The following is a 72089-nucleotide window of genomic DNA, read 5'->3' as shown; positions in this document are numbered from 1 at the left end:
GGGGTGCCCCCCTAACGGCAAGAGCGCATCCCATTAAATATCGAAGAAGACCCCCCCCCCCCCCAAAAAGCAAGAGACCCTTCCCTAAAATGAGAAAAATACCCTTCAAAACACCCCCCTAAAAGTTTCAATAGCGCAGTCTGTCCTACGACCGCCCCCCCCCCTGTGAGTTGGAACCCTTAGCCAAAGTACAGAATGTGCAAAAAAAGCAAAAGAAAGAAAAGAAAAATTTGCTGATAATACGCTTTGCTTTCCCAAGGCATAATTATACTTATCATGTCGAAAAGCAACAGAAAACACACCCACATATACATAGCTAGAGTTGGAAATAATGTATCTGGGAGTTCACCTTGAGGTTTAGGGGTCTCGACAGAAAAAAAAGGTGGTTTGAAATCAATTAACATTATGTTTGCACTGTTTATATATATAAAAAAAGTAATATTTCCGTTGACATCGTTCCTCCGCGAGCGTCCCCCTTCCCCACCATACTACAATTTTGCAAGTACATATAAATACATTTTTATTCAAAACCAGGAGGGTCAACCTTAGCCCCTTAAATCCCCCCCTCCCACCGACTGTAGTGGGCCTGCTTTTATCCTTAATAGTAAGATGTTACTTAAGCTTAATCTTGATTTAAAGTTGTTCCTCTGGAAAAACTTTTCACTTAAAAGCTTGATAGTGGTTCTTAACTTTGGCGCACACAAGTAAAACGGGGGTGCCTAATTCCTCCAAGAGCGACAATGCTACCCTCTCCCCACACTAATACCTTAAAGACCCCGCAAAACCAACCCCCCCCCCAGGCGAGAGAAAAATACCCCTCAAAGCAACCCCTTAAAACTTTAATGGCGAGCCTCTCTCTCTGGGAGTCATCCATGAGTAAAGAATTAACGTAAAACATCTTTCACGCGTTTTGGTGAAGGCCAAAAATGGCAATGTGATGTCTTGTCAGTTGCAGATTTTGAACTAGCGCCGTACCTATCATTTTTGAATAAAACTCGCTAAATTTGGCGACTTAACTTAAAATTTCGGCAAACTTGAAGACCTCATATTTCGAGAACGGGGTCGCGAGGGCACGTAATTTTTGTGCCATAAACTTGTTTTACGATGCTCTTTCAAATGCTACCAATTTCAATTTTTTTCCGAATTTCCTTGATCGTGTGGTTTCCTGGTAAGAGCTTAGTCTTTATCGTTAACCGCTTTCCAGTTATAATATTTTGAAATCAGTCAGTCTAATTCAGGACACCCTGTATATCCCGTCTGTAAATTCGTAATGATATTAGCTATTTGGCTGTAGCAATTGCGAGTTTTCAACTCTATCATATTTATTGATATTTGTGTCAGCGGGATTACCCGCTAAATGTCATTACTCTGCTTTCTTCTACATGGTTTAGGTTGACTTGCAACAAAAATAATTTCTTCCAATTCGCAAAAAATACCCATATGCAAAATGACAAAATTACACCAATTTAAAGTTATTTAAATTAAAACTTTAAATAATTAAATTACTAAATAAAGAATAAATACCTTTGTGCTGAAAAATTAAAAAGTCAGTAATCCAACGTTATTAAGCACAAAAATTTGCAAATGATTGCTTACGTGTTTCGGTGTTACAAGGAACACCTTTTTCAATGCAAAGAAGTGTGAGCTTTTGGATGAAAAGTCATCCGAGAAAAGCAACACGGTGGAACGGGAGATAGTATAAATATCAAAAAATAGAAATTAAACACAACAAAAAAGATAAAATTACACATGGAGACAAAATTTATTATATAATTCCATCAGGAAAAAAAAACCGTTAAGTAATAAATCTTAAAAGAAAACCCATAAACAATGCAAAAAGTCCAAAAATGAAACCACTCTGAATAAATTAGCAATAAATTTACCAGCGGGAAAAACTATGTATGGAAGCAATGTATCAAATGGAGAAATGCAGAAAAAACAGAGTGAAGGATAAACATATTGGAATTAGTTAATCACAAAACGAAATAAGAAAGCAAAAAATGAAAAAATAAAAGTAAGAAATGTACGACGTTTACATAAAAATAATAGAAAATCTAAACCAATTTTAACAAAGGAGTCCACACAGAGGAAAAATAGGGAATTGCAGTAAGATCGTTAACTAAATTAGAACGGTTCCTCAGGATGTGGAAAGATTCCCAAAAATCAAGATCCAACGCATTGGGGCATTTTTGGATAATTTGATAAGAGTTAAAATCAAAAGAGTGATTAGATTCCCAACAGTGTTGAGCAATACTGGATTTATTCAGCTGTTGTTTTCTCACATAGCTTTGATGTTCTTTTAACCGAAATTTCAAAGAACGGCGGGTCTGTCCGATGTATCCGAGTCCGCAATTGCAAACAATTTTATAGATCCCACAGCAATTAAGAGGGTGAATAGAATCTTTAAGAGAAGAGAAAGAAAGTTTATTAATAGGAGAAAATACCACTTGGAATTGGAATCGCTTCAGAATCTTAGCAACCTGAAAACTGATACCAGGGAAGAAAGGCAGAACAACCAAATTCTTAGTGTTAAAAGTTCTATTAAGAACAACATTTTGAGATTTTTTGCAAAGTTTTTTGTAAATGGAATCAACTAAGGTGGGCGGATAGTCTCTATCAACAGCCACAGCTCTTATATAGTTAAGTTCCGCATTAAGAAGCTCAGGTGAAGAACAAATATTCATTGCACGATAAACATATGTGTTGAAAGCTGAATATTTTTGATTAGGAGGGTGAGACGATAATCTATGTGGGGGTAAGGAAACAGCAAAAGGTTTACGATAAACCGTAGTTTCAAAACCGGACTCAGTTCGAGAAACGAGAACATCCAGAAATGGAAGGCAATTATTCTGTTCTTTTTCACAAGAGAATTGAATATGAGGATCAATGGAATTTAAAATGGATAAAGCATCATCAATGCTTAGTTGATCGCGGTTCATAAGAGCAAAACAATCATCAACATAGCGAACATAGAATTGAAACTGTAGTTTCTGAAACAACTTGACCTCAAAGTAATGCATGTAAATATCACTAAGGATGGGGCTAAGTGGGTTTCCCATTGCCAAACCACTTCATTTGCAAATTTTTGTGCTTAATAACGTTGGATTACTGACTTTTTAATTAAATTACTAGTTTTCGAATAAGCAACGGATTTTGAAATAATGCGTTCCTTTAGAAAACTTTAGCTCAGATTTGATTTGAATTGCGATTTTTGATGCAACGAAAGTTCTATGTGGAGATCAAGTTTACAGTTTAACTTATATTTCAATCACAAAAGTCACGCATCATGTACCGGTCTTACGAATTGGTTTGTAACTAACCCTAACTAATACCTTTCTTTTATATTCTTTTTGCTTTTTTTCGTTTTTTTTTTTTTTTTTTTTTTTTTGTAACCAAAGTTATATGCTTCAGCTGCTGACCTCCTTGCCTAGTGGTCAGATGAGTCGAATTGCGGATGGAGAGGTCCTGGGTTCGAATCCCAGCTCGGACATGGAAGTACTTTCTCTCTCCTATTCATGTCCTTTCTTGGTGCAAATAGTTCCCTACCCTATAAACGGGTCCTTACGGCATGTGTTTACTGTGGAAATCAGACTTCATTTACTGTGGAAGTCAGACTTCTTTAACTGTGGCAAGTTCGACTTCATGCGAAATTACGGTACACTTGGAAATGCAAAGCAGCGCACTCCAAATTGCCAGCCTAGCTGGCTCAAGGCAACTACAAAACAACAACATATGCTTCAGCTACAGATGTGAAGCTTACTCGACACCATACAGATGTTCTAAAATTAAAACATTGATGATATTACTGCACTGGCGAACAAAAAACATTGTCAAAAACAAATGTGTATAAACATGAAAAGTGGGTGACAAATGTTGTCTAGGGAAACTAAATAATCAACAGTTATCAAATTCAGCCTTTTTTAACAATAGTTTTTTGAATTATTCAAAAGTAAACACAGTCATAAGTTTATCTACTATTCGTTAATAGGTAAATAAAAATTATTTTTTGAGGCGAAACAACTGTTTGAACGTTATGTATTTCATGCCAGAAAGTAGAAATTTTGTGGCTTCTTAAAACTTGAGTCTTAATGTTTTGGGAAATGTATTAACTAAATGGAAACTGGATAAATTTAAGCAGAAACTTTCTAACTTTTCTGAAATCAAAAAACAACTTAAAGGTAATTGAAAAGTTAAACCGAAAAGTAGTTAAAGTTCCATACCAAAATTTAAATAAAATGCGCTCTTCCGGATTTTAATTACTTAAAAATGCAATGATTTGTTTCATGAGAGAGAGGGGGGGACGAAACGGGATGTGTGCATTAAATTTTGCTGATAATAAAGCATTCTGTTTCAGAAGATGATTTTGCAAAGCGTGATTTTTTTTATTATCAAGTGCTTATTAACAGACGCCGCACACCAAAATACGATACGTTCATTTCAAATAATTTTTGCGCTTACATTTTTCAAAAGAAAAACCAAAAAAATTACTTTGATTTGAATGTTTCTAATTTATTTGAAAGCATACCATCGATGCATGGCAGCTATTTTAGTGTGATGTTTTCACTGTCGTGATTCTCTGTTTTGTTTAAAAACATTTTCGATTTGATATGGTGAACACATAAAAGAAATAACGGACTCAGTCTTCATTCGCCGTTTGTGTTATCTGCAATGTTTTTTTTTTTACTGCTTTGTGCAATATTTTTATGCATACTGAAAATTACTGTGCTTATTAAAAAACCTTTTTACTTTTAAGTGAAGTAAAATATTTAACAGAATAAGTCTCTAATTTGATACTGTAATGGAGAAAGGTGACAAAATTGTGTTACATTTTCTAATCTTAATAAAGATTTTTAATGAAAAGGAAAATCCATTTACAGTGATCAGAAGTGTAGAGGAACTATACGATTCAACTTCAATTTAATTCCTTTAAAAATTCTTGATTCATTAGAGTAAGTGCCGCTCATGAATGCATTTTATAAATCTTGCTTAAGGCTTTTCTTGTAATTAATCATGATATGCAATGCAAGGTATTCTAAACCTGTGCCATTAATTTTCATTATATCGGGAGATTCAAAGCTGAATGTAAAATTCTTCTTAAGTGTGCCGAAGTTTCAATTAAACGTACTGATCAGAAACATTTGTACTCGATTTGTATTTAAAGATTTAGATTTAATGGATTTAAATCATATTTCGCAGTTCATAAGACATTATTTGATAGTTTGTGTATTGAACGTAATACTGTCCCTTTATGCATAAGGTACTGGTTTCTTAGTATTGAGATAAAATACTTCATTTTTAAGCACATCACTTATTTGAAATTTTTTTGAAATAAGTGAAATTTGAAACAATTTGGCTTATTATTGAAATGCAAGAGTTCCTACTTTTAAAATTTATATCAAAATGAGGATATGGGGAATCATTTTGAAGATACTGCTCTAATCAAGAATGATATAAAAATTTTCAGATAATTGTATTCTCAAATCGATTCCGCATGAGCTTAATTTTGCAGTTTCTCAATGAGTAAGTACATTATTTCATTTTTAAGTAAATCATTTTCGTCGTTCAGTTCAACGTTCCTGTATCAAGCAAAAAATCTGAAAATTGTACAAAAACAAAAATATAGGTTGAAATAAAAAAAGTTCCTAAATTACTCACTAACACTATTTTGATAATATAATAGATGCATAAAGAATTGCATTCTGCTAAAATTCGAAACATGTATTTTTAAACCCAATTTACTTTACAAAGAAAGAATAGCTGAAGTATTTTTCATAGCATTGGGCAGAAATCTGTGGCCAATGTTAGAATGAAAAATGTTGTTAAATCCAAAAAACGTCTCTTTATTTAAAAATGTGGACGAGTTTTTTGCTGCTGTAAACCAGTCTACGCATTTTAATCATTTTTTCTTTAACATTGCTTATGATCGGCGCTGTGGAGTCGGAGGAAAATTACAGACTCCGACTCAGGGAATTTCAGATCCTTGTACTCTGACACCGAATCCCTTGCCCCGAAATCTGTCCGACTCCGACTCCATTGGCAGAGTTGCAGACTTCGCGAGAAAATGCCAGACTCCAATTCTTGAAATTTTAAGCCTTCGACCCCAGACTTCGACTGCTTTACCGCAAAATCAGTCCGACCCCGACTCTTTTATTCTGACTGCGACTGCACTGTCCTGCTCATGCAAATGTTCGTAGAAAATTATGTTTTTTTTTTTTTTTTTTTTCATTTGTCAATCAAACACCAATACTGTGCTTTGAAAAACATGCCGCTAACTCAATAAAGATAAAAGAATTTCGTTAGTTCAATTTCAAGTAAAAAAAAAAAAAAAACATTTTCTTGTCACAATCAATATTAGCTTAACAATGTTCAAACACCCTACAGCAAGCATTAAGAAAAGTAACGGTAATGGAGAGTATGTTTTCTTTGTACTTAATCTTTCAGTGCTCTAATGTTAATGACTGCTAATGGTCTCAAACTTCTTTAGAAATTATGGCTGTCCATACATCTAGCTGCGATTTTACTTTATTCAAGAATTTTGTTAGCATGTGGTGAATCTGTTCATTTATTTATTTTAAGTTGCCTCTGAAAGTCTCGAGGTCGGCATTTAATGCATTTCGATATTTTTTAAAGAATGTGAGGGGTTTTACGAAAATCAATATTTACAGCAATACTAGCACCTTCAAATGCCTTCAAAGTTTTAGTAGATTTATGTTAAAGTATTCAAAAAAAATACTTGGTGTTTTTTTTTTTTTTTTTTTTTATTACTGAAAATCGGTCATTGAAACTGAAAATTTTACTTCAGTTGTTTCAGGTAGAAAAATAACCGGCATGTAATTTTGAAGAATTTCATAACCTGTTTTTAATTGTTTACAGTTATTAAATAAAGAAAAATTTAAAAATGCTCGAAAAATAAAATGATCGGAACAATGGCTATGAGTGTTGCTGGAATTCTAAAGATTGCTGTTGCAATTACACTTTATTTCCAATTAATACTAAAAAAAAAATATAAAAAATAAAATGTCTAAAAATTTAATTTTTAGACTATTTTATTTGAATCAAAGAACAAATTAACAAGAAACAAGGATATAATGAATGAAGTAAAACTATGATCTGGAAATAACAGCAAGGAAACACTTAAACAATTTTCATTAGTCATCAGAGATTTAATATTTAAAAAATATAACCCGGTTCTATAAAAGATGTTTTAACAACCGTGGTTCAAAATTGATTCGAGTACTAAAATGTAATATTTGCATATTACAAGGCCATGTCTTTCTGACTCAATAAGCTTTAAAGATACAAGCAAATGCGACTAATTGCAAAGATACCTCGAAAAGTGCAGTTTTCCAAAAAAGAAAGTAATGTAAAACTGTATTTTAGAGACTCCGCAGAAAAACTGTGGACATTGCAAAATATTTGAAACAGCAAGGTTGATATACACTGAATTAGGCTGACAAAAATGACAATTTTGAAACAAACTCTCGTTTATAAGATTTAAGAACATAACTTAACCTTGGAGGAACAATAGCACTAGAGAGAGCACTAGTGGTAATTTTTGACGGCACCTATGAACACGGTGTTTGCCAACCACTATTTGGAATGAACTTTAGCATTGAATGTGCGTAAATGACAGTGTAATCGAGAATTCTTTGCTGAATTCTTTGATTTATTCATTACAGTTCTGTGTCTTAAAAATATGCGCTTTGCAATTATTTATACGCAAATGACGAAAATTCTTTATTGCAGAAATCCCGCGTCTGCTGCCCCCTCTTTCTCCGCCCACCCCAATCAGCGCCAATGAAGTTAGATTGCTTTACCTTTAGATCATATTTATATTTCCCGTATACTTAAGAATGAAACGAAGACAAAAATATTTTTTTGATATTTTCAAAAGAAAAAAAAATCTACGTGCAGTTAGAACCAAGTCAGAGTTTTAAATTTTCCAACTTGTTCATTAGATATTTCTTGGAATATAGCACATTTCATCGTTATTTTACTGGATGCAAATCATTTAATTCTAACATATTTGTCTGCACCATGAATGTGTCAAAATAATTATCATTTTAATCGAATTTCCCAGATTCACTGGAAACAGAATGAAATTAGAAACATTGAACATTAGAATGTACATCCCAAATGGGGACAATTCCTGGAAGCGTACAATTCAGAATAGCTTGTCCGGCTCTTCTTTGGACTATCTTATACTGAAGAAACGCTGTAAAACGCTGCATCGTATACAAACCTCTTTTCGTAAACAAACATTATCTTAAATTTTTTTTTGTGAAAGAAACGTGTTTTGGTTTAAAGAAACTGTATTGATCCTTCATTATTTTTTTACGGCTTTAATATTTTCCGTCATACAAATTGATTTTTTTTTTCAAAAAGAGTGGAATTGATAAACAAAAAAGAAAAAAAAAATAAAAAAAAATGGAATTTAGAAATTTTATTTTCTTAGAAATTATCTTGATTTAATTGAAAAAACATATATCTACATACAATGTACACGCTACATGCAATATATACAATGCTCCATAGTTCCTGTCAAAAACGCTGAAACCGAAAAACTATATATATGAGGTAACTGCCTTGTTATGGGCAGCAAGTTTGTTGCCAATATAGAGTTTGTAATCGATACTCCAGATCATCTTCCAAGAACACCTCCATTGCATTTTCTTCAAACTTAGTGTTCATCTACAGTGTGGTTTATAATGTTAATGCTTCTGTCACCACTAATGAACTGTCTTTGCATTTAAGTTTTTGAAGGTATTTTCTTCCTTGAAAACCTGACATTGCTGTTTTATTTCTTCCTTTTTCTAAAAATCGGATTGCAATTTTATTGGTACCTACTTACTCCTTATTTTTGTTAACATAAATGGAAGATAAATATTTAACATGAATATTTTGTCATTGAAATATTTAAGATCCTTTCAACCTAATGTGCCCATAATAAGTCAAAGTATCTGAATAATACGCACACACGACCATAGTTAATTTCTTGGCCGTTCTTACTTTTAATTATGATATAGGATTGATGATAAAACATGAGCTGAATTTGGAAAACGAGAACAAAAATGAAGCAATAGAATAGTTATACCTATTATTTTTTTTATTTATAAATGTTTTGAAAAGTTCGATTTCAGACGAACTTTTCAAAAGCTACTTGTCAGTTATCCATTTTTAATTTAAAATTTTGCTTATTTGGTGCGTCAAGATACTTTAAATTTGATAATATTGTAGTTAAAATCAGTCTTTACATATTGTTCACTACGTTTTCATTATTTCCTGAATATTATTGAATTCAGCTAGCACGACTATTTCTAGTTTTAAATATAACCATAACCAAGCTAATGGGACCATCAATGGCCAAACCTTGAATTCATTTCTAAAAAATACATTAATAAAAATTAAAAATTTATGAAAACATCACAGCTATAAAAGTGCAATTTCAGAGTTTCAACACCGTTAAAATTATTTTTTCCACTAGTACTGCAGCAGTTGTATCCCAATTAAAACTTCTATCATTGAGATATAGTCATTTACTTTCTGTATGTTTTTTTTAATTTTGGAGTCAAATATACTTAGAAGATAAACTATTTAAGCGTAATTCAAACTCATTGTATTCTAAAAGCATTTAAAAGAATTCATTTCTTTTTGTGAAATAAAACATATTGTCTTTCGGTATTACTCCTTTTTTTTTTTTTTTTTTTTTGCTTCATTTTAAGATTTTGATTAAGACTCCGAGGTTATTTATTGAAAAGCAGCACGACAGAAAACATCATAATATTTCTTTTAAATACTCTGTGAATGTAATTCACACTAAATGTTTTGTAAAAGAATTAAAAAGAATGCAAACTTTTATTGAAGTAAAAATATGCTGTCCTTTAGTGTTATGCTTTATTTCTTTAACTTTATTTTGTGACTTTGATTAAAATTTGTCTTTTTTTTTTGAAAAGCACCAAGACAAAAAACATCACTAGATTTCATTTTATGAAGTAAAAAGAGATTTTTAAGCACGGGAATGTTAGCGAATTTGTAATTACTTTGACTTATCTGAATACTTTGACTTATGTGAAAGAAAATGTTTGGATGAAGATTCATTACAGGTCTTTATGAATGCTAACAATAAGCCAACTTTCGATAACGCAGAAGACACATGGGACTAACTAAAACCTTCGACTTATGGGAATCTCCATAGCCTTCTCAAGAGTTTGATACCCAATGGAGATTTACAGATAAAGGAATATTCCAGTTATAAGGGCTCGAGCTATCGAGAGTTGACTGAATAAATTTTTCTTCGTATCAAGCTTCCTCTGTATATATTACAAGGGTGAATACCCGTTACAAGTATCTCAGTAAATATGCAATAATCCTCTTAAAGCTGTGCAAAAAGATGTATTGTTGATTTACCCCCAGTTTCGCCGACATTTAAAATTTCCTCCCCACTTAAACTATATCAAAAGGTATGATTGAAACTGAAAAACAAGGGGGAAAGAAATCTCATGTCGGCGAAATGGGGGAGACACCATGTCGTTAACAGTTTGAAAATATTTTTATTGTTAAGTAAACAGTATGACTCCCACAGATTCCAATAAAATTCTTCTTGTATATTTTTTTTCTTTTAGGACATCTTTTAAAAATTTGAATGCAAACAATGGAAGAAATTGGACATACAGAGACTTTTTTGATTATAAAACAGAGGCAAAATGACTTTAACTAATACAAATGTTTCTAAAAAATGAGTGAAAAGCAATTGTAATTGAATGCTATTGAGTTTTGAAAAATATAATGCAATTGTTATAATTGAATCTAAGTTTATTTCTTAAGCTTCATTTGAAAAGACAAGAAATTTATGGAATAAAGTAATTCAATTAAAATTAAAAGAGATTATTATAATAATCTTATGTTTTTTAAAGTATCGTCATTTTAATCAATTAGCTTAGTTAAGTAAAAAAATGCATACAAACACCCAACGATTATACCTAGTTGAAATTTTTTTTAAAAAATACTAATTTTAATTACATAAAAAATCTCCGTGTGCTGTTTTTACCATTGATACGTAATGTATTTAAAAAATAAACACATATACATTTTTACACATGAAAACTTTTTGAAATACATTTATTAGAACATTGGAACGTTTTTTCTTTTTGTATTGAATTAGCAATATACAGGTAATGATGCATTTTGATGTTTTAGTAAACCTTACAGTTGCTCGAAGAATTGTATGAAAGGATCTCAGAACTAAAGTTAAAAGTAGGAAATTCAATATTTTTTTACGATACTTCGTACGATATTCGATTTTCGATTCCAGGTTGTTTCAGTGATCTTGTCAAAAACTGAATTTCTATATTTAATGAGCTCTTCAAAAATTGAAATTATTGAAAATAAACCTTTAAGACAGAATTTTGTGTCTATCGGTTTTTTGCGTCCTCTGTATCCCTAGGTCATTATTTTGAGGAATATTTCAATAAAAAAAATTTCCTTTTTTTTCTCAATGTTCCTCAGGAAAAGATCCATTCTTCAAATTTTAGCAAGTAATACTATTTGTAAACATGTCAAAATTTTCACTAAAGAAACAGCTGCAAAAATTTAACAATGTGGAGCAAAAAAAAAAAAAAAAAAAGACTTGACTTTAAATTCGAAAACAAATTTTTCCAGTCTAACAAAATGACCTTCTTCGTTTAAGCAAAATTGTCCCCAAATTCTTATGCAGTTTATCTCAGCTTATGTGGCTTGTGAATGTGTTTCTTAAATCGCTGTTGCCATTTTCGTTTCAAAATTAGTCTTAGAAAATTAAATTTTAGTAATGTAACGAAAATTCTTATTGTCATGTAAATTAAATAACTGTTAGTTATTTAATTTAATTTACTGACAAGTTAAAAAAATAATATAGATCAAAAATAAAACGGATCCAACAATTACATACACCTTTTCACACATTCATGCCGAAGATTTAATGGCTTGTAGTTGGGGAAAACCTAACTTGGCGGATTTGTAAAGCCATGATTAGGATCTGCGTAGCCTTTCCAATGCTTATTTACTTATTGGAAATTTTATTTTTATCTTACACAACTAAAATCTTAGATAGATAGATAGGTAGGTACATAAGCTATCTATCTATGTCCAAGTTACTTCTCCCGAATGCCAGTGAACTGACCATCTAACCAGATTCGTAATTTTCCGTTTTTATGTTTGACTATTCAACAGATTTCTCCGATAATAATTAATGGAGATAACTATTAATTATGATACTTAAATTACGACATAGAATCTTTTTTTTTTTCGAAGGCTTTTCTCCTTTCAAATTATTATGACGTGCTTCATCTCAACTTTCCGTAACAGTGCCTTTTTTTTAAATTTGTATCATGAATAAAATCATTGAGAAGAAAGATCTGCTGCCTTTTTTGTTTCTCGAACATGAACAAATAAAATTTCGCCTTTTGTTTTGAGGATTTTCCAAGTAATAAGGGGATTTAAAATGTTTCCCTTTTGGTTATTTTTCCGCAATCTGCCTTATTTTTTTTTAACTTTGATTGTTGAACACGGGTCAATTAACATAACTTTTATTTTCGAGGTAGACCGTGTAAAACTGGGCAACGCAGCTAGTTTTAATTGAACTTTTGTCTTATTTAATGGGCTATACAAATTAAACATTTATATTTAAGTTTAATCATGATTGATTTTGATAAAGTTTGACAAGCTTTGTTTTTGTCAGTTTCGCAAAAACATTTAAAAATTTGCCAAGTGTTACACGAAATGATTATTTCTCCAAACATACGGAATAATCTATTTTGCATGACAGGAATCAAAGGACCCATAAAATGGGCAATATGATAAGAAAAAATAACTTAAAATCAAGATTTCTGAGTTTTATGCCTGGGTAAAGTGTTTGCGCCCATTTTATATCGTTTATTTCCCTTTCTAAGCTCATATCCAGGCTTTTGCAGCCTTTTGTGGTTCATTAAAAGAGTGCAAACCCGCTGAAACTTATCCCTTTACTTTAATGTAAGAAAATTTGCAAAATCATACCTTCGGATTCATACCTTCTAATGTACGATGCATAAAGAATTTGAGTTAAATATTTTTTTTAAACTATCGTTTTCTTCTTTCGTCCTATTTTTCCTCTTTCGTCCTATTTCATCCAAAAATCCTTTATCTTGCATTGAAAAAGACGTTCTTTATAATACCAAAACAAATGTATGCTCTGCAGTGATCTGAAATTTTTGGCAAATAAACATTATTTCTTTTTTTTTTTACTTTTCAAGCAGAAATGCATCTACTCAATTCTTTCTTCAATAGATATTTGCTTACGAAATAATTCTTTTGGAACGTCAAAAAAGAAGTAATTCTATGAGTAGAAATAATTAATGCAAGGAAGATTTTGAAAATGCAGGATGATTATAATTAGAACAATGTCATTAAGTATTCATTACCGATCAAAATTGTTTCTTGCTTATCTATGAAGACTTTTGAGTTCTTCTAAGACTACTTTGTCTCTTGAAATTGCATCTACCACTTTGAACTACCGCTCAGGTTTAAAAAATATCTTAATTGAGGCAGTGAGAAGAAAAAGGATGTAAGAATTTAGAAGAGATGTAAAATTTTTTGAGGTAACCAGTACAAATGGCAGGTGAACCTCTTCTCTGTCTCGAGGCAACGGTGCGGCGCAAAAGTTTAAGCACAATGCAAATTTTTGAATTAAGAGAAAAATATTCAACGGAATGCTTACAAATTTCTACTGTAGATGGCTAGTATGCTCTTTAACATGTGTCTGAAATTTTGAGAAATATAACCGTAATGAAAATCAGAATGTACAAATGATATTTTTTGACTGTCGCAAAAGTTTATGCACAAATCAGATTTTATGCAATTATGTCTTGAAACGTGATGCGTGAAGAACCAGTGCGGTTCTTTTCAACGAATTAAAAAGTGTAGCAATGGCTTAACGTGTTATCAAGAAGCCGAAGTCTCTGCAGTTCTCGCCTGAAGAAGTTGCGAAACTCTGGAAGTTGAAAACTGAAGGTAAATCCGTTATGAAAATTTTTGTGATTTTAAATCGGTCTAAATGTAGTAGTATTTATAATGTTTTGAAACATGGAAAACAATTCAAACGTCTGAAAAACCGAGAAAAACTACCTTTCGTCAGGATAGAAGAATTTAAAAAATGGCTCTTACTAGAAATTTCTCTCTTAATCAGATAAAAACTCGGCATGGATCAAAAATATCACGTGACACTATACGCAGACGAATAACTGAATCAGGATTTATCAAAAAATAAAAGTTAGCTCGTAAACTTTTCCTGAAACAGAGTCACAAACAAGCAAGACTGCAGTGGGCAAAACAGCACTTGCATCACAGTGATAAATGGATTTGTGTTTCATTTTCAGATGAAATAAAAAATGGAATTTATACGGTCCAGATGGGTTCTCATACTTTTGGCTTGACTTGAGGAAAGATCTGAAGTACTTATTCAGTAGGCAACATGGTGGTGACTCGCTCATAGTATGGGGCGCTTTTTGCTTCAACGGACAAACTGCCGTAAGCTTTCTGAACGGCAGACAAAACTCAGAAGCGTATCAAAATGCTCTAAGCGAGCATTTGGTGCCGTTTGGTGAAATCGTAGGGGGTACTAATTGGATTTTCCAGCAAGACAACGCATCAGTACACACTTCCCGTAGTACAAAGGAATGACTTTCGTCTCAAAATGTTAGCGTGAAGAACTGGCCAGCACCCAGATCTCAATCCCATAGAAAACTTTTCTCAGTTGGGGGGGGGGGGGACTTTTCTCACGGGTGTCGCATACCAGAGCTCAAATTACCTTACAAGAGCTTAAATCAGCAAACGAGAAAACCTGTTACAGGCTCACTCCCATAACATTCCATAATATCGAGCTATCAATGAAAAATCGCGTATTCGTGCTCATCAAATGCAATGGTAGCACCATAGACTATTAAAATACTTGTGTGCTTTCTTAAATGTAAATACTTCGTTTTATGTGCCTAAACTTTTGCGACAGCAAAATTTTGATTTTTTTATGAAATCTTATTTTAATTTCTATGAATTGTGAACGAAACATGAATCTGTACGCTGATTTTTTAAATACATTAAAAATTTCAAAGCTATTCGGTGTATACTTTTCTTTTTATCAAAAGATTTCGGTTGTGCTTAAACTTTTGCGCCGCACTGTAGTAGCCTTGGTTGGTGCTGTTATACCGCGTGATTTAAAAATCTTTTCAATGAAAGCCTACTAGGATAATTTCTTTAAACGCGTTTTAATCAAAACTTGTTTGTTCACTAACATCCCTTTGCTTCTTACTGTCTCAATTGTCGATTCTGATCGTAATTATAGACCCAATTGAAGTAAAAAGTTGTAAATTAGCAATTAAATTCATCAATAATTCCTCGTTAACATTTCTGAATCTAAGTGCAAACATGTAAATCAAATTACATAAAATAAATCCTTAATTGTATTTAACTCTTTAAAGGTAAAAATGTATTTTTGCATAAAAAGCAAGGCGGACTGGTTTCTTACAAATATTTTTGATGTTATTAACTGAAGTAGTATTATTTTATGCCTAAGAGAGCATAATAGTTCTACACACAATGCGGAGCAAATGTCTTGTTTATTAACTTACGTACTCGAGTTAAATTATGTAAATGCTGTATATCAGTGTTGCAACCATAAACATCAAACTTACTACAGTTATCGTTCTCTGGATAGCTTGGAAAACTACCAGATAATTGTCTTGTCACTCTCTTCTAGCCGCAAATATTATTACCATGAATATAGAATATTTGTTGTAACTTTATACATTTATTTTACAAGTCTCGCTATTACTGTATACATGGAATATTTAGGTGAATCCACACATATGAAATCGCGAAAAATGACAAAACACATGATTTATTGTTATTATTATTATTATTGTTCATACGATACTACGATGTTGTTAATATTCAAAATATTTCTATAGTTTAGTAGTGGCGTAGCTAGGGAGGGGTGGAGTGAGCGGTTCGCCCCGGGCGGCAATTTCACATTTTTGGTGCAAAAAAATTTAACGCGTTTTTCCAATGAGGAAATCATGCCTTTGATCTATTACTGGAGGCAAAAAAAAAAAAGTCTTCGAATTGTAAGGTACGACTATGATAATAAAATTACTCCAATACAAAACATGTGTTTTTCTTGTGGACATCTCAGCATTACTGTTTGTTTTTTCTCTTCCTTCGTCTGAAGTTACAAACAGAGGGAGGAAGTAGTGTAAAGTCAAGGGACCATTTTTTCCCCTTATTTGCTGTTAAGGTTAAGTATTACGGAAGAAATAATAAATTTCATAACCTTTCTTTATAGGAAGCTACCACTTGATTTTAAGTAAGTTCCGAGCAAACCACCGTATTGAAAAGAAAGAAAAAAACACTTGTTTTTAAAGGAAAGTAACAACAAGAGTAAAAGAAGAGAGGCCTGTAAAAGGAGAGAGGCTCCTAATAGTGGGCGATTTCTTGCTCATTTTCAGGATAGCATTATCTGTTTCAACAATTGCTTTGATTTGTCATTGACTACAAAATTTTCACTAAGAAAATGAATTTTATGTTAATTTAAAAAAAAATGTTCACAAATCGAATAATAATTGCTTGTACTACTGTACTATATCAACTTATACCTTTATACAATGAGTTTCACATTTAGTCATTCATTTTAAGGAAATGCTTTTAATTAATAAAATGATCTCTAGCCAAAGCTTTTACATTTCGACCTCTATTAATGAAAAAGAGAATCACTCAAACTTGGTCCAACATTTCCAAGGGATAACGTCCACTCCATCCCTTCACATCTCATCTTTTAGCCTAATATTGATAATTGTGTTTTTATAACTTCAATACCAACAAATTCCTGAGGGCTACCAAGCCCTGACTCTTTCTGTATAATGATTGAAGATAGTCTAAAGTGTGTATTTAGAACATCAACTTCGAACTTTCAAATCCCGATCTAGTCCAATGTCTTCAAAAATAGCTTAAATTTGGGTTTTTGAAACTTAAACTTCAGAAAAATTCTAAGGTAGGGATGATGCACGAAATGCCAGATGTGCACGAAATCACCAAACGTCATCACAGTTGGCTCCAAATTTCGTTTTTAGAAATTTCTGAGAGAAGCTCGCCAAGCGCTTTTTTTTCTCAGTAGTGAATAGCTTAAAATGAGTAACAGTTTCGAAAAAGATTTCGAGTGGGAAACCACTCTCCGAACTCTCTCTCATAACGTTGTCCGCGAAACAACGGCTAAAGTCGCGTTTTTAGGACGTCATTTTCAAAACGTTTCAAGGGAGAGAAGGGAAAACCATTTGACTTTCCAACATGTTTGGAAACTTATGCCGTCAAAGATAGCCTATACTTGCGTTTTGGAACCTTCGGCTTCGAAAAATGTCCAGAGCTCCTGAAAGTTTCCCATTCTCTTTAACGTCATCAAAGATAGACTAAAATTGATTTCAAGTTTGGAAATATTTGGAAAGAAAAATCTAGTCTGTTGGAGTTATGGGAGACACTTACATCACTAAATACAGCCTATATTTACGTGTATTTCTATTTTGTTCAAAAACTTTCCGGACAGTGCTCCCGAATTCTAAGCGTTACTAAAAATTGCTTAAAGATTCGAATTTTGACTTATCTTTTGGAATCTTACGGTGGGGTTCTAAATTACTTTTTTTTTCTTTTGCAAGAAAAATAAGAGGGTAAAAAATAAGTTTATTTTCTTGTTTAATAAAATCTTATTAAAATAATTTTCACTCTTTAATGTAACAACAATTTCCTATCAAGAAGGGCAGCAAATTGAGGAACCGCCTCCGGCTGCAGAAAGTGTGTAGTTTACTTGAGGTTCTATTGCATAAAACTCTCCTATTCCCAAGTCTTTTATCTTACACTTTGTATAATCAAGTTTTTCAAATATATTCATTCGAAATATATCTCAGCAATGAAATTAGCTATCAAAATTTTATAATACCGTTATAAGTTGTATATTACAGCTTATGTTTTGTGTTTCAATGAAAGCTTTAAATCGGGGAAATAAATTTCAGTAGATTTGAAAACGTCAAAAGTTCGAAAAGAATTTTGATCATCAATAGTGAAAGAAAAAAAAACAAGAAGAGAAAATTCTTTGAAACTAACTGTCACCTTTACTGAAGCAGGCAACATGAATTACATTAGGAATAATTTAGGACGACTATAGACCAATAATTTTGCCGCAAGTGTCTTTTTTACGAAATTAAAATTTTTCTTATATCAGAATAAGGAAAACAATGTACTCACAATCAGAGACTTTTCAATTTTCTGGTGGATTGACAGTAGTGTGGTTGGATGGCGATTATCAATGATGTAATTTGGAAATTTTACATTTTAACTTAGCTATTAACGATAGTTAACGACATTATTAAAATTGCCATAAAATAATTTTTTTTAATTGGATGGATTAATGATAACATGGTCAATAGCCGGGGCGAGTGTTCAAAATCTTGACACTACAGACATTACAAATGTTGTATTTGAAATTGAAAAACTCCTCTACATAAAAAAATATATATCTTAAAAGTTTTATTAAAGTTAAAAAAAATCGCCAAATTTTGTGTAAAAAACTCGTCAAGTAACAAAGTACAAACTTATCTTTTACTTTTACACTTAATCCTGATATAAATTTCGAAAGGTTTTTTTTTAAAGTTGTTAATAACCTTTTTCTATATTGTACAACAACGTGACTTAAATAAGTTAATTGTTTCTGCGTTACTTCTTTACGTTACCTGCGTCTACCAACCATAACTAGGAAAATTCTGCATTAACGTGAGCAAAGCTGCGAGTAAAAGGTAGTAGAAAATATTTTTCTGAAGATACTTTAAAGTCTTAGAAAACCGTCTCATGCTCCGAAATTCATTAAAACGTTCCGTTCCCTTACAAAGAATTCGCCAATGGAGGTAAAAGTAATAACACGTACATTTTAATATCCGTTCTAATGTTTGCATCAATAGTAAGAAAATGCTAAAAAAAAAGTCGATTACTTTAAAGTTACGTTTCATTAGACAAAACTTCAAAAACAGTTCTTTGCCACAATATTGTTGTATTTTGTTTAAAAGCTTATTTACACCTTGAACGAATTAAACAAATAGTGCTAATCAATAGTCCAGACCCAAACATCAAGAGTTTTCAGAACATATTTACTTTAATGACGAGGACCTGTTGAAGTAAAACTGGATTATTTTCTTGTCAGGTTTCAAAAACGCTTAAACGTCATTACTTAGGTGTCTGTACACTCATTGAAGTAATAAATGATCTTCCTATTTATTTCAAGCTAAAGCTGTATTTACTTATACTTCAATACATATTTCAAAATAATGAGCACAGTTATCAGAATGAGTGTCTTTAGAATTTAGTCATTACAAATAGCAGTAGTTATTTGGCGAATTCCAGGAAAAAGAAAACATGACACTTGAATTTTAAAAATTAATATTCTGCCACTTGCAATATGCCATTCTCTTTAGAAATAAATGAATTTCTTGAATCTTAACCTGTTTTTCCCACATAGTTTGTTGACTTTTAGAAAATCAAGGGCAATATGAAATTTTCTCTTCGTGTTTTTACAGAGAGAAAAAAATCTCTGTTTTGTTACAGACTGTAATTTGAAAAAAACTTATTATCAGAAACTAATATTTAGGTTAATTTTTATCTTTTGAATGTTTAGTTAAACTTTTTGGTAAGTAACTTCAAATTTCTCTTATTTCAACCATGAAATAGGTACATTACTGAGGTGACAATTTGATGTCCTTCCGTTACCGAAATATTACATCTTAATTAGTTCACCAAGAACCAATGTGATATAGAAACTAGTGTTTTTTTATGCAAAGCAGAATTTCGTCTCTTGTCAAGGAGGCATAGTTAAAATTTCAATAGATATTAAATTTATATGGGTTTTAACGGTAACGGAAGGACAAAAAAAATACAGTAACGGAAGGACATTTATTTATAAACAAGGTAATATTTAAGAATGCTAGTAGAAAACAAACAATTGTTTGATGTTAGTACTCGTATTTAAAACATATATAAGTAATTCAAAAAATCAGTAATCCAACGTCAGAAAGCACAAATATTTGCAAAAATATTTGTGATATTTTTGCAAATATTTGTGCTTTCTGACGTTGGATTACTGATTTTTTGAATTTTCAGCACAAAGGTATTTATTCATTATATATAAGTAATATTCGAACAAAATTATAAGTGATTTTATTTTAAAAAATAAACTTTTATTTATTTTTAAAAATGCTCGTGATTTTACTTTTCCTATTGTATGTGATGAAAGTCATGAAAACTACACTTAAAAATTCCTAAGCGTATGAAAATCATTTTGGTATGACATGTTTGTGATATGACAAGCCAATTCAAACAGAAACATTTGCTTACAAACTTCACTGGTTTAACTGTTAAACGTGCTACGAGGAGATCAGTAAATTCAAAGATCAAGTGTCACAAAGATGGAGTAATATCCATTCTCATTCTGACACACAAAATCTTCACTATTTGAACCCTGTAACAAGTTATGTTATTAAATACAGTAAGTACTTCAACAAATCTACTTCAACAAATCGAAGGAGATTTCACTTCAAAGTCAACAGACTGAGGACAGTTATAATGTCAAAAATGAAGATAAATCTGAATCAAAAACACCAAATCATAAAGAATATGCCAAATGATTGTTTGACGTTTGGACAAAGTTTTGTGTTTGAATTGACGTTTGGACAAGTTTTGTTAGTTGGATGGGAGTGAAAGAAATTAACAAAGAGCAATATTGGACAGGTACTTTAAAGAAGATAAAGGAATTGAAATAGCTTGTTTGAGAATGCATAATAATGTGGGAATGATCTTTGTATTTGATGAAAAAGATAATAAATGTTCTGTGTATGATAATAAAACTATTGAGTATTTAAAGAATTCAGAATTGGTAACAGATGGCTCAGGCATTAGATATCATTGTTTAAGACTGCTGTATTAGCTGAATAAATGTTTTTTAGTTGAAATTTACCAAGTTTAACTGCTTTGGACTCCTTGTCCTTCGTTACTGTCGTTCCGTTACGATTAACAAATGCATAACTTATATGCTTAAAATAAGTTTTTTTTTTTTTCTAAACGAGAGGTGAAATTGTAATGATTGAACACTACCGTATGTGCTCTAATTTTTATACAATTTTCCCTTTTATAGTTTAGCTGAACATTTGGGGAAAACATGATAGCGTGAAAATCATGTCGCAAAAATGTCCGTCCGTTACCGTTTTTTAAATTTGATTTTTAAAAAAAGCTACCAACGAAAAATTTTTGGCTTTGGTTTTTTTTAGCAATTTACTATGATGTGTATAAAAGTCTATGCATCAGTTTTTGAAAAAATATGTATTTTGATATGTTCACAGACAGAAATCCATCGATTTCTTTTTGTAAAAACCGTCCTACCTCTGGAATTCAACATTTACAAAGAGTATATGAGATTTATATAAGCTTGTAATTTTAATCATAATATAGAATATTTCTTAAAACTATGCTTCATTGCTCTACTGAAGCCGACGTAGTTTATTACATTTTACCTGTAAGATTTGAGTATATTTTTAATAAATTTTAAATTGTCCTCAAATTCTGGATTTGTAAGAAAATTTCATATTCTCTACCGTTCTAACTGTCATTATGACGAAGAATGTGCTAACTTTGTTCATACATTCCAGGATTGGTGTTAATTATTATTAATTTTGCATTAAAATTCTTAAACAAGCCTGCGTTTTTTTTTTCGAATAAAAATGTGTCAGTAATGCACTTTAAGGGGTTCCGGGACACATTTGGAAAAAAAAATTACTAAACAGTTTAGAGTTTTGAAATTTTTTGCACTGATTCACCATCTATTTAATAAGCAACATAATAAAATAAATATTAATTTTTTTTTAAATTTAATTTGTTTAAAAAAATGGGGTTGCTTTAAGTTGCTAAAACTCAAAATATTCTTGGTCAGTTTTCAATCTTTTTTTTTTTTTCAAAACACTATGCACAAATGTATAAGCTTTAATTTTTATTCCGCGATTTAAAATATATTAATTCAATAAAAAATAGAAAATATTTGAAGAAAACTTTCAAAAAATTAGAAGATACTTTTTTTTAATCCTATTTTTGCAGTAAACGTCCTTTTTCAAATTTGCCGAATAAAAATTAGGGTAAACTGTTTGAAAAATATGTGTTCCAAATTTCAAAACTTTATCAGTTTCTTGAGTTTGAATGCAAAAAATCGAGAAAAATCGCATTATGGAGAGAAACGCGTTTAAAGTTTCAAAGTTAAACGTAATATTAGTTAAATGTATGCAACAAAAATAATTATATCTTTCGTTCTAATAAAAATAGAAACAAGTTTCAACCACCCTTTTAAGCAGAAAAAAGGGAAAAGTTTTTGACTGATAAAAAAATGCAAAATTCGACCATTCCTGTGTCTTGGATCCCCTTAAAACATTTAGCAAAAATTATGTCTCCTTTCAGTACTATAGAAAATATTTTTTGTCACATAACTAATGAAACGAGCTTGTACAAATTAATTGAAGTGTATTTTGTAGTAAGTTACCGCCCTAAGCCAGGGCTAAGGCAGAAATACTTAAAATACACCACCAACTCAGTTATTCCAACCGAGGACTGCAGTTTCGTGCTTTTTAGCACTCATCAGCCCGGAATAGGAATCACATGAGCTGGTGGCGAAAATCCTCTTAAGGGAGCCAAGAGAGCCAAACAAACTCGTAGCTAATGTAGAATTAGCACACTAGGTGAGTGATCGCAGCAAAGGTGCGGTTCCACTCAAAGATTGATGGCAAGGCATGGTATTTTGTAGTAAGTTACCGCCCTAAGCCAGGGCTAAGGCAGAAATACTTAAAATACACCACCAGGTCAGTTATTCCAGCATTCCTTTACATTTGAATTGAACCGCACCATTGCTGCGGTCACTCACCTGGTGTGCTAGTTCTACTAGTACATTAGCTACCAGTTTGTTTGGCTCTCTTGGTTCCCTTAAGAGGATTTTCGCCACCAGCTCATGCGATTCCTATTCCGGGATGATGAGTGCTAAAAAGCACGAAACTGCAGTCCTCGGATGGAATAACTGAGCTGGTGGTGTATTTTAAGTAATTGAAGTGTAGATTTTTTTAGAGACTAATATCGCCAATTTAAAGGATGCTTGAATGTTGTCTGTACGAAGCGACAACTTTTGCAGGCTATTTCACATTATTAGAAACTACGTTTCTGTCTGTGAGTCTGTAACCCTATCTCCTTCGGACTGTAAATGTCTGCCTGGTCAATGATGGTACCGTTGTATACAGGTCATCCTATAGAGGCTATTCCGCGCTGTTTCAACCCTTTAAATTTTAAAGGGTCGGAGATAAAGTGCCGGACATCCAGAGTGTCCAGTGGTAAAAGCATTGAAATCTTTAATTGTCACTCGCCGCATTGAGTCCCCGCTGGTGGAGAACGGGAGTTGGCGAACGAAGCAACCAAGAGTTGGAGCTTCTTAGTTACTATGATGAGTAAATACAAATTAAAATTTCTCGAGATCTAAATGAATAAAAATACTATCCATCGCATTGACTAAAGTGAAATGCAAACTTTCAGACGTTCGAAATAAAAGAAAATTTAGAAACTGACATGAGAATAAATCCAAAGAAGATTGAAAAACGTCAATTGTAGCTGTTATAAATCATATTAAACTATATATTATTAGAAATATAGTTGTTATACCATACACATTTCAAGCTTCAAACCACAAATAGTGCTCTCTTCTTATATCAATATGTATAGTTTCTATGCCTTAAATATCGACTATGAGTACATAAAAATAACTATTTTATAAGTTTAAATGATTTAGAAATATTTTTGGGGCAAAAAAGGATAAAACTTCTTTTACAAAAATCAAATATTAAAACAAGTAGAGATAAAAAGCAAAAGTAATAATGAAAAAAATATCTTACATCGTTTTTTAAAACATTTTCTTTTCCCTGCTTTAATTACTTCATTGAAGAACAAATATCTATCACATTTTTTTCAGACAGAAAACATATTTTATTTTTAAAAGATAAGAGTATTAAATGCAAATGTTCTTCCAGAGGACTAATGCACAATGCCTTTCAATCCTTTTCAGAATACCAAGTGACAAGTCGGAATTTTCAATGTTATTCAGTTTTCACACCTTGAAGAAGAATATAATACTATTCTGAACATAAATCAATGCTGCATTTTTCTTGTGTCCTGAAGGTGAAATGATATTTTTACTTTCCTTTTAACAGTTCATGCAAGAATATCTTCAAATGGAGATCTCTTACTGCATTTCATACAATTGTATTATTTACTTAGTTAAGTTTATCTACATTAAAATTTATACTTGCATCAAAAGAATAGAAAAAGAAACAAGTTTTGTTTATTTTATTTAATTTCCTTAAAAAACTAGAAACGTTATGCCACTTATGAATCTTTATTGAAAATCGATATACTTTTTTGTAAATTCTATAAAAAAGGATAAAGGTTGATGGATAGTATTCATAATTTAGGTTTTACTGTGCGAGATAGAAAGAAATTTAAAATAAGCACGTGTATATAATACCACTAAGCACTAAGTGAAGAAATAACTAATTTAAAACTTCAACAAGAGATAGTGCTTCAGTCAGAACAAAACAAAAATAACCGAAATTTTTGTTTCCCTCATATGCCATTATGCATTCTTCGTTAGTTTAACAGCATATTAAAAGAGACATTGTTTCCGATTCCTAACTAGAGCGTGCCTTATGTAAGCAATATTGGAGAAAAAAGAAGCTTCCTCGAATCGATCTTCGCAAACATTATCAAATTGGCAATTGTTACAACAACTCCAAGAGAAATAGCTTGAAGTTTCGTTTGTTGGTGAACACACACATGAACGTGTTCAACGAGATCTCAACCATATACGTAGGAGCCCTGCCCATAGTGATCTCTAGCCTTGAGGCATAATTTTAAGGACAGGTGACAGTTGCGCAGAAGATTGACAGACTTAGTGGAAATAGGCGTCATTTGTCGCCAAAAAAAAAAAATCCGACGACCGATACTAATCACCTATATACCCGACGCAGAACTTGGAGCCAAGGAGAAGCATTCAATAATGCGTATTCTATAGTAGTGAAATAAGGAACTTGTATGTGTACAGCTTCTAAGTTTTGTTATGTTCTTGTACACTTTTCGAAAACGACTGGTCTTATAAAATCAAACAAAAAAAAAAGGTATATTAAATAAGTTTAGGTAGTTCAGTTTCACTCAATGACACAAAAAAAATCATTGAAGGAAACGCGTAATTAATATTACTAAAAAATTAAATACTTGGCAGATATGGAAAAAAAAATTATTGTTTTTAAAAATTTTTGCTTAGCATAATTTGCAGTGTTATAACTTTTGTTTGCAACCACTGCAATACGAAGTCAACACACATATTGCCGAAAAAAGTTTTAATTTTGGCACATATATTCTAATTTTTCTCGTCCCTCAACTAATCGAACTGATTCGGAAGAAATATACTAAATTTTGTTACTGAAAAAAATAATAAATTCTTATTAAGTAAACGAATATTCGCAAAGACCTTTTCAATTTTTTTTTTAAATTAATGGAAATTTCCAGAATACTTTACACTTGAACGGAATACAAATCTACTCCCCACACGCACTATGAGTGTCATTTAGTTCTGGCGTCTCCAGAGATTTCATTTTCGAATGATCCATAGATCGTCTGCTCTAGAACTCCGGGAAGACGCCATATGTTGTCGCCTGTTTCCGAGAAAATCTGGAGAACTAATCGTTTGGTCGAAAAGTAATCTCAGCTCTAACTGATTGCTCGTTAAACTTCTTTATACTATTTCTAATATAAAAAAAAAGTTGTAATTTATGCATAAAGCGAATATTTTTTCGAAAGATTTTCTTCATGCTTTGTTTGCTATAATTTCAAATGCACATATTTTTCTTCCCTTTTAAAAATAAATAAGCATATTTTAAAATTCATTTAACACATAGTCTATCTCTCATGTGTATTTTTTTAAACAAAACTTTGCGCATGAACTTTCATTGTGAAGCGGGATACAAATTTGTAATAATAACATTTTATTTTAGTAAACTACTGCGAACAATAATGTATTTTATGAAAAAAATTTCCTAATAGAAAATAAACAGATGTTTTGATAAAAATTCTGGGGTAAAAATTTCAGTTTTAAAAAATACTTGCAAACTAGTATGTTTACCTTCTAGTCAATTGTAAGATTTGTTGTTGGGCAAAAGTAATGAAAAATGGCTAAAGCCAGAAAATTTGTGACGTTTTAAATTTTTCAAGTATCGAATTTTCAAATTTACAAGAATAAACATTTGTTAAGAATCACAGATTTAAAAAAATTCAAAAATTGCGTAACATATAATAATTTTAGGGAAACAAACTACAAGATTTTTTTAATATACTATACATTATTTTTCCTTTTGGAGCATACATAGTACAGGCTTAAGCTTTTTACTTGCGACGAAATAAAAAAGCAACTCGGTGAAGACAAAAACAGAAAAGTATTTCATCAATCATTTTTAACTGTGTTTTCTTTAAACTACAATTATGTTAAAGCTCGTATTTTTGAGCAATTTACTAACATAAAAATCTATCTCGTATGCACAGACGATCAATTTTGAAATGCGTATGTTACAGCAAATGTAGCAATGAAAAGTGAAACTACATGTTTTCTTAGTATAGATTCTTTATTTCGAAATCTTTAAGAATTTCTCCAATATTTCATAAATATTACTTCAATTCTTTTGTAGGCTAAATAGTGATATGTATTCAATACATTTTATCCTAAACAATTTCACATAATGATAAAAATGAAATAGGTAGATACAAAATTAAAAAAAAAAAATGCAGGTAAACCAAGGCTTTAAAGAGCACAATTTGAACTTTAACTGCGAAAGTATTTTTTAAATTCCTAAACTTGAATATTATAACAAATTTCATACATTTTTATTATCAGAAATGAGTGTGGGCATTTTTCAGAATGAGTAGTTGCCAAAATTAGTTTAATCATTTTGTATTTTAATATTGAATCACGTAATTGTAAGCATATGTGTTATCTTAGTAGGTAAGTTAACTGAACTTATCAAAACTTTTTTAGCAATATAGTTTATATTTCCCCCTATAATGTACTCGAAAAATGTTAATGGAGTTATGTGCACAAAAATATTTCTAGCAGTTCAAATCACCTTGAATGATTTCATCCTTGGTGATTTTATACAAAATGAGGTCCCCAGCGAACATGCACAAATGATTAAAATAATTAATAGTAATAAATTGGATTCATTCGCTCTCGAAGCATCAATAATAGCATAGATTCGAAAATGTTTTAACTCATTCTGCAATGTAAGAATTTGTTGTCTCATTTAGCTGATCAAAATCGAGCAAAGTTCGGTATTCAGTTGTGACTAGTGAAGTTACATTTCAAATTGTCTCTACGAGAGCATAACGATAAAAATCCTACTCGGCCGGCTGAATCCTCGTGCATATATTAGCGAATTTACTGATTGAGTAACGCTCTAACGTCATCAACAACGAAACTTGCTCCATAGAATGATATTTTTATAGTATTCTTCGGTAATGTTTGAAATGCAGGGAAATGCTTTATTTTGACAAGAGGTATCTGGATCCGGTAACATAACTGTTTTAACTTGAAAGACTCATTTCAGAAGAATGAAGAAACGAAAAAGTGGTCAACAATGAACGCTATCTACTGAAGTTTCGAGATAATCCACCGGAGTTAGGGTAAAAATTTGAACTATCGAAATATCACCAAATATTGCTTCGTTCAAATGTAAAAGCAATTTTCACCCGTCATACCTTGACGGGCGCTTTTCTAGTATCTAAAGAAACGGTGACTTTAAAAAGAAGAAATTTTCACACAGCAAATCATTTGGCGAAGCTTTACATAGCCCGAATCATTTGCATGGCATTCAAGACTCACATTCACAGGCCCATCGTATGGAAAAGGGATTTCGTCATTGTATGACGTGAAGTACATGCGTGCGTAAGATCGGCAATTCATGAAATTAACATTTGTGACTATAGGGAATTCACAAGAGCCAAAAATAACGAAATTGTATTTCCTATGTTAATAAAATCAATATAAATTCATAGTAGAATTTGGAAATCCGAGCGCTATGTCTGTGCTGTTATAAGATTTTCGAAATAAATGAGTTAAAACATCTTTATTAAAATCAGTCTGCTACTACTGCCAAAGAAATTACCGTGAGCAAGGCAATGTAAAGCTGGAAGGCTAAAAAGCAATTCGTGCATTATCTAAAAGGAATTTAGTTAATAAATAAAATATAGAAAGCAAATGTATCAATGTGAAAAAAAATACATATATAATGAAGGTTACTTAAAAAAGGCTAATAAGACAAGTTGAAGATTCTTTAAAAATTTTTTCGTTTAAAAACTCGAAAATGTATTTAGCGTATACAAAATTTTTAAGCGCACGACCGGACACAATAGAAAAAGTATGCTGCAGTCCGTATTTAGCCAACGGTCTGTATATCTGTTTTCCTGTCATAATAACGAAATTGAATTCAGAAAAAAAAATGTATTTAAAAAGAAAGAAGGAGTTGAAATCTGCTTACAAGATTCAAAAGATGCATCTAGCAACGTGCAATAATAACACGCGAGGACGCGCAAGGGGATGTTTGACACCCCACAAAACTTTATTATTTAATTTTTTTAAGTTCCCTTAATTGAAAATGGATCAAACTCGGTGAAGCTGGTTTGAAGGTCATTTGGTAATGGAGGGTATGTTTGCTGTGTGTATTCCTGCAGCGGTTTTCCTGGAATTCCTTATATGGGGTGTCAAACACCTCTTGCGCGTCCCTTGTGATTCTCTGATTTTCGTCGAAAATGTCGCGCTACATGACGTATGATGAGGGTATAAGACATTTGCAAAAGATGTTGGATGGAGTTTCCACTGATGATCAATATATATATGAATCCGATGTTTAGCCTGATAATAGTGTTAAATTACAGTCACCATAATTCTGATAGTAAACTTGAGGATTTATCTGAAGATGATGAAATAATTGGTCGTAAAAGAGAAACCTTTTTCATTGGAAAAGATTGTCAAACAAAAGGGATGAAAGAAAAATACCGTTCCAACGTAAGAACACCCAAAAAGAGCATTATATATTAATTTCTGGGAAATACGAAGCATGCAAGTAATATTTCAACACGTTCAGAATCATTTTCAATTTTATTTTGAAAGCATTCTGGTTTTTATAATGAAGTCTACTAATACCTAAACTACTTGTTTGAATGAAAAAAAAAAAATGATTTTGCTATTCGCAACTCCAACGAACTGTAGGGGGCACTGCAGTCACTGTATAATGGCCGACTTAAAAACTAAAACAAACGCATGTGGTAACGAAGAAAATGCTAAAAGTGTTGTGATTTTTGTTCGTATGTATGATATTTTTCGCTTTATTCTTTTTAAATTAATTTTCAAAGTCTTGTGGATATTCTAGCCCACGTAGAAAGAACTGAGAATTCAAGAAGCATTACTAAATGTCAAAGATTAATGCAAACTACGTAGTTCGTAGTTCTAAGCAGCTATTTCCACGATGTTGAATTCGATATTTATCAATTCTTGATAAAACTAAATAATAATTGTGGCCTGACAAGAACAACAATTAATGCTAGAAAATTCAATATGACATTACAAATTATTATCGAAAGAAGATGATACTTCTTTGCTTTGTTTGGCTAGCGCTTATTGTTTTGCATTTGTTGCTGAGTTATTTCTCTCGAATTCCTGAATCGGTTAATTTAAAATTTTTCTGTTTCGATTTTTCTAATTTCTGAGTTACGATTTAATTATGTCAAGTTATGCAAATCATCTACAGAATTCTTACGGATATATGGTGGTAGTTTTCTTTTCAGTTGATTGACCATTATTTCTTTTTACTTATCGAATTCTGTAATCTTACTACCATTTTATTCCAGTCATGATAAAAATTAAAAATGGTTTAACTAAAAATGCGAAATCTCGCCAAGGCTACTTTGCTCGCACAATACTAAAACTATAAACCTAAACAAATTTGGCGAAACCTTTCAGCTGAGGATAAAAGGAATAAAGTAAATTCTTTCTCGGTGAAACATTTTTCATTTTGTTCTACGATAGTATATTCAAGAAAATATTTTGCATACCGTCCATTCCAACTAAATGCTGCTGTAAAAGATGATTAGTTAAACTAATTTAAGATTAAAAAAAAAACTCATATTCTTACAAATTCATACAAAACAATAAAATTTTTTACCTTGTATAACGTTATCCAAGTTTGTTAATCCAGTTCTCGCTTTCACTATTTTCAATCAACTCATATTTTAGAAGGAAATAAGGAAAACTAACATTATTTTGAGAAGCTCGAGAATACTACTAAGGGGCGAATTAATTTCTGTAGCAAACTAAGACTCATCGATTGCGTTAATAAATACTCAGAACAAACTGCCTGTGTTTACGTCAACAGACACACGTGGAACGCAATGTGGCAATGTTTTAGTTTCATCGGCAGTTTTGTAAATCACCGCAAGGTAGCGTATTCGAGCGCTGGAGTTCCGAATAGTCAGATTTACAACAAAAAAGTGAGTTGCCCATTATGTAGACCCACTAGCGGATATAATGCAAAGTTGGATGTCTAGAGTTTGAAATAAGTTTTCTAAAGCGAAAAGGTAATATGCTTAATCAAAATTTTCTGAAAAATTGACAAAATATGTTAAGCTGCACACATCCAGTTAGGTTGAGCGGAACTTTAAGAACTGCAACAAACGAATTGTTTGCATTTGGCTTTTCAGGTTTTGAAAATATATGCTAGGCTTTCCTTTCTTTTTTATAAGTACATTGATACTTAAATTTTTCTTCCTTCTTTTTAAACTTAATTCAATTGATAAATGTAGGATTTGATAAAACACTTAATTTTATTACTGCAAGAAAAGAAGCAAATAAGTTGATTTTTGTGCTTGCTATCCTATTTTTTTTTCTTTTTTTTGTTTATTATAATATTATCTTCATTATGCTACTTTAAAAAAGATTGTTAGTTTTATTTAAAAATATATTGTTCACAAATGTATTGGAGAATAAGTGACTGATAAAAAGCGTCATAAGTTCATCAAAGTTGTCTACATTTTTTTTTACAAATGTCCTAGTGGAATTTAAAACAACGTTATTTTGTGTTCACATTATTTTAATATAATGAAGAAAATTAGAAATAGTGTTATTTTTTAGAAACATTAAGTAGAAAACTAAAATCCAGAAATAAATTGCTGAAGTGTATGTTATTTTCCCAGTTGGATCAAGTATCCCCCATGATGGGATCATGTATCCCTTGATGTGGCGATACATGATCCCTTTACGAAATTACTGAAAAAAAATATATTTACCAAAACTATCTCTTGAATTTCAAGTAAAAAAAAACTGTCAGATATAGGAAAAAATTGCCTTTGTTTACGTACTGATAATTTGCAGCAGAGAAAAGAAATTGAAAATTAAACTGGGGATCAAGTATCCCCAGTCTCCACTAATGTGTTTCTCACTTTTATGTTCACGTTCCTTTTGAAAGTACAGTTTTGTCACGTTTCTTTTGTACGTACAATATTTTTGAATGTAAGATATGAGATGGCTCCAAATCTGTTTATGAAGACATGATAAAAAGTAAAAATTAGGTTGTATCACATTTTTTTTTAAACTCATTTGAACAATCACCTGAATTAATAAACTCTAACAGGTTTTATCACTGGACAATTTCGCTTCAAAACATTTCTTTCATTTTCACTATCGTCCTTTGTAACGAAAAGTTTTGTTAAATTTTAAGATTTCTTTGCGATTTTTAATGCTCAGCTTCCATATTTTTAAAGCACAATACTCGCCGATAATTTATTAACAGTTTCATTGTACCATTTGAGAAGGATTCTTTGAGGAATTTCTTGATATTTCTTCTGTAAGTTCTTTCTTACCGTTCATTCTTGACTCAAATTTCTTAAACAAATCTCTGTTCAAAGTTTTCTATTTGTCGCTAAGCATGGCAAAAGTTTGAAATGACAAATATCTCTATTCCTTGGAAAACCGTTGCCGAGACAGCTCTTTTTTATTTGTCCCTCGGCATTCCTGGAGGGGGGAGGGATCAGTTTAAAAATCACGGGACGCGGGAGCGTCCCGGCCGCCAAAAGAACTAAACGTCAGCAGCCAACAAAAGCTAATCCACCGCCAAGAAAGACGAAAGAAAAAAGCGATTAAGGAACAATTTACACGACAGAAAACGTTGGTCTTTTCTGGGTTTTTCACGTCTCTGTATCTCAGCCCCATAAAGACCCCCCGGAGTTGATTTTTGGTATACTCAGTCTCTAGTGGGCTCTGACGACATAGTCTAAAATACAATCTCCAGGACAATCAGGGGGAGGAGGAATTTAAGTTAGAAAATCACTGTTCAAAAAAGTTTTCGCTTTCTTTGACAGGGCTACAGCCCAGACGAAAAGACGAATCAAGCTGAAATTTCGCACACACATTCCTTGTGCCCAGGGGCGGCAAATAGGGGGGTCAAGAGGGGGCGGTTGCACCCCCAAATTTTTCCCTGAGAGTAATAAAAAAAATGGATAAATTCAATTTAGATAACTTAGAAAAGCATTTGCTGCATTTTTAGAACAGAAAAAACTGACAGAGAATAATGGTTTGCCTTAACTAAAGTAATCTCTTCATATGGATTAAATATTTCAAAATTGTGTAATCTATGTTATGATGGTGCATCTTGTATGAGATGCCCGTACTGTGTTGAGACTGCGCCATTTTTATACTTAAACTCCGTGTCATTTTACATAATTTTAATACTCATATTATAATTTAATGTTTAGCAAGTTAGTATTTTAATTTTCTGTACTAGAAACACATTTTAGCAACTTGATATATTATATGCTTTCATAGAAACGTTTTGTAAAGATATGCTATTTTTGAAAAACATCCCACATCAAAAATAGCTTCATATCAACAAATATATCTTGAGGCTCTTTAAAAATTTCAATCTCAATTATTCGATTGACAATTGAAACTTAGTAATTTTCGCACTAATGCATACTTGAACCAAGAGCGGAATTTTGTGACAGAGCTTTCTATAACAATTTTTACTGAATGCCAATGCAGAAGAGGTGACACAACTCACATGAAGTTGCAGTCAAAATATTAAATTAATATTTTGAATAAAACAATCAATTCAGTTTCTCAAGAAATTGAAGCAGGATTTGATGAGATACATTTATCTTTGGTCTTAAGTTCAATATTATGTAAGTTGGTTATAGAAAACGAGAAAGAAAATATTACACTTATACACTAGCGCAGCCATAAATTCCTTCTGGAAGGGGTTTTTGATCAAAAATACCTTCTGGAGGGGGGATTTGGTGAAAAATACCTTCTGAAGGGGATTTTCTGATGGAAAATTACCTTCTGAAGGGGAGTTTTTGATGAAAATTACCTTCTGAAGGGGAGTTTTTGATGAAAAATACCTTCTGAAGGGAATTTTTTTGATCAAAACAGCCCTTTCATATGCATAAACTACTGCATTAGAATTTGCGTTTATGTTAAAACCAATGGCTCTGGGGGGGGGGGTTCACGCCCCCCCCCCATTTTCTCTGTACCACAGCACCAATGAGAAAAATTTATAGCATGAGGGAAGAGAAATTGTTTTGTGAATTACGACTATACTTTTTAATGAAGCAAAACAAACACCAGCCCAATTTAAAAAGCTTTCTTGGTTATTTTAAAGAGAGAAATCTGAAGGAAGTGCGGAAGTGTGTTTTTTAACATAACTTTCTTACTTCCATTGTTTTTTGTCTGTTTCAATCTGGGCAGTCATTTTAAAGATGACTTTTGTGTCTCAGGTGGTTAGAGAATTACTTTCGAAGCGCAATGTGGCAAGCAAGACCTTCATCTTTAGCTATACTGGAAATGAGGCAAAACACTGGATATTGAATAAGTATAGTTACAAAATTTTCTGTTGTTCCTGACCCCAAGAATAGCAGACTGAAACTTTACTAAAAAATAAAAACTAGTACCGATATATTTTTGAGATAACTTGTTACAATATAAATTTAACGCTTTGGTCGCAAAAATTTTGATTGTTCTTAACAAACCTAATTATTCTTAACATTAAAACCATTTTATTATTTCTTCCTGTTTACCAATATTTATTTTATACCGTACTGAGGAATTTCATGTTCAAGAAACTCGACCCCCCAAACGAAATGCTGAAATGCCGCCCCTGCTTGTGCCCTACTGATGTGCCTTTTGTGCGATTTGACCCCCCTCCCCCTCCCCCCTCGTTTTTACTCCCCAAGTTGTACCTTTCCGGGGTTCTGTGACAGCCTCCCGAGGGGCTATGGTAATGACTTTTGGTATACATAATCTTGGGGGGGGGGGGGGGCCATTGAGTACATATACGAAAATTCAACACCCAGAGACATCATGGGCTGGATTAATTAAAGTTTGAAAATTACTAATTTCACGAAAATTCTTATGTACTTACTCTCAGATCATAGGGTTTGATAATCTTTTACTGCGATTGCAAGGTTAGAACAGATCTAACAGTTCTTCAAAGTTGTCTTAGGAAATGAAATTCAATCAAAACTAAAACAAATCCAACAGTTGCAACTAGACTTTAACTCGTGGACATTTCAAATTTGCCACAGCGACTGCGCATGCGCGCGGACTCATTGTGCTTTCTATTTTAAGATTCCATGTTGTTTGTTAGCTCATTGGGCTTTCTGTTTTATGATTCCATGTTGTTAATTTATATTTAAGGAGAGAAACAAATTAATGAATGAGATTAGAATGCTGCCCCCCCCCCCAAAGTTTTGCCGATACGAAATTTCTTTCCCCCTGTTTTTCAGTTTTGATATAATTAAGGGGGGGGGGGGGAATTTTAAATGTCGGCGCGAAACTGGGGTTAAACCATTAGAATATTTTACGTGACATATTATATGAAACTATAAGCATATGAATATGATACATCTAACTTTATAATTGAAAGCGAAAAATGGCCCTTTTTTTTATTGGCTTGCTTATTTTCTAAATTAATAAATATATGAAATACGTGTGTGGATATCCGTGTTTTGCAATAATTTGTTAACAGATAAAATATTTGCAATTAATTTAATCAAGATTTTTAAAGAGGGAAGCTTTTTGCTCACCAAGCAACCACTTCACTTTGAAAAGCTTTTCGCCAAACAGGATAAACAATTTAAAGGATCTATCCATATTTCTGAAGAGTTGAAGGAGGGAGGAGGTTCTAACGGAAGTAGATGTGATGAAAGAGGAGAACAGGGAGGATGATAGTTTGGCAGGTACTTGGCGGGCAAACTAGATATCATAACTTTTTAAGGCTGAGGATTTTGTGGTCTGGGATGAAGGCCTTCGTTTTGTGTGGAAAAGTTAAAGGTTTTCTTGGCGGGGAAATTTTTACACCGGGTTGTTTTTGATGAGCTATATTACACAGAAATATGCTTTTTAAAATTATCTCTGTCGAATTTTTATATATTCATCTCCTGATTTTTATTCTGCTAGATTTTTTCAAGATTGTGTACTTTATTAAAATAGAATTGATGCCCGAAAAAACAATAATTATATTTTAACTGATTGATGCTATATCGGTATGCTGCCGCCTGCCGCATTTCAACAGACGCTCTTATGGATATGTGTCTGTATCGTATCCAAGTATTAGCTGCTAAATACAACAGTGCTTCAAAACCTTGGAGTTGTGTTCAGAAAGTGTAGTCTTCATTCCACAAAATAAGGCTACATCTTCAGACAATTTACAAGCGACATCTGATTCATCTATTTAGCGTAGGGTAAACCGGGCCGCCACCTGGAAAAATGCCGCCACCCGAGATATTTAAGTCGAGGAAACCGGATAGTCGTCCTGACAGCTCCTGACCTGTAGAAAACGATGCTACAACCAATGCTCCGAGTCGATGGCAGCTATTGCGCGCGTTGTTTTTTTCTTATAGTGTCGAATGCTGTTTTGAAGAAGTTTTATCTTATTTTTCCACTTTAAATAAGCTGAGGTATGTACCTTTAGATGCTACATTTCTATGAACAACCTTTAATTAGATATTTTATCCTATACTTTAATCAACAATACTGATCCCTTCCGTTTGTTTTGTTGACTTTGATCTAAATTTCTTCCATCTTGTCGGATCGGGATTATGACGCCACCTCTCCGGGGGTGATGCCGCCGTGGTGGCAGCATTACCTCTGATAGCATATTTCCACTGTATAGGTCAAAAGCAATTTTTTTTTAAAGGAACGAAAATACGCTCTTGTAAACTGTGCTTATTAAAAAAAGTTAGTTAACAGAAGTTAGTCTTAATAGTTAGTCTTATACGTCTGAAGGTGAGTTACTGGATGTAGCACCTTGCTCATCAAAGCCCTTTAAGGAAGTGCCTCAAAAAGCGTTTCTTCAACCGCTGGAAAAGTTGTTACCAATTCCAAAATTGGCAGCAGAAAGAGTAGAGGAAAGTTCGAAAAGTGAAGGCCATTCGTCAATTCTAACGAGAACCCCAATGAAATTTCGAAAGAAACAGTAGCTAAAAGAGAGGAAAACGTATTGAAAAAGAAACAAGCCGAAAGAAAATGTGCAGCAAAAGTTTCGGGAAAGTATATCAAAATTGAATCCAAATGCAAAGAAAGAGAAAGCAATGACAATATGGCAAAAGAAAATGAATACACTTGTTAAGAAAAGGTGCAAGCGACTTTTTAGTTTGAAAAACTCTTCAAATGAGGAGGAAATCGACGTCAAAAATTTTCGTGACGACGACGAAAATGGTGACCTTTTTGATCCAAGCGATCCAAACTTTGTGCAACTCTGCGCAACTTTGTGCTATATGCAATAAATATGGAACGAACGAACTGTGATCCAGATGCACTTGCTGTGGCAAGTGGGTGCATTCAGAGTCTAGCGATGCTGAAACAGCTGTAAATTACATTTGTGATTTTTGTTAATTTTAATAAAAGCAGATGAATTCAAAATTCTGTTTTTTCACTCGTATAAACTAAAAATATCATTTCTGTTGATTTTCAATTCCTATATTGTAATGCTAATTGCATGTAGGATTTTTAATAATTTTTCTTCTTAGTCTTTTAGTCATATTGGCTAAGAGCGGAATTACCCCAGCTCCTTGGGTAATACCGCCGCAGTGCAGAGGTTGACAAATTTATGTTTTATAACTATTTCTTTTGTAGTTTTTTTAATAAAAAATTTTGTATACATTCTTGAGATGATGTACAGTAATCCAAAATATTGATCTGGCTCATTTTTGATGATGATAAAAATTGAAGTTCCTAAAGGTGGCGGCAATCCCCTGGTCTACCCTATGTAGGGGAAGATTGCTGTCAATGAACCGGTACCCATGACTAGACTTCGAAGATATTTCCCCCACCGGAGCTTTCTCAGGCACGAAATCGGTTTTAGTGTCTTTTTTTGTCCCAAAACTGTCCAATGCATAATCGCCAAGTAATTTGAATCAATCTACAGCATATTGATAAAAGTCCAAATAAGATTTCTACTGTTTACTTACTAATGATTCACATTTTACATTTTGTTTCATGATGAATCGTCATAGCAGTGACAACTATGAGAATATTCAAAATGACGCATTTGCTATCATTGAACCGCTAGTTGTTTCTACTATATTGAACCAGCTAGAAAAGTGGTTCATTCATGGAATCTTACAAATATTATTAAAGTTTCAGCTCAATTATCTTTAATAATTGATCAATATTTTTAAATAAGTGTGATATTCATGAAAAGATATATTTAAAATCAGATTTGGACACTCACCTCAGTAATTATAATTTTCTACTGAAAATCTTGTGTAGTCGATTCAGTATTTGTTAAAGAAAATTTTAATAAGGTTTCAAGTACGTTTGTTGTTGGAGAAAAATACAGAAATAAGTAAAATTAAGCCAGTGGATAACTGACGGCATGCAACGTGCTGTAGCAAAATTCTTGTCAAGTGAGATCTTTGTGGATCAAAATTTTTGAACTTGGAGGAGACATGACTCTCAATTGTTCAAAAGAGGAAATTTTAGCTGAGAAGAGTTTTTATGTACTCATGTTAGAAAATTCATGTAGAAGATTCATGTCAGAAAATTCATTTTATTTCAATACATGTTAGAAAATATCAAATGGTGAGCGAGGTGTGGTGAAAACAACTGTGTTGTGTGAGTCCTGAAGGTTTTTTTATATTTCTCCTGCGATAAAAAATAATTTAAAAAAAAACAAACAATTTCCTCTTTTTGAACAACTTACTTTTATTTGTAGTGTTTTTTTTTTATCTCCTGTAATAACTATTTATAGTGTAAGGTTTGATTTTTTTTTTTTTTTGAGAATGTGGTCCATCGATGGAAACTCAATGGTTCATCCATAGTAACTAGTTCCCATGAATGGACCACATGCCAAAAAAAATTCTTTTTAATTTTTATTCTTTATTGAATACATTTAACACAAAAGCGAATATTTTTATAAAAAGTGAAATATACTGAGTAATTATTCCAATCGTCAACATATAGTTTGAGTGTGAACTACTTCCTAAAAAATGTCAAAAGTGTTGTGTGGTTCATTGACGAAAACCTTCTCCTGTAAGAACTAAGAGTATGTGAGTTCTTCAATACATTCGGAAGAACGATCAAGAAATATAGTTTTTTTCTTTTTTTGTCTTCAGCTGTTTTATCAACAGAATTCGTTTCTGAGAACATAATAGTGCTTTAATCAAAGGACATCAATGTAACTGCTGGAATGAATGCAAATTAGCAGCTGATCCGTAAGTCCATTCGAATTTCAATTCTTTATCAGTATCAAAGGATTTCTGGATAAAATGTCTGTCTTTTCAAATTTGAAAAAATTATAGTTTGTGTGACGATTAATTTGATAATGTCTGTCTAACCAAGCGTGATGTCATAAAAATAGATAATAAACCAGAGCTATTGTCGTTTTTTTTTCTACTTTTGTTCTTCTTCCCAAATATTAGCAACATGATATAATCATCTTTTACGTATTAATATTGATTTTTTAAGAGTTGAGTATTATATACTTGTTCCTAAACTTCATCTTATTACTGTTACACATTTTAGAGTTTCATCCTTTAAAGTTGCTGCATTGAAAAAAACAACATAAAACCTATTTTGAAAAACTATCCCTTTGAAACGCTGGATGGAGAGCTCTCTGCATTTTTTTTTTTAGAAGAAGAGTTATTGCAGAAGTCTTCGTCTCAACTGCAAAGCAGTTAATTACAATCTTTATTAACTTTTAGAACAGAAAACATTTGTAAAAGTTAATAAGTTAGAGTAAACAAGTTGTCTCGTTTTAGTTTAAGTTATTTCTCGAGTTTAAGCCGATTGTATTTTAAGCAAGCACGAAGCAAGAAGGTAGGAAATTGTCTATCTAAGTTTTAAACTTAAATTAAAACACCTTTCACATTCCATTTTAAAGCTTTGCAGTAGTTCAATACGTTAACTCCTGACATTTAATTTTAGCCACCAGCGATCGACAAAGAAAAAGATAAGATAAGGTTGTAAGATTTTTTAAAATATTCAAAACTCTTTAAGAAAAAAAAACTGCAATACTTTTTATAAAATAGAAAGGTTGAAAAAAATGTTTTGTGATGAACTGAAAGTTAATTCAAAAAATACCTCACGCAGGGAACAAAAGTCTACTATTACATTTGTTCATTTGAATAAAAATCTATTTCCTTAATCTGAAATAAAATTTTGAAAAAAAAAAAATGGTATTCTGCAATTTTAAAGAGAAAGAAAAAACGAGCTTTTTAAAATAATATAAAAGCAGATGCTTGGTTACTAAGCATTTATTTCAATTCCATTTCTTTTTGTCAAACACAGCAAAGTCATCATTTTTATGCATTTTCGTTTTTGGATTTGTACAGCTAAATTAATGAAATCTACTTCTTAAGGGAGCTTTATTGATATGCATTAACTACATGAAAAGAATAATGGTATAGAAATGCACTGGTTACTTCCCTCTTTTTTACTGGGTACGTCATTACTCGTACGTCATAAAGAAATCATTTTTAAATAATAACGGCAGATCACTAGAAAATATTACCGCACTCCGCCCGTAATTGCCTTTAAATAAAAAATTCAATTTTACGCTTGCGTAATATAAATGATGAGCATTGGATAGCACGATTAATGTTGAACGCATTATGAGAGGATTAATTTAAATTATAAAAAAAAATATCATTAATAGTGAATAAGGATTTTGAGAATATTTTCTTATTTTCAACAAATCTTTTGTTTGAGTTTGTAATATGGCCAGCCGAAAAAAGCAAATATAGGTCAACAGGGGCAGGTACACATAAAACTGGTGAATTGTGAAGCAATAAAGCTCAAGCTCTATTAACAGAAGAAAAAATATATTTTAAAGAAAAGTAGTTTTCCAATTTTGTCGACACATTTGCCACCTATAGTTTTAATATATATCAAATAAATTAATTCATTATGAATAACATACTCTTAATCATTCATTCATTTATTTAGTTATCCTGTTACTTTTAAAAATCCATACGTGTAAGCTCAAACCGGATTTAATTGTATTTAAAAATTGAAATGAACTGAAAACATTAGTAGTTGATAGTAACAGCTATAGTTTTCATACATATCAACTAAATAAATTTAGGAGAAACAACATATATTTAAACATTTATTTTTTTAGTTATATTTTACTCTTTAAAGCCATACATGTATGTGTAAGCTCAAACTAAGTTTCATTCCATTAAAAAAATTTAAATGAACTGAAAAAATATATTTGACAGCTAGCACTTTTATTAACTACCAGAGAAAACCAGAGAAACTCCGCCATGAATTTCATGAAGGATTCACTTTATTTTACTTATAAAAGAGATTAATAAGAGTAGTCCGTAAAACAAAATAAAATGAATTCTAAAAAGCTCATTGATTTAAAATCCACAAGAGTGTAAATTTCAGTCATTTTAAATTCTTCTACCGCAGTCAACTTTTTAAAAGCAATCAAAGTTATTTTAAAATTTCGTCTTTTCACGTAGTATGTATTACACATTTTTTACTGAACTATCATTTTCCCCGAAGATCATTTACTTAAGTGTAAAATAATGTTTATCTTAAAAATGTGTTTCCAAAATATATACATTTCTTCCTAGCAACATAACTTAAAATGTGCATTGGAATGAAGATTTATGTGCGATGAAAACCATACCACTTAAAATTTACGTTTGTACTTAAATTTCCATTTGCTGTTAACAGGAATGAATGTTCTTATTTCAATAAATAACATATAACTATGGCCATCGATTATTATTTAAGTAAGAATATGCTGAAAACAGCTTTGATAAAGTCTTAGAACATATATTTTTCTCTTACTGCATCACAAGCAGTTTCTCCTAAATTTTGTTTTTTAACACAATACTTTTAACATTTGATCCGGAAGAGCTCGCGCGGGATCCTGATTAACCCCAGTCACTTAAAACCTTTTGAATGTTTGGCTTCAAATTTGTAACGTTGTCGGTATTCATGCTTTTTGATTTGTAACATTGAAGGAAAAAATAACGGGCCCTGCGAATCAACTTCGCAAAAGCAACAGAAAATTACAACTACCCTCATTATTATAAAGAAATGTTTGCAGAACTATTCACGTGCGTTAATTAGCACACGCTCCCAACTCAACCCACATGCCTTTTCTAACCACAATTGTCAACTTCATTACAAAGCTTAGGGAAAAATTATTTATATTTAGTATTGATTCATGAATAGTTGAAATAAATGAATCGAAAGCGTTTTTGCTTCCTTTCACAAAAAAAAGAAGTATTATATTCGCGAAAACATTTTCACTCAAAAACCGGCCTTAATTTCCATTTTGATCGTCCCTGAATGAATATTGATTTATTTTTTCAACTCCATCACACGTGGATACATGCCCAAGAACGTACAGACACCTGAAGAATCCATTTTGACGATTTCCGAGTTAATTAAAACGATTTTTCTCGTGACGTCCGTATGTACGATATGTATGTGTGTATGTACGTATGTATCTCGCATAACTCAAGAACGGTATGTCCTAGAAAGTTGAAATTTGGTACATAGACGCCAAGTGGGGTCTAGTTGTGCACATTCTCTTTTGGTTGCATTCGGATTTTCCAATAGGGGTCTTTTACACCTTTTTGGGGGTAAAATCATTGTTAATTTCAATGTAAATTCAAGCGGTGCTATAATTTGGCAAACACTTGGCAATATATCGCCAAGCTTTTGGTCGTCAAGTTTTGTCGCGAATTTGGCGGGGTTATTTATTTTTAAATCTGGTTTCAATTTGGCCATATTTAGAGAGTTAACCATTGAATCATATTAAAACTGCCAATATTGCGAAAATTTATCTGTATAAAACGTTTTCTTTGCTTTGGTTCGCAACAAACTTGGGGTGAAAATATGTAAAGTGTTTCTTTGCTCACTCTGAGGTTTTAAATTGGAGTAAAAGGAAGTCATGTGATGAACACATCAGCTCGTTTAATTTAAATTTGCTTATTAAAATAATAATAAACGTTACTTGAACTAAATCAGCTGCTACTATTATGCAATCAAGATTTCACATTGAAGCTAAAGTTACAACGAGTAATAACCATGTAGCCTTTTTGGGTGAATGAAAATTAATATATGTAATGTTTTTTTTTTGTAAATTCTATTGTGGTAGTTCTTCCGCCTTTATAGCAAAAAAATGATAGAGTGAGAGAAAGAAAAGGTTAAAAACATGTTTCAATGCACAGAACTCAAAATATACCATTAGCACCTAGAAACAAATACTGAATAGAGTATCATCCTCAAATTAAGGCATTCGTAGAATTTAGTCACAGAGAATGACAGCTTGAGCCAACATTTCTGATGCAATAAATCTGCTACGGTTGAGAACAGCTTATGGCAATTAAATTATAGCTCGTTGAATATACAACAATCATAACGCTTGACCTAATATAAATTAATTCCGCTCTTTGTAAATATTTACTCAGTCATAAATTATGATATATTAAGCCAAAGCTTTAGTATCCGTTTGGTTATGACCTGTCCTTCACTTAGAAGCAGTTTAGCCTGGTTTTCTAAGCCGCGGCCCTGTATTTGAAAAAAAAAATGAATTTTCATCATAGTTTTAAATTTATATGTTTTTGACTGTCTTGAAAATAAAAAATAATAAAGAAAATAATTGCACACATTTGTTAAGAATTATGCAGTAACCCCTTATTATTTTGCATCTCGTTACTTCGGTCATTTTCATTAATTGTATATATATTCTATATTCTCTAAATAATAAATGTGAAAAATAATTTGCTTGAAACTTGAGACTACTGAAGTTAAAATATTGTTATTCTGGGAAACATTTATTTACATTATTTGTTTCTTCAATGAGCAAAAATACAAACAAATGTTACATAATTACCTGAATGCTTTTCAGTCTAAAAAGAGCCTCCTCTTTTCCAAATTTTGAAAGTCGCATAATATTAATTGTCAACAGTGTTCGAAAATTACATGAACTGTTTTCTTCGTTTTGCTTTTCTCAAGTTCTTCATTTTGCTTTTACTCCAAAAGCCTAATGTGATAGCAAATTAACCTTTTATAAGAGCACGGATTATTTTATATGCTCGTATGAAGAAGTATCATTTTGAACGTTAATTTAAATATGGTTAATCCATGCATCTTGCTTCTTATTTTCTCTGTCTTGCGTTTTATATCTGACTTCAAAAATGTTCTCTTAAATGATGTGGGAAAATATTTACTCATCTGTACGTTAAGAATTCACTTTTCTCCTTGTTTCATGCCCACAGCAACCTTAGGAAAGAATTTCCCATTTCTTTTGTTATTACTATTTATTTTTTATCCCCTAAAAACAAGATAACATACATTTAACTATTTTTTTAGTAAACTAGAGAACTACTGTCCCTGCTCGCTTACTTCCGTTACAGTAATTGATGACTGGTTAAAAACATTACCGGTCTTATATTAAAAAAAATACTCACAGTTATGTTTACTTTCAAGAGTAACTTTGGTGTTTTATGCATATTCGCATAATGTGTGGCGACTACTTTTTAAAGCGCTATGTGGCGTTTTAAAACTGAACTATCGAAAATATTTAAAACTTCATGCTGCTCCTTTGCTCATTTAACAGCAGAAAAAAAAAGAAAGGATCACAAGCAATACTTTAAATCATCTTCATACGCAAAAAAATAATTAAAGTTTAAAAATAATTTTTGAGAAAGAAAACAGCTCATACACAAGAAATCTTTTTTTTAAAAAACTTCTGAGAATATTCCATAAACTCGTTGTCTGTCAATACTCTTTTTCTGCTTGAAATGAGACAAATGTTTAAGACTCTTGAAATGTTAAATTTACTCAAAAAATGCATAAAAACTAGAAAAAGAATAGCTTTTGTCTAATTTATACTTCTTTGAATAAAAGGGATAAGGAATAAATTTATTCGCAATCATATCACAAAACGAAAATATGAAGTCAAAACTGTTTGAAATAATAAAGTTCTTATTTTTTTTATGCTTCCCCTTTGGAAGTGTAATTATACTGCAAAAAAATTGACATTCGTTACGATAAAAAGGGTTGCTCTGACAAATGCTTTAAAATGTAAAAGGAAATAAAAATACATTGAATAATTATTTCGTTGGATATTGACAGAAATATTTATTCACCAAAGCTTTCACAATAAAAATTATCATCACGTAGCAGAATTTTTACTGAAAAGAAGTGTTACTATTGGAGTGTGCTTCTACGCTTTTAAATGTCTTGAATAGTTAAACTTTTGCTCATGAATATTTCACTTTGAGAGCAAAATTCCTTCTGGGAATCTTTCTACTTACTGAGCAAATTTACTCCAATGGCACACTTCCTACCTTTTACTATATTTCACAGTTTCTACTTTGAATTTGAGCCATCATTTAAACTAGGAAAGCCATTCTGCTAGAGATTTTTCGTGAAAGTTCTATCAAAGAAAATGAAAAAGACGTTACTTTGAGAAGTACTGCATGTGACTAATTAATTACAACCTAAGCATAGATACACAATGAGCTGCCATAGGTACAGTAAGAAATTGCATTACGCTATCCACGCTTTTAAGAAAATTAACTACGATGAAATGGAAAACCACTCCAGTTGAAAGTTTAATCAGCAATAACCTTATTGAATATGTTTTTAGGATAAAGGTAAAATTTTTTGCTTATTATTGCAGAATGTCTCTCGAGTATGCATGCAATTATTCAAAAACTTTTTGCTCAAATTTAGGACGATGTTGTATTACCTACGTAACGTAAAGAATAAGTTGACTGGCTCACGGAATTGCATACCCAAGGTGCCACACAGTCTCTGCTATCGTTACCATGACACGGATGTCATAGGTCTAAAGCGTATCTACAGAAAAATGAAGGAGAGAGTGAATTAAGAAAGCTTTTTTCTGCCAAAGTCAAAACAGCATTACGATACCTACAATTTGCTTATACGGGCATGCATAGGCGTGTATAGAGTGTTTTGCACTAGCATGATGCTTGGAGATGGAAAATGTAACATTTCTGGATGTTTCTCAGGAAAACTCTGAGGCCATACCAAAAAAAAAAAAATCAGCCGGTTCTTTAGGACCCGACTTGGAGCAAGAATGGCAGCAGAATGTATACGCTTGCATAGCATAATAGGAAACTGCTCGGTAAATTGGTTGGAACGGGTATCACCTCGGCTGACGATAGCCCACAGGTGTGTGCAATCATAATTGTTCCATGTAATGCATAGGTAAACTTTGCGTAACAATCTATAGGGTAGACCGGGGCACGCTTACGCAGATTTTTTTTTCAGTGAATTTTCAAAATTTTATGTTTTAACTTAGGAAATTTTAGACGTTGCGGTTTTGTAAAGCAGTTAATGGAGTCAAATTTGTTATTTTCAGTTGTTGCTCAGTTTATGTTTATTAACCGTTAAAAAAAATAGTTTTGAGTCCAGGTCGGTTGCGTAAACTTCCCCGGACACGGAGAACGTTTACGCATAGTTATTTTGACACCAAACGTGGTTCTGTTAGTGTTTTGAACATAATGTCTTATGATCGTTAAGCTGAACGGGCATGAAGACAGCACCACATGATTGTAAGCTATAAGATATGAATTTTTAACTCAATTAAAAATTAAATATTGATTTACAAAACTAAATAGCCAAGAAATATTGAAACGTTTTGAGACAGTTTGGAGCGAAAAAGACGTCAGGGCACGTTTAGAAGTAAGACCCAGTAAGAACGTGGGTAAAGATGCTCCGACATCAACGAGTAAACTTGCCCCGTCGCCAAGTTGGAATTTATTTTTAACGTGCAAAAAAAAAAAAAAAAAAAAAATAAATAAATAAATAAATAAAATTTTAGTTCATTCAAATACAATTCTCGAAAAAGGATGAAATTCTGCTAATTTTTGCATATTTTTTCTTTCCTAACAAAGTATTATTCATTCACAATAAGCTTCAAAACGTTCAACTCAAAATTTACTCGACTTGGTAGAAAACAGTTTATTTTTTCTGCATGCTAGACTGAAGCTCGACTGATGCTTAAAAACTTGTAAGGATATTTGCTAGGGAGTAGCATCAATATGTTTTGACTGTAAGATCTCCAGTTATAATTAATTTTTAAAAAAGGCACTGCGTAAACGTGCCCTGGTCTACACCTATTAGGGTGCACAAAAAACATTTTCTTATTGGGTGAAAGTTCTACTCGTTTTTGGATTTGCAAATTTGCAATGGAGACCTCACACATGATATTGTAATGACGCAGATTGGTCAATTAAACGTGTGGTTTCCTTTCACATAAAGACATTCTGTCTCAAAAAGTTAATCATCTTACAAAACATGTTTGGAAGGTGTAACGTGGAAAGCAAGAAGAAGCATTTAAGAAATTATTTGTTGTACGAATTCGGTAGAAATTGTAGGGCTGATGCAGAATGTCGGAACGTTTGTCACGTTTATGTGGAAAATGAAATAGACGAATGAACATGTCGTCAAAGGCTTTTTAAATTCTGTACCTCAGAGCCAGAAGGACGTAAGGCACATTATGGCAATTTTACAGGAGAGAGAACGAACTTTTTCCGTCTCATGAAGCGGATGTGAAGCGTGCTCTTTTAACCCTGTTAAAAAAAAAAAAAAGATTTTTTTTTCAAAGAATTACGTTTACATGGTTCGCTGCGAAATAGGCTTCTACATACAATGCACTAATAAACAGAAAATCGCACTTTTTGCAGTTACTCCACTCTGGCTCTGAGGTATAGAATTTAGGAAAGGAGACAGAATCTGGCGAGATGACAATTATAACACGTAGTAATCGACGATACTGACTAGGCCATACAGACATCCCAAACTCAACCGAGCAAAAATTATCAGAGTCCTTAAACGTAGATCGGACAGCGCTCGAAAAACGGCTGGTTAGGTTGTGTTTTTCGAGAAAGTTGCACTGTTGAGTTTCACATAAATTGAAAGAGAAAAAACGGGATGACCGAATCGGTACCTGTGTTTTCTTGCTTTTCCAGAACACGAGAACCACCTGTTTTTGATACGAATTATGGTAGGAGATGAGAAATGGTGTATGTACTCGTATAGTGCGTTTAAGTGTCATAGAACTATGTTTTGCCTTTGTGATCCGCCTGCATCGGCTTCGAAATCTGAACTTCATCCCATGAAAGTGAAATTGAGTGTGTGGCGGGATGTGCATAGAGTAAATCACTGGGAGGTCTCGGCACTGATCCAAGCCTTTAGTGCGGCCTTCTACTGTCCACAGTTAGACAGGCTGAATTTTCATTTGGTAGCAAAGTGGTCAGGTCTCATCATTCGTCCCGGTGTTATTCTTCATCATGGTACTGCCAGACTGCACGCTGCTGTAATCACTCGTTAAAAGTTCCGGACTGTGTGTGGTTTGGAGGTTTTTCCTCCTCTCTACTCTGACTTGGAACCAACTGACTGTCACCTATTCTGTGCGTTGATCCTTCACTCAGAAAATCTTAAATGGTGCTGATGTACTCAGTCACACACAGCAGGAGTGTCAGAGGCATTCTTCTTTACATAATCAAATTCTCCGACCTGCGTGATTACCTGATTTGTCACAAATCGAGCATATGTGGGATCACTTCAGACGGTAAATTTCGACAGACTATGTTTTTGATCCATTTTGTGGCACTTTTACAGCAACTGCGGTACGACATACTTTGTACGAGACTGCTATGCGTCAATACTCTACTCTATCGCCTTGTACATTCGGGCTGGAGAAGGTTTATAAGTGATCATTTTACTTCCACATCTTATATAATAACATTCTTATATCAGTTTTGCCCGTACGAGTACTAAATTTTGTTTCATTCAGACAATTCGTTCTTCATTCGTCGGTGTTTCTTATCGAGTGTAATTTCGCATTACTTGTTCAGTTAATTCGCTATATTTTCTTTTCAAATTACTTATTTTTCTAGATCAGAGCGTTTGTGGTTTGTAGGTTGGTTGTCTTTACATAATTATATAAGCTTACTTCTTTTGCCTTGAAAAAAGAGTTTCTTTTAGCCTAGAAACGCACATCTGAAGTTTCCTGCAAATTTGTGCATGTTAACGTCTAATTATTGTTTTCCAATGCTTTAAAACCCAAGAAAAAAAAGGTTGTGTGAACGCTTTTGTGCGGTAACTTTGTTACCTCTTCCCCATATTTCAGTCTCTGTCTTTATTTGCATGTAGGAGTTAACTTTGCATTTGTAAACATGAGTTCCTGTATGTTTCCTATTTATTTTCGTCCAATCTAACCCCCCTTTAAATTTGGCCACACATTTTCCGATCACCTGAAATTCATTCGAAATCTAATCCCAACTTTGTTTGAAAAAAAAATTGTACCTATCAATATGACTTACCCATTATATTCCGGAACTAAGAATGGAGCAAAACTCATGCATCCTTATTATATTTAAATGTACGATTTTTTTTTCTTGTCTGTAGAATTGCTGCATTGTTTCTTTCTTTTTCCTTCTTTTTTTTTTTAAATTATGCGTCATTCTCCAGGAAACGTAGGGAAAACCCGGGCAACGTGAATACCTTAAGCTTTTCTTTATTATTGTCGTTTAGTTATAACTTTGGAAAGTGAAACAAATGTTTATAATCAGTCTTCATTTAATGAACTTACGTAATGTAGTAACAGTTTTCCTTAATATTAATTACACTATTAGATATAAGGCCAGTTTTCAACAATGGCATGAATATCCACTTTTCCCTACACCCCGGGTAAAGTGGAGTCGGTACTAGGGCAAAGCGAACAACAGCATTATTTGTCATGAAACTAAACATTAAAGATAAAATAACTATCGGAAATTAAAAGAACATATCCAAAAAACATTTCTTTGCTACAATGCTAATTATTGTAGTTATTACAAACAAAGAAATTGAACTTAAAAATGAAATAAAACTCGAAAATTAAAGGAACGTATTAGAAAAACATTATTTTGCTACAATGCTAATTCTTGTAGTTATTACAAAGGAATAGAACTTAAAAACAAAATAAGCATTGAAAATAAAAAACTCATATTAAGAAAGATTTTTCTACAATACTAATTATTGCAGTAATTATTATAACAACAAAGAAATTACACTAAAAAAAGTCAGCACCCAAAATTTAGGAGCGTATTAAAAAAAAAACAAAAAAAAAACATTTTTCTGCTACAATACTAATTATTGCAGTTATCACAAACAAAATCATTACCATTTTCTAATGCTGAACACTCTTTATGACACCTTGTGAGTACAAATACGACAGTGTTTTCCGTTGACTGATCATCTTCTTTAATGAACATTTCATCACAAAAAAATGCACCTTATATCATAACATTTCTTTACTTCCTTCCTCTTATCGTTCTCTTATGCAGTCCTACGTTTTGTAGCAGAGATTTTTGATTCCGACTTTTTGGTAGTGGTCTTTTTAACAGTCTTCTAAGATGCTTTAGTTGAAACATCATCTAGTTACTTATGACACTCCTTTTTGATTTTTCAAGTTTTTCTTTCTGATTGTCCTTTACTGGAGTACTTGTCAGGAGTGTAGATCTCTATAGCTTTTGTTTATGTGTTGTTATTGGTTTAACAGGATGATTAATAGGTCATAAAATTGAAAACTGTAGTAGTCTTTAGAACATTCAGGTTTGGGTGAAACAGCGGGAACATCATTGCCTTGCACTTATTCTGTTGTTTCAGATCCCATGGGAGTATAAGGACAGTGTTCAATGGTAGCATTGTTTGAGATCTTAAAATTGAAGGACTTCCAGGTTCGGATGAAGGGACTTATCATGACCGGGCATAGTTAATATGGTATCCACTTTGCCCAATCCACTTTGCCCTTCAGGAACATTTTTGAGGTTACTAAAAACTACTAAAAAACCAGAGCATCTAAACTCGTCGTCTATGGATAGTTGAAAGCTAAATAACCGTACATCAAATCCTACTCATAACAAAGAACATGTCACAAATAGTGTTAATGTTATAAATGAAACACTAACCTCTGTAAATTAATATTGTTTTACCCAAAACATACTTTGTTCGGTCACTGGCGTTGCGTGACGCGAACTCGTCTCGACGTGTTTGCCACACACGAAGCGGCAATAGACGACCGTTGTTTTGACAACGCAGCTGCCAGTCAACTAATTATTTAGGAGTTATAGGCAAAATTCGCTTTTCCCGGGGTATTTACTTTAGCCGGGTTTCCCCTAAATTTTGAAAGGAAAAATTTTCAATTTCGAAACCTTCTGTTTTCTTTTTTTTTTCCTATTCTTACATGATAGTGTTACCAAACAATGGCCCAGATAAAATCCAATTATTTTACTCATAAAATAAAATAAATAAATAAATGCCATGTTCACGAAAATAAAAAAAAAAGAAAAATACTTTTAATATTTAAAAATCGAGGCCAATTTAATATCAAAGTAGTAATTTTGTTAATTGTGCAAACAATCAGATAGTTTAATGATTAGTGGGAATATAATATTAAGGTCTCTTAATTAAAGTACGGCTTAATTAGTAGTTTCAAATGTATGTTAGAAAATCGTATTTAGTAAGTTTGAGAATATACTGACAATTTATGATTTTAATGGAATGAATATTATTGATGTTTCCCCCCCCCCCCTCCCATCATTTATTTTCTCCTCAGAAATAATGACATGAATAAGGTCTGTCACGGAGGTGAGGAATTTTCCATTAATATGGGTCTAATAGATACATTTTTCAAGGATTTTTTTTTCTTCGTTGCTACAATCTGCACATGTTAAGATTTTCAAAACATGTTCACTTCCTTTTTTACATCAATTTACATCCCTGAAGTTCAAGTTCACGGAGGTGAGAAGTCAGAATAACCACACTAAATTTTAAAAGCAAAATCTATCTTGTTGTATTTCAACAGAAATCTCACAACTTTAACTATGGCTGAAAATAAACAAGGAGGCTCCCTTGTACCATGGAAAATAAAATTTGATGTCATCACCCCCACGTGTTAATGAGGCATGTCATTTTGTGTTTAGGTAATGGAGTTGAGAATTTATTGTGTGACATGAGTCCTTGTCCTAGTAAAACGAACTAAAACACAATATTAAAAAATTACGGGGCGCGGGAGCGCCCCGCCCTGCCACGGAAACCAAACGTCAGCAGCCAACAGAAGCAAATCCACCGCCAAAGACGAAAGGAAATAAAAGCATCCAAGACCAAGATTACACGATAGAACAAGTTCGGGTTTTTTGGGTTTTTCAGCCCTCTGTATCTCAGCCCCATGAAGACCCCCGGAGTTGATTTTTAGTACACTCAATCTCTAATGACCCCTGACGCCGTAAACCAAAATACAATCCCCTGGACCATCAGGAGGAGGAGGTATTAAAGCGCTGTTCAAAAAAGTTTTCGCTTTCTTTGACAATGCTACAGCACAGACGAAAAAAGGAATCAAGCTGAAATTTCGCACACACATTCCTTGTGCCCTACTGATGTGCCTTTTGTGACATTTGACCCCCTCCCCTCCCCCTCGTTTTACCCCCCAAATTGTACTTTCCCGGGGTTCTATCACTGCCCCCCGGGGGGCTACGGCAATGATTTTTTGTATACATATTTTTGGGGGGCCATTGAGTACACATACAAAAATTCAACCCCCAGGGACATCATGGGCCGGAGTAACTGAAGTTTGAAAATCACTAATTTTCCCTAAATTATCAGCTCATAGGGTTTGTTTATCTCGGACTGCAATTGCAAGGTTAGAACAGATCTAACAGTTATTCCAAAGTTGTCTTAGGAAATGAAATTCAATCAAGACTAAAACATATCCAACAGTTGCAACTAGACGTTAAATCGCGGATATCACAAATTAGCCACAGCGACTGCGCATGCTCGCTGACTTAACTCATTGGGCTTTCTGTTTTCAGATTCTATGTTTTTTTGTTTATACTTAAGCAGAGAAACAAATTAATGAATGAGATTAGAATTCTGTCCCCCCCCCTTAAAGTTTTTCCGATACGAAATTTCCTTCCCCCTGTTTTTCAGTTTTTATATATTTATGGAGGGAAGAAATTTTAAATGTCGGCGCAAAACTGGGGTTAAACCATTACAATATTTTACGTGACAAATTATATGAAACTGAACGCATATGAATACGGCACATATAACTTTTTAATTGAAAGCGAAAAATAGCACTTTTTTATTGGTTTGCTTATTTTCTAAATTAATGGATTTTTCACAAACAACACATAATGTATTGAAAATATATGAAATACGTGTGTGGATATCCGTGCTTTGCAGTAATTTGTTAGCTGAAAAAAATTTTGCAATTAATTTAAGCAAGACTTTCAATGAGCTAAGTCCACGCGCAACATTCGCTTTCGCTATGGCAAATTTGGGATATCCGCGATTTGACATCGAGTAAAGTTGTATAGATCTTCTGACACATTCAAATTTAAAATATTTAATGGCTTAGTTTTTTTTTTCTGCTTGGTGATAACATGCGTTATTTCGTTTTTTAAATGAACTTTTAAACAAAACTAGGTATTAAACAAGACAAAGACTTCTATCAAGAAAAAGATAAATCACCAAACAATTAAAATTATCCCATAAAACGTAAAATAATTCACGATTATGGAAAAAATGTAATTAAACAAGAAAGTGAAAAGCTAGATTAAAATAGCCCTCAAGCTGTAACACATTTAAAGAAACCTTCATGAAAATGTTGAATATACTGTCAAAATAAGAAACTGTAGTAGAATTTATTGCGAAGTTGTAAAATACTTGAAAACAATATAATTTAAAATATAGTATTTTATTATCCAAGAAGTTTTCTTTGCAACAGAGAGGATACAAGAATTGCAATAAAATTTAAACCTCCCAATTCTCGCAAAATGAACATAGAATATTAATAGTCAGAAAATAACTTGACGTAAAATTAGGCTAGCCATAATTGTTCCTTAAAAACTCAAAACAGCGTTGTTTCAACTGAAAATTTTCTGACTTGAAGTTCTCAATTCTAAAAATACAGACAAAGTAATAATATCAATGCAAAAAGATGTGATATCTCATCAAAAACAACCCTGCTGTAAAAATTTCCCCGCCAAGAAAACCTTTAACTTTTCCGCACAAAAAACTAAACCTGCATCCTAAACCCGAAAACCCTCAGTCATAAATAGTTATGATATCTAGTTTGCCCGCCAAGTATCTGCCAAACTATCATCCTCCCTCTTCTCCTTTTTCATCACAGCTACTTCCATTAGAACCTCCTCCCACCTTCAACTCCTCAGAAATATGGATAGATCTTTTAAATTGTTTATCTTATTTGGCGGGAAGCTTTTCAAAGTGAAGTGGTTGCTTGGTGAGCAAAAAGCTTCCCACCAAACAATATAAACAATTTAAAAGATCTATCCATATTTCTGAGGAGTTGAAGGTGGGAGGAGGTTCTAATGGATGTAGCTGTGATGAAAAAGGAGAAGAGGGAGGATGATAGTTTGGCAGATACTTGGCGGGCAAACTAGATATCATAACTTTTTATGGCTGAGGGTTTTCGGGTTTAGGATGCAGGTTTAGTTTTTTGTGCGGAAAAGTTAAAGGTTTTCTTGGCGGGGAAATTTTTACAACAGGGTTGTTTTTGATGAGATTAAATATACACTTAGTATTTGAGACACTTGTGAGAGGAATAATAAATAAATGGGTATATACTTTTAATGAAACAAATTTTTAAGCAACATAAAGAGTCACACAAGGTATGTGACATGGCAAGGAGGTGAGAATTCACATGTTGTGAACTAAAAATATGCTAAATAAAAAAATATTATTAAAAAATTGTTGGCAGGTTTAAATACATACATTTTTGATGAAATTAAAAATCATTCTTAAATGAATTGTTACTTAAAATTTTTACTGTAAAAGGCGTGGGACAGAAAAGTTACACTTTTTGAAGAGTGACCCTTATTTGTCCCGCTGACTTTTGAATTTGATTATTTCAAATGAAATTTCACATCTCTAGTTCATTTCGATTTATCTAATTACTGGCAAAAATACTCGGCGTTGCAGGGTTAGTAACAATTGTGAGAAACAATCGCTACTTTCATTCGTTTTCTGTTTGAACTGAAATAACTCAAAGCACCATACTTTGATATGACTAAAAATCGAGCTTCTTCCTTACCCGTAAAAGTAAAATAGCAATAAATATAAAGAACGAAATAGCATTCAGTAAGAAACGAAAGCACGACATTTGAACATATAAAAATTTGAAGAATTTCTAAAATACGAAATTTCAATTGTTTAAATAAATTTATCAGTTAATATTTTTTTTTTTAACACAGTCTATACTTGTTTCTATATGTCTATTGAAATACAAAAGGTTTGAAAAAATGTAACCACCTGTAATCCCACTAGCCCTAGTTATTTTGAGAAATTTAGATTATTGTGGGTTCTTACTGCGATTTAAAATGTTACCAAATTTGTGGTAATCGTTTTGGGATACCTTGGATACTGCGGCCCTCTCTACTTTGTAAGACTGTTTGTTACTAATTTTTGTCACTGAGATATTGTCGCCAAATACTGAGATATTTTTGCTGACCATAAAATGCTGGTAAACTTTTTCATCCGAAATGTTTCCGGAAAAAGTAGTAAAACTTGACGAGTGTTTGAAATTGTGCACAAAGACAAATTAATGGTCGTTTTTGTGTTGTTAATAGATTTTCCTAATTTAGTTAGTGGATTATTTTTCATTTTAATATTTAAAGATTATTTCAATGGCAGTAATTTAATTACATGGTGAAAGCCGAGAAATATTATTACGTAGTCTTCGACTGCAAAAAAAAGAAAGCGTCATTTGAAAAAATTGCCTTACTTTATAATTGAATCGTTACAATTAATTATTTCAATGTTCTTATTGCTATGAAATTAATATACCGTAAAATGGTACAACTTTGTGACAAGGGACAAAAATGGACCACTATTGCCATAGTGATGATTTGGCTGTCTATTGGCCTCTTTTTCGAGCTTTCGAGCTCAAAAAACTTCACCAAGTAGTGTAACCATTTAGGTAGTTAAAGACGCTTTCAAATTTGAATGGGCCCGACTGTTGATCCTTCTATTCTGCTTTTGAATTTATGATTTGTCTTATCTGTGTACGGTTATAAAACTATTTCAACGGTGTAGTTATTTAGTAGTACTTAATAACATTCCAAACTGCTGGGCTTATACATTTTTATTTTTATTTCTTTTTTTTTTTGGTTTTTACGCAGACGGGTTTTTTTGTTTTTATTTAATAAATTTTTATTCCTCAAAAAAGTGGTACATCTTTTTTCCCTTTGCCTTCTTTTCGTAAAACAAGATTTTACTTTCCTTTTTCTTTAATGTAAAAATTGAAAAAGGAGGGAAGCAGGGTGTTGCACTATTTTAATGACAGTTTTCTCGGAAAAAGTCAAACAAAGCCTGTGAAACGGAGAATACATGTTGTCGACAGGACTTCAGCGCTCTAGGCTTAGCCACGTTTGCGTTTACATTGAAACAACAAGGTACGAATTCCGAAGACTATAGGTAGTTTTTTGACATTGAAAAAGAAGAGGGTCTACCTATATTTAACTATTATTATTAACAGCAAACACATATTTTAATAGACATGAGTTCAAATTTGAATTTTGTAATTGCCTTTTTTTTAATTCTTTTTTACAATAAATTCTTTAAATAATCAAATAATGAATATTTTGAGGGAACGGCATACTTGATGATGTTTAAAACAAACATGATTAAAATGAGCGACCGTCACTGTAGTATTTATCACATTTTTTTTCACTTTATAATTTTTAGTTCAAAAAATGACCAATAGTAGCAACTACAAAAAGAAGGAATGAGAATTATTAGTTGCATGATCTTTTCTTTCCTGGATTCGTGAAAAATGCTCAAGACAGCCCTGCTTACAATATGTTTGACAAATATATATATATATATATATATATATATATATATATATATATATATATATATATATATATATATATATATATAGAATAAAAACTAGATAAAATATTTCGGAATCTTAAAAAAATGAAGGAAAAGAATAAAAACAAACAAACTTTGAACATATAGACTGACTCTTTCATAGCAAGAAAAAAAAATTTAACTTCTCAGTTAGTGGTAGATTGTTCTTCAATTCTCTAGTAGCTTTCACAGTGAAATGACACTCTTGCAATTGCGGATACACAAGGGGGGGGGCATTGGAGCTATCGCCCCCCCCCCCAATAGGCTTGTAAATTCGAAACATTTGTGGAAGAAGTTCATCCGAACGACCAAAATCCCCCCCTTCCAAATAAAACTCCAACCCAAAAAATAGCCGACAACTGTATTTTTAAGACGCTATGTTCTCGGTCTCAGACTCTGGGCAAAAGCGCGTCTTTTCCTATGGGGTCGAGTCGGGGTTGAACTGTTCCTGTGGCCCCATTTGTCCGAGTCATTTTGGGCATCTAAAACTGGTGAACTGCAAACGCGGTAGGCACGGGGGGCTTCGGGGTGCAATGCAATGCAATGCAATGTATTTTTACGACATTAAATCCAAAAAATTTCCAGGGAAGAGTTCCTGAACTGCAGTGTAATTGATTGAAGATCGTCAAAAACTTTGAATTTTTGGAGCTTTAATTACGAAAAAATTGCCGAGGAAGATTCCTCGAATCTAATTCCTTTACCTAATGTTATCAGTCATCCTGCAATTATACGTTTTTAAGGCTCCAGTTCCAAACACCTTCCGCAGGAAGACTAGAAAGCCTCACCTTTTCCTAACATGACAACTTAAACTATTTTTTTCTAGCTTTAATATCAACATATTTCAGAGGGAGAGTTTTGAACCTCATTTCCTTCGCCTAGTGTCTTTAAAGCGTGCTTTCAATAACGTTTATGAAGCTTCAATATCGAAAAGTTGAAGGACAGCTCCTGACCCCATTAACTCTAAACGCTACGAAAGATGGCCAACCACCACATTTTCAAGACTCCAATTTCGAACAATTTCGGGTGGAAAGTACGAAACGTAGTTCCTTCTTTCAACGTCATAAAAGATGGCACACAACAGCTTTTCCTCGACTTCAATTTCAAAAAATTTCCGGGAATGAGAACCCCAAGTCCTTCTTTCCTCACCTTTCAATATCATTCAAAGATCGCCCAAAAATACATTTTTGGAACTTCTACGTCGAAATATTTCTGGGTAAAAGTTTTGAACCCCATGCCTGAGCTACCTCATCAAAGGTGGCCTTCAATTGCGTTTTTAGGACTTCAATTCCGAAAATTTTTCGGGGTAAAGCCCCCGAACCCCTTTGTCTTTTACATCATTAAAAATCTCTAAAGTTGCGGTTTTGGAGCCCTTATATCAAAAAAAGACTGGGGAGAGTTCTTGAATCTCATCCTTTCTATTCAAGCCACCAAAGATGGCAAACAAATTCATTTTCAAAAACTATATCCTTAAATTTCAAAAAATTTCCGGAGAAGGACCACCAAACCTCTATTCCTCCTATTATCAACCATGGAGTGTTTAAAGATGCGTTCCTCAAAAAATTCGGGGGAGAGTCCTCAAACACTCTGCCTTAGCCCTGGCTAATGGGCGATAACTTACTGAGAAAAAACTCCAATTTTGTGCGAATAATAAATAGCTCAATCACAAACAAATCCAACTGTCTTCAAATTTTTGTTCCAAATGCAATTTTTGTATTTCACTATGTTCGGTACAAAAACTGGTAAAAAGATGTGCCTTCTTAATACTTTAACCTTTATTTTATAAGGAAAAAAGTACAATTTATTAAGAAAATAATTGGCTTCTGAAAATACTTCACGAGTCCTCAAACGAAATGTGAATAGAGTAATGTGTCCACTAATAGGACAAACTATCAGTTTAAAGGCAGTTGCGTTGACGAAAACATGATCAACCGTGTATCGTCGCCTCAGAGCAACACTAAGACATATAATCCCAGGAATAACCTTAAGATATCTTACTGTTGCTCTGAGGTGACGATATACCACGTCGGTGGTCGTTACTGTGCCACGTTGGGTCGATTACGAGAAGCAATTTGCTGTAAATGATTATAACTGCTCGGAACAGGTGGTTTGGTGATGCATGACAGCACTCCACCGCATACGGCCACAGCTATGCACGATTTCTTACGGCATTTTCAGTGAGAGGTATTGAATCGCCCTCCTTACAGTCCCAACCTCGCACAAAATGATTTCCATCTCTTCGCACCTTTAAAAAAAATACTTGGGCGATCAGCATTTCAAAACCGATGCTACGGTTCTGCAAAAGTTCAACCTTGACAAGGATTTCTTTCATGCCGGTTTTTATAGTGTGTACTGCTGGAACAAATGCCTCAATAACTGTAGTAACTACGTAGAGAGAAGTATTCTGTGCCGTTGCCTCCTTATGTTGTATATATATTTTTGTAACTGGTGAATAAATTTTTCGCCTCAAGGATTTGTTATCTTACTTTTTGAAGCACCCTCGAATTTCGTTTTAAGCTAGACTTCATTTTAGGTGTTTTTAATCAGACGTTATTAACCCACAGAACGTGACGTACTCAATTTTATCTGATAAAACGTTCAAATCTGCATATGTTTCCTTCAATTTTATTGAATATACTAGTGATACCGAATGCAATATGTTACTAGTGTGTAAAAGGATTTTTTTTTAACTATGAAAGTTAATACCAAGTCTGACCTAACTTGTTTAATATTAAAATACAAATATAACCATTACAGAGTCAATACTATTACAGCATAAAAAATAATTAATAACAGTAATAATAAATAACAATAACAGTAATAATAAATAACAGTAAGAATCTATAAAAGCTTTAGTCTTCATTCCAATAAAAAACGCAAGAAATGTTTCAATTTTGGTAGCATATATCACGAAAATTGTTGCCAATGAGGATCACCATGTCACCACAGCACTGCATTTCTTGTCTTCATGACAGGATTTCAACTGTGAATTATGTGTTATCAACTTTATATAGAAGAGCATGGAAAAAAATGAAAAGCTTAAATCCAGTGATTGCTCGAAACGCTGGGTGAGGGGGGTTCTGGTTGAATATTTAAAATCAGCGTCAAAAGTTATCTGAGGAACACTGAATGTTTTATATAGGAAAACTGTTTACCAGTGTTAAGTGCCACTAAGCACAAAAAATGCACAACGCATCTTCGGTTATAAAAATTGACCGTTGGAGAGAATGTTAATACTATGACACACTATAACTATTTCAACATGTGTGCAATATCAGTGTGGATGGTGGAAGCTACTCATTTCGTTTAACTCTGGCAACGAGTAAAAAGCAACAGCAAAAATATTTGGGGGTAAAATTTTTAAATTTGAACATTGATTTTTTTTTTTTTTCGCAACGGTGAAAAATTAAATACATTTGCATGGAAAATAATTTTTTTTTTTTTGCAAATTAAAGGAACGGATTAGTGTTGAACATGTCAATTTATATTGTGATGTTTGAAGAGTATAAAAAAGAAATGGGATTTGCATGTTCAAAAAAAGCTCCTAATTATATTTTTCATTCATTTTAAAACCTTCTAAACTAAAATTAAAAATTATAAATATAGTTTCATAAACTTGTTTGCGAAAACAGTTTTCGTTTAAATTATCTGTCTTTTTTGATGGATAAATTACTCCTCTGAGAGTATGAAAATGTGTTCAGGTGAAAAAAATACAACGCTATATATTATGCTCTTATAGAAAAATACATTATCCATATTTTCTTCTAGTTTTCATGTAATTACTCTTTTGGAAAGTTTTAAGGACTTAAATTTGTCTCGAAAAAACATGCTAGATGAATTTTGTTGCGTTTACCATATTTTTCAATTTGATCTCTTTTTTAACAATGCATAAATACAGTGGCTTAATGCGTTTCTCATTTTGTAACACTCTTAAATACAGATCATTATGTAGTGCTTTTACAAATAACCATTACTTTAGAAGCTTGCATGCACTTAGAACAAGTACTTGAGAAAGTCTTTCAGAAAAAAGTCATGCAGGTGTTTTTCTTTCAGAAGCTATTAGAAATCGAATTTCAATTAACTATTCCCTTGTTTTACTAAAAAAACCAGAAGTAAGGAAAATTGTTTCTATCACTAAATCAATTTCCGCAACAGTTTAAAAATTTAAATTCTTTAACTTCATACTTAGATTTATTCAGAGGTGTAAATTATTTTACTCAAAAATAATGTGATTTGTGTTGTGTAAAAAATAATCTTTTACTCGTTATTTTTGCCATGCAATTTTACAAAAGGTAAAACACCTTCTCTTCCTTCCATCGTCTATTATTTTTTTTAAAAAAGAAGGAATTTGAATAAGATTAACCTAATATCAAAAAAATTTTAAGCTCTATAGGACGTGCTTATTTCAAGTTTTCCAGTTCGTTTAGTTGGGAAGGAAGTTATCGATGTCGTTTTTTAATCTTTTATTTTTAGCGTTAAATCCGTAGCCCCCCCCCCCTTTTTTTTATAAAGATTTGTTTTCGTTAACCTCTAAACATTTCCAAAATCTTTTCTTTATATTCCTCCACCTTTATCTTAGTTGGATAAACTCTAAGAGCTCAATCCAGCTGAAGAAAAATGGAAAAAAAAAAAAACAAGCACAGAGAAAAAATACTACTAAAATAAACAAACAACTGCAGTAAAAAGTCTATGAAACCAAACGGCTCCTCACTTCCCAGAAGCGGTCCACTAGAGTTCATTGCCTTAACGTCGGGCAGTAGAGGGGATGGCCCCAATCCAAAACATATCCCAGATTACAGAGCGCGCAGAGAGGGCTAGAAATGATATTGAAACCATGTAGGTGTGTTGGTAAATAATCATGTGCCGTGGCTAGTTTTAATTCGGCCACCATTTTATATCTGTGTTTATTTGATAGGAGAGGTAGTTTATCTGGCCATGGTTTTGATGAAGTTCTAGTGGCGAGACTTCTGAAACTCCTCCGACATCTTGTATTTAACCACTCGTTTAATAGTGCCAAAAGGAACTTCTGGACTAGCAGTTTGCTGGATCATGGTACCTATTTTGGTCAGAGAGTCGGCGACCAAAAGTTCCCGACACGCCAGGACTACAAAGGAGAAGGAGAAAAATGAGATTCCCAAAGCTTTGAGAATATTGTTGAACTTATTTTTAACATGCTGTCGCGTATTTTCAGTGAGGTCGCAGAAGGAACATAAAATCCAGAAATTAGTACTGTCACGGAAAAGTAAAGCACAGTATCTGCAGAAATGAGTTTTTTTTTTTTTTTTTTTTTTTTTTTTTGCGGATTTTGAAAAAACGCGTTTTGCATTCTCATCCAACAGCAGTGAAATGTTAAAATTTGACGCTTTTTTCCTACTTTATCTTCTGTGAAAGTCAAATAAACAAGCTTGTACTATAAAGCTTAATCAAAATATATAAAAAAAATGCAATAAAAACAGCAATAATAACAATAATTATAATTGAAAACTTTTAGTGCTGATATTATGCTTTGCCTTTCCACGGCAGAATAGTTGATTGTAGGCGAAGTGCTTGGCTGAGAATTCGACATCCTTAAAGATTGATTCAAAAGGACATTATTCAATGCAATTCATGTTAACCATACGGTTCACCCAGTTTTTTATTTCCTAAACAGGAGGTTGCATGGGATAAAACATCACTCTCCTTTTTTCAGATCGTCCATTTGCATAGGAATGAAGTTTCTTATAAAAAGCTTTTAATGGAGGTGCAGTCGGTGCATTTAGACTAAATTTATGCTGGTCTTCCATTTCACGAGCATTAGAACTTTGGTATGCTGTTCTCTTCTTCGGCAGTTTCAGATGAACTGCGCAAACACTTCGTTTTTTGTCTTCTCAGACGTTCTGTTTCAAGCGATTCGCTTTTTATTCCACTTTTACTTGCTTGAAGTGCGATGGTTGCTTACAGAGTGTACGCTCAGGTCTCGGTGGGGTTTGACCCACTAACCTTCGGGTTACTAATCCAGTACTTCAGCAGTATGCCAAAAAAAGGTATAGGAAAATACTGCTCCTGTCGTTGTTTGGTCAGTTCGTTTCTGTTGTTGCTGATTAAGGTTGTTTCCAATTATTCCATCTGGACCAGTTGCTGTTTGTTGCTGCGATTGCCACTTTTTTATCTTCTTACCTTTGGAATTTGTTAATGCAGTACTTTATCACTCAACCAACACGTACCTAAAGATCCGACATTGTATTTACTTCGAACAAGCTCCACGCAGCCGATTCTATTTTCACCATGAGTTTAAATATATACCCATTAAAATAAAAACTGGTAAAACTGCACAGTATGTATCGCATCGAATCAGAAAAGAGTAAATGAAAGAAAGGAAAAAAAGGTTTATCCCCAGTTTTTCCGGCATTTTAAATCTTATTCTCCTTTTAATGCATCAAAAGGTATGATTGAAACTTAAAAACAGTGAGGGGGAATGTTGGCGAAACTGGGGATATTTTAAAAAATTGATTATTAAAAAAAGTATTTAGCTACTTGTATGAACGATTTCAAAATTTAGTTTTCAAGTTATTACTGACTGCTGTTAGCATTTATCACTAATCCTTAACAAGGGAGGTACGATCTCACAGACCGCTCAAAAGTTCATCCATTCACCCCTATTTCATTTTCAGTCTGATTGAATGGTCTGATGAATAGCTTTTTGTTTGGTGACCTTGAACACCCCCCCCCCCCTTGCTTTTCAGTATCTTGAGGCAAGCGCATCTGGTTGAAATTTCATTGCATTCTTTACAAGCGGTCTGTGAGCCTGCACCTCTCCTTCAGTGTTACAATTTTCGGCAGTAGTAGACATGGCTCTTATAACGTTAGAACCGTGGATATAGGTTCATTTATCCTATCTGCGTTTTGCGGAAGAGATGCAAAATATTCTAAATGAGGTTAAGAGTTGCCAAAATGTTCAAAAACGTCACGCAATGATGTTCTAGGGACAATGAAGGATGAATTATTCCTCAAAATACGACGCGAAATACTAATATTTAAAGGGCTGTCAAAATTTTCCCGTAACGTGATATAATCAATTTTCTTTTATTGAAATGTTCTGTATACATGAAAAAAAAATTAAAATGAAATCATTTATAAATAATAGATTCATTTTTATAACAATTACTTAGTTGTTTACAGCAGCATATGATTTTCTCGAAAAATATTCAGACTCTAGCAAAATTTTCTTGAAAAGATATACAGGGTGTCCGAAAAGTCCCCACAGAAGTGACGCATTAAAAAAAATCATAGAAAACCAACAAAGTGTCGTATGAATTTGCAGTTTGCACCATAATACTTCACAGGTTCAAGAGTTTTTATGACATTAAAAAAAAAGAGAGAAAAAGAAAAAAAAAAGAAAAAAATGAAAAGGGGACAAAAAGAAGAAAAAAGTCATTTCGCATCCAGGGTGTCAGTATATGCTTTGCTTGTAATTCTTCGTTTATAATTTTCATTCCTTTTTTGCGTTTTCCCATGTCAACAAAAACGATTTTTTTTTTCAATGTCATAAAAACTCTTGAACCTGTGAAGTATTATGGTGCAAACCTCAAATTCATACGACAATTTGTTGGTTTTCTATGAGTTTTTTAAATGTGTCAAGGACTTTTCGGACACCCTGTATTTCGAATAAAAATTCAAAAATATTTTTTTCACATGCTAATAAAAGTTTAAAGGACATCTAATTAAAATTAAATGAATGATCTTAATTACACAATTTTCAAAAAAAGTTGTACATAGATTGGTCTATGAGACCTCACGTCCCTTGTTGCGTCCAACTTTTTCACCTCCCCTGTTACGGGCAAGCCTAACAACCTTATTAACAATTAAAAAAATTTATAAACACGTTTTGAAGTTAGTGCAATAAATGTCTTCTGAATTCTTCGTGGAAAAACATACACGTGATAAAAATATTACCTAAAACACAGATCCTAAAAATCGCCTCTTACTTATCGTTCTTAGAATTTTCCATTTGTTCGGTCACTTTACCAGTTTCAACTTTAAAACTAAAAGCATTTTTCATGACTCCATCTGAGTATTTTAAAGAAATTTTCCTACTCGAATTACAAGTGGTGTACTATACATTTCATATGCGAGTAACATGATTGTTCATTTTGGTTATGAAATTTTTGCACAGAGTTTATTTTTATGCACCGAATGAACGGTTTATCGTTATAGCAAAACGCGCATGAACAATTTTATTGCAAATTCATTATTGCTCTTTACTATGTACAGTTTGTTTCAAAATTAATTATTTGTGTTTAGAAGTGGTGAAATAAGAAAAAGGTACCTATACATTCACAGAAAAATTCTCAAGATACTTTTTTTTTCCTAACCAAAATTTCAATAAGGAAAGTGTTCATTGTATCTACAAAATAATACCTTTGTTTATTTGTAAGTACATATACTACATTTGTTGTGAGTACATATACTACACAAATAAATTTCATACGGTATTCAAATGATTTCAAAAAAAAGTTTTTATTGATTTTTGAATAGAATTTGTGAAATGATATTAATAAAATTAAACATTTTAAAGTTAACCAGCAGAAACACCAAACAAACAGTACACATACGGCTTTTTTTGCGTTAACTCTACGGTTAATAATACACTTTATCGCATCGTTTGATTTTACTGCAATTCAATCATAGTTCAGTAAATATACGAACAGTCGCTGGCGGAATTCTTCTTGAATATAAATAATTACTCAATTATGAATGCCTTTTACCTTTTGACAAACGTTTACTTAGAAATAAATTGATTGCATAAACATTAAAATAAGCAGTTTCAGTTATATTCTTAATTGGTCCATACTGGTGGAAATAAAATGACAGAAGAGAACGCAAATATTATCTTTATTAAAATAAGAAATAACAATGTCTAGATGCAAATTACAGATTACTGCTGACACGTGTTGTATAGACATCCGACGAAATTTTCATCCATAAGCTCATTTCTTTTGCGTTGAAAATGGCGTTTCTTGTAACGCCGAAACACGTGTCTGCAGTAATCTGCAATTTGTGCTTTTTGACATCGTTATTTCTTATTTTACTTTTCAGCACAGAGGTATTTATTTCGCGTATTATCTTTATTATTCCCAAATGACAAACTAGTATATTGTGAAATACACCGGCAGCTCAGTCATTTCCAGCCCAGGACTGCAGTTTCGTGCTTATTAGCACTCACCAGCCCGGCATAGGAAAGGGACTGAGCTGGAGATGGAAATCCTGAGTGCTAATAAGCACGAAACTGCAGTCCTCGGCTGGAAATGACTGAGCTGGCGGTGTATTTCACGTATTTCTGCCTTAGCCCTGGCTATAGGGCGGTAACTTACTGAATATAGTATATTGTGTCCATCACTTGACTTTCGTTTACATTTAATTCATTATCTCTTGGATGTAACGTATAATCACTCATGTAATCGCTACTACGAAATTTTGCTTTTCGCAAAAGCGGGAAACTTTTAATAATTGGGAAATTGGTGATCTTAATTCGTTGCTGTTAAAGTTTTAGCAACAATATTTCCATGAGAAATGGAAGCGTACATGCCTTTGCATACTTCCTTATATAAATAACAGCCGATGATCGATAAACCCGCGTACTTCAACAGTGAAGTTCGCGCCACGGCGTGATAAGTCGATAATATGTTTTGGTAATGCTTAACATGCAGGGAAAGACTTTATTGTGACAAGGCTAAACTCGATCCGGTAGCTTGACTGTTTTCCTGCTAAAAATTTGTCAATTCAGGGGAATGAAGAAAAGAAAAAATGGTCAACAACGAGCCCTACCTACTGGAATTTAAGGTTAATCCACTGGAGTTAGGGTTTGAATTTCAACTATTAAAATATCACTAAACAGGCAATGGCTTCGTTCAAATTTAGAAGCAATTTTTCCCCGTCATACCTTGACGGGCGACTTTCTAGTAAAAAATAAGAATAGGGAAACGTCTATTTGAATAGGGTTGCCATAAAACAGCAGGGTAACTAAATAAAATTGCTCGCGCAATAATTTGAGCATCATGGCAATTTCTGGATTAAAAAAATATATCCGAAAGGCAAAAAGAAAGAAAATTGAAAATCATTTCAAAAGTCTTGTTATAAATTACAAAATTTAATTCTGTGGTCATAATCATCTTCATTAAGAGTATGCCTAATTCTAGGACTAAGATTTTTCTATTGGGTACGCCTTAAAGTGCTATGAATGCTCGACTCTCTTACGAGCCGTCTTCTGAATAGATTTTATGGAGATTAAAGGAACATTTCGATGATTAAGTTCTCTTGTGAAGGTGTGGAAGATCGTAGTCATTTAAACTGGTTCTCATTGAAGTTCTAAACAGCTCCTTTATCCTTACATTTGTTCAGCAAACGAATAAATGTGAGTTGCGTTTGTACATCTCTTTGAAACTTCATTCTTAACAGTTTTTTTAGTAGCATTTAAGAATTAATATTTTTTACTCAAATCTTTAGTCTAGCTTCACTAATTATTTTAAATCGTTACACTTGCAAAAAGTACAAAAGATTTGGTCGTTATAAAATTAAAAGAGAGATTACATTTCCTGGGACTTTCTTCGGAAAGAAGAAAAAAGAGGAAAATATCTAGTTTTCCATACACATGTAAAATTTAGTCAGCAAGGACTTTAAATATTGTGTTTTTTACGTGAAGAAATTATGTCTATAATTATAAAATAAATCTTTTTTCAGTTTATTTCTTCACGATCACATCGGTAAATTACATATTTATATTTTTGTTGTAAAAAATAAGGTGTCGAATTACAAGTATTCATTAAAAATATACGAGAAAATACAAGGGAGAGCGGAATGTGTATGAAATTTCCAGTTAAGATGTAAAGACATAGTTCCTTTCTTTTTCTCATGGCTCCCGCTATTTTATGACACAAAAACTAACACAAAAATAAAACCAAATTGTGGTGGGCTGCAATTCCTTTTAGTTTATGATGACGTTTGAAAATCGACACTAACATTATAACGGTTTGTAGCAAACATTAATGATTTACAGTATCGGCCATAAAATAAAGGAATAGTTCTCCATTTCCCCCCAAAATATTTTAGAAATGGTTTGTGAGTGGAATAATACCTGTCATTGCATTTAAATCTATGTGATGTATCAATTTTAGTGTTTCTTCAAGCTAGGTAAGCGTCTACTTATTCCCTTTGATTTTCTCTTTCCAAATCATTTTCTTTCATCGTGAATAGGGGTGAAGATTTTTATGAGTTTTGTTAGTCTTGTTTTCATCTTTTGCCTACTTTCCCGTAAAAGTGAAAGAAAGAAAACAAAGCATAAGAGGAGGTTTAATGCATCCGTAAAATGTTGCTAAAAACAGAAAAATTAATGTAAAATAAATTAGTCAAATAAATATTGAAAAATTTCAAATTCTGCTTGGAGATGGCGAAAATATATTTCTGTCGATCTGTATGTCAGTCCTTATGTCCTTCCCCCCTCCGCTAATAACTTTGAGTAAATAATCAGATAGTACAATTTAAAAAAAAAAATGTTTTTTTTTTTTGATCGATTTCAGCCCGGGTAGATCATTCCCGTGTGTTACTTTTTAATAAAAAAAAAAACATTTTCGGTCAGTTTTCTATAATTCCAAAAACTTAAGCATTTATGCCTACGGATAAACTTAAGGCCGTACAAATCCTAAACATAAAGGCGGATTTGCACCAAACAAACTTTGTTGGACGAAAGTTTTGATGAAGAACGTGTATACTTTTTTCCTTCTGATTTAACTATTTTAAGGGTATTTTTTGAACAATTAAAAAAACGTAAACATTAACGGCAACAAGAAAAAGTATTTTTGACTACAAAAAAACTACAAATTCTGATTACATTCTCAATTTTTGATTTCAAGAAATAAAAAAAAAGTTATTAACAAAAACAGAAGTACCATCTCTCTTAAACTTGAAATTGATGCTAGGCAGAGATAAATATGACCCTGGTTCACCTTTTTTCATTTTTATGTTCTTGCGTTTTGCATCTTCAATTTTATCTCGATTGTTTATGAATGAATATATATATATATATATATATATATATATATATATATATATATATATATATATATATATATATATATATATATATATATATATATATATATATAATGCAGCGGGGGAAAATAAAATTCGAGGCACTTTATTTATGCTTATTACAAAAATCAGTTTCTTTTTAAATTGAATTTATGGTAACGTCACCAGAATAACAGACAGTCATAAGTTTGGATTTAAATAATAATAATAATTTCAGGCGAGTAAAACTGAAGTTGCTGCCGTCCATGAATACAAAGCAACTATCTAGTGTTAGCAGTGTGAATTTTTTGAGCAAGTTAGTATTTACAAGGCAGTGGTGAAAGGTTATGAACAGCCACCACGAGGTCTGCCAATGTTTCATGTTCGTTTGAATTTAATAAGGTTTTAGATCTAAAAATAAAGAACTTTTGCACTCTGTCACTGGGGATCGGAATTTTTCAAATGTAAATAGAATTAAGTAATTCAAAGGATCCAGGAGCAGCCAAACGTTAGATGAGATGTATTTGTATCAGAGCAAAATAGTTTTATAAGTCTAAATACATTAAAAGACTCAGAAAATTGAGTTAACCTGAGAGCAATGTCTTAAGCATGTCTGTTTCTGGTGCCGTTGCCCTACCTATTTTTATGCCCCCCCCCCCTTTTTTTGAAAACAATTAAAGAATATTTTGTGGAAAAAATATATTTAGTTACATTGATCAAAAAGCGCTGCTACTTTATTTTTTCGTTCATTTGTTTTTTACTTGAATGATAGAGGCTTTTTTTGTTTTTTGAAATCAGTTTCAAATGTTAAAAAAATATGTTTGGCATTATTTGCTGTCTTATCTAATGACGATAATACTGAATAGTTGCTAGACAGTCGATGTGGATATGCAAGAAAATAGGCTCGTTTAGTTCTGGATGGAACTTTACGTTTAACAACAAAATCTGACTTTTATTTTTTAAATTTCAATAGTTTTTCGGTTGATTTATTTATTTGGCTTTATTTGAATTTCCAACGATGCAGAAAGTTGAAGAAATGCAGAAGAAAAACATTAGTAATTGAAACCATTTTAGTACCTTTTAATTTAGCTGAATAAAGCGGCAAGTTTTCCATGAACGAAACTAGATGTATTGTTTTCTAAGAATAATTTTAAATGCTAGTCCATAGCTTTGTTGCCCATAACTTATGTGAAGATAAACCAAGTCTGGATAAAATCTTCTGACTCGTTTGCGCTGCAGCTATGTGTTTGAAATAAAAAATATTGTTTGAAAAATATCTAGATGTTCTTATTGGATAAGCCTTTCATGTTTGATAAATTTGTTTGGATTTACTTCGATCCCATTTGATAAGTTATTTTATAGAAAAAAAAGGGAAGAAAATGCTTGAGATAGAATTGCCGTATTTTCAAAATCATGATACGTTTTCTCTACTTTTTTCGAGAGCACTTACCGCAGAAAATATCTCATTGCGTATCGTTAAGAAAAACTCTCAACTAACATTAGCAATATTTTCTGACTTATTTTACTTCTTTCAAAACGAGAAAAAGCTTTTTTCCAAGTAGCTATTGATACACGACTTTTTCAGTATTTTTAATCAGGATACGAATTTTCAATCACTCTCTATCTCTTTTGTGGTATGAAAAATGACTAAACTATCTGGTAAGTCTTATTTCCATTCGCGTTTACTTTTTTGAAAGTAATATTTCACTTAGGAGTAACAATCTTATGAGCAAAATATTTTTAAAATCGCATTCCATTTCGGTGAAGTATGAAAAAACAAGCTGATGTGTGCATCATATGACTTCTTTTACTCCAATTTAATGTAATTTCCCCATTACTGGCAGTTTTAATGCGATTCAATAGTTTACTCTCTAAATATCAAAAACAGTGGTCGAATTGAAACCAGATTAAAAAAATAAATTTAAAAAAATCGCCAAATTTGTCACCAAGTTGGCGACAAAGCTTGCTGATCAAAGACTGGCGATATATTGCCAAGTGCCCGCCAAATAATAACATCACTTGAGTTTACATCGAATTAACAATGATCCCCCCTAAAAAAAGGGGCAAAAGACCCCTTTAGAAGCAGCCGAATGCAACCAAAAGGGGAGGTGCACAACTAAATCCCACTAGGAATTTAAGTACCAAATTTCAACTTAATAGGACTTACCGTTCTTGAGTTATGCGACATACATCCGCAAATCCGCACATACGTAGATAAAGACGTCACGAGAAAATTCGTTGTAATTAACTCTGGAATCATTATTATCGATATTTCGCGTATCTGTACGTTCTTAGGCACTTATCCACGTGTTGTCGAGTCGAAACAAATACTCAGTATTTATTCGGGGGTGAGTAAAATGGAAATTAAGGCCGATTTTTGAGTGAAAATTTTTTCGTGAATACAATACTTCCTTTTTTGTAAAAGAAAGTAACAAAGGGGTTTAAGTACCAAGTTTTAAAATCTAGAGATATCTAGTACAAATGGAGGCAGAAATTCATTCTCCTCTGTTTTCGAAGAAGAGATAATAACATTATCCCTATTAGATGCTATTATGGACTAATTCCATACCAAAGTACACCGTAACACAGAATTCTGGATTTAATTTCCATTCATTTTTTCCTAAAAAGAATTGTATACATAATATATTCAACTTTAATATTTATGCGAAATTAAGAACAATTTGTTTTTTCATATATTTTTTGTATGTATTTTTTTGACAATAAAAATATTTAGGGGTATTGTAGTGTGAGTCACATTGGTCATGTAGTGTGCGTCGCATGTAAAATATCATTTTATAAACTAATTATATATTTCATTAATCTAGTAGCAGTCTAAACATTAAAGTACTATCATTACAAGTTACAACCAAACGGATTCTTTTTTTACTCAACACAGGAAAAAACAGGATATTTTGTACTTAATACAATGTATCACCTCCTTTTCGTGTAGTGTGAGTCACAAGTGAGCTTTTCCATGTACACAAAACATGCAATGAAATGGATCAAATTTAGTGGCTTGGATATGTAAATCAAAAATTAATCAATGTAAAACAACTGGTAAAACGCAATTTTTCGTCCTAATAGTATTTTCATGGTCAGTTTATCTCACTAGTAGAGTAAGTCACGCATAGATCTAGCCTATGCCGCTTGATTTAGAAAAACTTATCAATGAATGCTTAGCTTACCTACAGTCTTAACTGCACGCATTTGTTGCTCAAAACTTAAAAAAGTCTACTTAGATTATCATCATTTGCACTAACAAAATCTTACATACAACAAGATTATCACACTAGTACTAATAGCCCCAAAAAACACTCACTGATTGCATGTTTGCATATTGGTTTTAATGCATCCTTATATATTATTTCTGTAGCGGAATGAGGTTTTCGGTTAAACTTATAACTTTAACTTGCACTATGACCGA

Source organism: Uloborus diversus, chromosome 1 (assembly GCF_026930045.1).
Source record: "Uloborus diversus isolate 005 chromosome 1, Udiv.v.3.1, whole genome shotgun sequence".
Lineage (NCBI taxonomy): Eukaryota > Metazoa > Arthropoda > Arachnida > Araneae > Uloboridae > Uloborus > Uloborus diversus.
Note: the sequence above shows the minus strand (reverse complement) of the source record.